Here is a 61,114-nt window from a genome sequence, read left to right as displayed (position 1 = left end):
ATATATATATATATATATATATATATATATATATTTATATATATATATATATATATATATGTATATATATATATAAATATATATATAAATATATATATATAAATATATATATATATATATATATATATATATATATATATATATATATATATATATATATATATATATATATATATATATATATATATATATATATATATATATATATATATATATATATATATATATATATATATATATATTAATTTACATTTTTTAACAAAACCAAGTGCTGTGCTGAACTATTTCAAATCTAAAGTGAATTTTTTTGAAAGGGATGAATGTAGATCTGGGTATAAAATATTAGTTAAAAGAGAAATAAATGGACAGGTAGATGTTCTCGAATATTTGGAAGTATGTTTTCTAATGATGGATTTTTTTATAAATACTACAGTTTATAGTGAAAAGAGGGTAAATGCTGGGAAGAGAATGAATGATGTACTGAAATCAGTTGAAGCAAATAAACGTCTAACAGCGAAAGGTTAACTAGAAGTACACAATGGCGTCCTCGTACCAACCTTAAGGTATGGACGTGAAATATGGATTTGGCAAAAATTAATGAAAGTAGACTGAATGCAGTCGAAATGCTATCTTTATGTATGATAGATGTTCGAATGGCGAAATAAGGAATAAATGCAAGGCTGAGATAAGCATTATCAGTAATTAAAAAAATGTATTAAGATGGTTTGGACATGTACAACGAATGACATATTTTCATAAGGCCTGCATCTGACGACATCGTGTTAAGGCTATGCCAACAGTTCTGCGCTTCAGATTTTTTTATATACGAGCAGAAAATGTTTGATTACTAATGTAAATGGGAAAGGAAATGGATGTAAATTATTAGGTAGGAGCCTTTGTTTGGGTATAGGAAGAGTAAATTGAAAGATATTTTTGTATGTGTTCACATATTTTATTGCAAAAATACAATTTTCTTCAAAGTTCTTGTAGTGAGTGATTCACATCACAAGTCTTATACATCGATGGCCAATATTTTTTCGATCACTTTTAAGTATTCATGTACTTCCTCGTCTACCATTATTTTTTATAACTACGCTGCTTTCCTTAAATAGTCACCTAAATATATTTTTACGCAATTTATCAAAACCTATGTTTTCAAGAAAAATATATCTGTAGTATTACAACAATAACAAAAAGGTTATTTTTCAAGTTTGGATTTTATCATAAAATCAAATTGAAAACAAATTTTGTCAACATTTGTAATGTGTGTATTTTAACCTTTTAACCTGTTAATATTACTAAAAATACAAAGGTTAAAAATGTGTTGATTTATCTCAAGAAAACGTAGGTTTTGTAAATACATCTGCACATTCTTAATACGATATATATATTTACATATTTTACACGTATATACATATTTTTAAAATATGTTCAAAACATAGACGAAAGCAGATATAAATAATAACAGGGTATAAATAAAATCTTACAACTATTTAATGGCTAATACATTGTTCAAAGTTTTATGTACATTATGTACATGAAAAATACAAACGGTAAAGTATATAATATTATCATATGAATGTTGAAACAGGTAGTAGATAAGCTTAAAGAAAATGGTAATATTGTTAATATGTACTTTGTATAGCATTTTTATGCCAAGTGCGAGTAATATAGTATGTGTATATGCCTTCTACTTAAATAATAAATATTATGAAATCTAAAAAAAAATATATAAAAATATTTTTCTGATGTTTAGAAAATAAATGAGATACTGTATGAATGCGCTGATTTTTTAGTTAAAATCTAAAATATATATTTTTTACAAGCGAAAGTTAGCTATTGTACAATACATTCAAATTATCAAAAATTCCTGCGGTACTTTCAAATGGTATACGTATAGTAATACGAAATAACTAACCTGCAGTTTTTCTCAGGTAATTTCGAAATGAATGGATGTTTAAGAAAGTATGAAATTGTTTGAAACTAAGCAAGGTGAAGTGATAATTTTACATTCTAAGATGATCGGGGTCAGTCTTTTTAGTATTTCAAATATCATATTGTACCGTACATAAGATATGTGTAAGATTAATTATAAATTAACAGATATAACCGGGAATATTCATCCTTAGAGCACGCGCTACCTAACCTTAAATAGTCCTTAAATCTATCATCACAATAATACATATGACTCGGAACTTGTCCGAGCAATGGAGACGGGCCTTCGTGTTAAATCTATGTCGCACGAATGCGACGGAACTTATTAAATACATTTAAATAGCTTAACGTATAAATTATTTCCGGCTCTTCATATATTTGGACAGCGACGTTATGTCCTGCCTTTTAATACTGATAAATTCTCTACAATTCACATAAATAAAACGACAGATAAATATCTTACGATAATTGATAAATTAACAACCTGCACTAAGTAATAATTTAAGATATTTTTAGAGCCAGTACAGACGTAGCTTTACGGTGGCAAGATGTGAAAAAGTCGATAGTATCAATAAAACCGGTTTTTATTAGGAATAGAGATGCGCGTAATTGTTTGACGCGCTAGACGCGGAGAGCACAGCGGACAACGCGACTAGCGTCTGCCGGAGAACGGACTCGGACATTGAAATATTATACCGCTGTGGAATCCATTTTCCACCGCCTTTTCTTATCTGCCCGGGAAGTGGCGGCTCTTCAATTAGGCAATTCGGTTAAAAATCGTAAGAACAGATGTTGCAATTAAGCGGCCATCCTAATTTATATCTCCCGTTTGATGGGATCACTAAATCTTCCCGGCGACGATCATTAAGTATGGCCGGCCCTGTGGAAAACACTCTGTTCGACTTATCCGGAGCATTTGAGGAAATATTTATGTTTTAACATACATTGCGTAATTTTTACAAGTTTATACAGTTTTTTCATAATATTTCACTTAATCGAATATCTATAAGCACGTGTGGATTGTTTTTGTCGTTCTGCATAATTTGCACTTAACTTCACAGCACCAGTGGAACATGCATGCGCATCTTTCCACGGAAGTGACTTCTTGGGTTCTGTAACCTCTGCCGCAGCACATGAGGACACATCCGTCCACTCCGATGGACGTGTCGTTGCACTGCCTCCCGTGCGTCCCCTGGATACCCAGCCTGGGATTCTTCTCGCAGAACCCTGGAGAAGCGTCCAAGTAAACCAAGTCTCGGGTACCAGGCGCTTTGTGATCCTGGTTCGAGGGTTTCAGCTGGAAGTTGTATCTGTTCCTCTTCGGACCGGGCGTTCTGCCTCCTCCTTTCAGGCTGTTGATGGAAGGAGAGTTGGGGCTGATGACCGGTCTGGGCGGCAGGTTTTCACTAGGCCTGTTGCTCACGCTCACTCGCGATGCTCCATCGAAGCGATCTTTGAGATTATCGCCGATCGTCCTGAAGGTCGGCAGACGCATCCAGCACGTCTTCACGGTACAAGAACCGGACATACCGTGACACTTGCACTCCTGGCGCATCTCCGCTTGCACGTGCTGCGAACAAAAAAAAAGATTTATTACTTTTGGTACTTCTCATATCGATGCAAAACTAGGTGCAATAAAAATTACACTTCTTTTCAGACTTATCAATTCTTATTGCCCCTATCAAATTTAAGACCAAAGATAAACAACGCACTCGGTGATTGAGTGCTCATTTCGACAAATTGGTATTTCGTCCCACTTCAGATTGTCAGAGACCTAAGAGTTCCCATTACGGAGGCACTTAAGTCCGCAGACGAGTAAAAAACCTCTACAAATTTACGGTAGACGGAACTGAATGAGCCCGATGACACCCAATACTCGAATTGAATCAACAAACGGGTGGCGAAAAACTCGTACAAAAATATGACGAATATTACTTCCTCACTGCTCATATTGATCGAGACGTGATGAGAATGCAAATCGATAAAGTAAGCCCAATCAGGATGTATGGACTCGTGTCCCCGCCTCGTGTATTGTCAAATCATTGATTTATTAATAGTGTCACGGTAGGCGACAGGTGACAACCGCTCGACCAATCAAAATCACGCATTCTCGGCAGACGTGTTGATTGCGCGATTCGTCGCAGCGTAGGCGAGAGGATAAAATAAAAATTTGGAGTTGTATGCATTAAAGATTCACCACATAAAAAATGCTTGCGCGTCATAATTTGACCAAAAACCTGCTCATAAAAAAATCATACCTGAGTGAGAAACTTTTCGATAAATTATTTAAATAAAGTGTCAAGTATTATTATGACGTCCTGACGATTGTGTACACTTAAAATAAATATTCATTTACCGCAAGGATAATAATCCCGAGAATTTGGTTGATTGACAAATGGATATTCAAAGTACCGAACGCGAAGATGGCATCAATCTCGCTTGCACGTGACGTGCCTCGAGGAGTGGAACGGAAGCTCTGTTTGTATGTAAATATGCCAGGGGAGTTGGCAAATTGACTGAGCCCCGTGTCACTCTCGCCTGCCAACGACTTGTATTCAAATCATATATTTATTCAGCGGCCAATTTGCATGGCTTCAGGAGTCTACCTACACAAATCAGGAGCGTACTTATTCCTGCTTTATGATCAGCCGAAACAATAGCTCATGGCATCACGAATCAGTCAATGGGGTTTAGTATATCATATTGTACAATTATTCAGTATGAGATATTTATTTATCCAATCTTTCATTCAGTTTTTAAATATAATATTTTAAAAGGATTTAACGTGTAATATTTTGAAGATTTTGAATTCTATGGACAGTTATGGTCAGAGTAGAAAAACAGTCACTGATTGATATCAACATCCGGAAAGTGTCCTGTTAAGGGTATGTGCTTAGAGGAGAGAAGTACGAACTATTGCACCTTATCGTAAAAGGCAAATTAGAAGGTCGACGAATGGGCAGAAGGCAGGTCTCCGGAATATGCTAAATTGGACGGGGATCATTATAGTTGAAGAGCTGTTTACCTGACATGACACATGAAAAAGAATAAGATTTTAATTATATTTAAGAAAGAAAAGTAAACTTACCGCTCTTCCAGCTTCATTGTTGTGCAGGTTCATCTTTTCTCTGATATCTCTGCCCCTTTCGCCGGTATCGACAAACTCTCTGGAGAACTTGAACCCGAAGCCGATGTTGTCCGAGCAACCCCCCCACTCCCAGTCCCTAACCCCCGCGGGCCCTCCCCCCGCCCTGGCCCCCTTGGGCTGGATGCCTCTGGCCTGGTGGCTGTAGTCGCACGTGCAGGACTCGATGCTACCCTCCGCACAAGCCCGCGCCACGGCGTGAGTCACTCCCGCGCTGGTGATGGCGTAGATGAAAGCGGTTTCTCGACAACCTGCGGACAAGAAGAAATATACGTTAGAATAATGCAAGTAGGTAAATATTTTAATCCCAAATCTGAGATTGATCACCGGCAAACTTTGTCGAACCGAGATCGGCTAATATTAATTTCCCACCAAAGGGAACCAAAACACAAACAAAAAAAGACTAGAGCTTTCCATCAATCATGTAAATAAGACATCAGCCAAAACAACAAAACGGGGCGAGCTTTTATTTTTGTAAGGACATCAATTCGCGATGCTCGTTGAATGGGTAGCCATTGTACATCTGCATTTCCCATCCAGAAAGAAGATGCATGGCCCTTACATGTCATTTGTTCGGCCATCCGTCTCTCCTCTGTTGGTACAGCTCATTAAGTGACCGAATAAGCCTCCGTGTATAAACTCCCCCCGGTTGAAGCTGCATATATTTGAAATAAATCCATTCATCTGACAGGTCGGTTCGCATTCTGGATTGAATTGCGGCATGAATGCGCGCGGTGCTCCCAGCCGGGCGGTCTCAGCGGGCTCGATGGATGAATGCAAGAGCTAAATTACAGCCGTGATGATAATTGTGTCAATAAATAACGAATCGAATTGATATAATTGCCATTTAACTGCACTCTGCAAACGTCAGGGGCAGATTCAATAGAAGCTCTGAATGTTACCGCAATCGCTGATTAAGGGAAGACCCAGCTAGTGTAATGCGGCATCGACTTTACTAATTAGCTCTATAAGGCAGTATTCCGCGTTCTTAACGCACAAAAGATTAACTCGAGTGTCACAAAACGAACTGGATTACGAAGTTCAGTATCGGGCTATCGAAAACACTTTTCAAAACAGCAAAAAATATCTACAAACGAATGATATTCGTTTTCGCAAACTTTTGAATAGCGTTCTTTGGAATTGGGCCGAGTAATTACGTTTTTGTATTCCTTTATAAAAATGAAACAGGAAGAAGGCGTAGATAATCCATCCCCGATTTAAAGGAATAAGGGAAGGACGCTATCGAAGTTGTGAGAAGGGTAATTCAAAGCAGTCTACCAAAAAAGGTATTTTATAAGGATTCAATCAATGGAAGAGAATATACTAAATATACAAGCAATAAAAACGAATATGAATAATAATTATTAGGATATAAATATTATTATATTAATTTATTCCCATGCCAGGAGAGATATCGTGAAATGTAAACCAGATTATCTAGAATACAGCCTGGTTCATAAAATAAGTGAACGGCGTGATGTTAAATAAGTTTATTATGTATTTGCTAACTCTTGGGCATTATAATTACTTGATAATTACCAGTTAATAGACATACTGCGACACTGGTGGTCGAATGTACGAGAACGTTCATTTCAACTAACCAAAGCAAAAGCCTACTAATACCTGTTTGAGGGTCATTGGAAGAAACTATTACTGGAACGATGGTAATTTTCCGATAGTAAAATGTAGCTAGCTACTTAAAAGTAGTGTTACTATTGGGAAATGACCTCAATTTTTTATATACATCGTTGACATTTCAAATAATATCTAATGCATTATACAAAATATCGGTTCATGGCTTCTAAGGAGCCCAGAACTGATATTTTAACTAATTTAAGGAGTTATATGTGTGAGGGTATTAGTCTTACTGGAGTGTATTACACATATTCATGAATTATTTTCCAGAGCTGGAATTTCAATGAAAAGATAACGAAGAGATTACTCCAACTTTATATTGAGGCTTTTATTTCAACGACTTTGTCATTTAACAATTCGACATCAATCCATACTCTTAGGATGATAATAAAAATGAAGAGACATTTTTTATTACAGAAAATAAGTACTGTTAAAAATATTTCCACTGTAACTCCAGTCCCGAAAATAATCCAAATTATTATTCACTATTAACTATCTAAATCCAACCACGCGTTGCGATGACTCAGTCAGGTTAAATGGAAAAGAAATAAAATACAAAGCTCACAATTCTAATGTGTTTGATATTACAATGATTGTGAAACAATTAAATTATTAAGCATTCAATCGAAAACATTGAAAATTCGTGAAAGCAACTGTCAAGAAGCACGCTGTCCACCATAAACAATGTCTAGTATTGCCCGTATTGGTATTACGTTCAACAGATGGCATTGCCATTACTGTCAAAAGAAATATATACAAATACATGTGTATTGATTTTTTATTACACTTTTTTTTTAATCGCCTGAATTTTTATGAAATGTGTTATAATGTCAAAACATCGGTAAATAACTTAAGGAGATTTAAGGTTTTGAACAAACGAACATTTAAATTTTTATTTATACAGATTTACTAACCATAAAAAATATGTCGTTATATCAACGTGGTCATTTAAGTTAATTTCTGATTAAATAAATATATATTTTGCAGAATGGCTATATTGAGAGGCACAGCGTTGTACGAGCAATCAATAAAAATAAATTAAATTCCCTGCCTTATGAAATGCAATACTTCTCGCGAAATATAACGCAAATATATAAATCATCCTCCCGGGAGGAGGCTGGTGGGGAGGGGGGGAGGGGGAGGACATCACGATCTTAATTGCTTGTAAAAATATTTAACAGGGGCTCTAAATCTTTGGGGCGCGCGCTTGTACGGCCGCGGGGCGCCGCCCACACACCACCTATCGTGATCAGGTAGGTACCGCACGGCGGATTTAACGTGTGTGGTTACTCCTATTTTGTTTGGCATCGAAAGAGAACGAGGAACGAAGAGAGCACTTATAAAGACAACTACGCAATAAAGCTAATGCATTTTCGTCATATTGACTTTTAAATGTATATATTAAATAACAAAATCAAACACTGATTTTGGAATGTACCGTAGAACGGGGCTACTTGAACTTTAACGTGTTACTTGAGCCCAGTACAAAAAAAATTAAATCTGTATTTGGTCTACAATAATGAACGTATCGACATGATTCATTGTTTCCCTAACAGGTGACACTTATTGTCACGATACTTCGATCGATACCACGATCTAATTTTTTTTTTGTACTGGGCTCAAGTTACACATCAAAGTTCAAGTAGCCCCGTTCTACGGTACTAAATTGTATTTTATTATTAAAAACACATAAAAATAAAATTTGTGACAAATTGTTCCGCCTTGTTATTAGAGAGACGATCAGCCTTGCGCTTCAGGTACCAGTCCAGGGTCATATAAAATAAATATTAGACTGAAAAATCACTAATATTTATTTCAAATAAGTCAAGTATAGCTGAATTTAACGAAGTATAATAATTATCCTCATTTTTAGGTTGGTATTTGACATATTGTTTTGAACGAAGTTCACGAGAGTTCAATGCTACAGGAATATCAGCGCAAACTTCACAATGATCTCATAATGCCGCCATTTTCTATCATTAGTCTAGTTCAGAAAAAGAACGCAGCAAACATTAGTTCACGAACGCCGTAATTAATTACGTATTGAGCAATATTAGTGTTCAATTATGTTATATGATCCATCAACCCGATATCGATCAGAGCAAATAAATACAAACTCATCATTGATCACTGATCATTGCGAATTCAAGTGAATTAATCTTAGTACCTAATGCATTTATGATTTGAAAAAATCACACGTCGACTCTAAAAATCCATTTAAAAAAAATGCAAATGTGCACTTGCTCAAAATCTCAATCTCCTAAATTAATTCACCAATTGCTTTGAAATTTGGACACAGCATTGCATTCGAATATATTTTTGTATCAGATGTTTTCAATTCTTGCAGCGCCATCTGTTGAACGAAACAGAAATACAAGCAATACTTAATTATGCTTATGGCAGACAACGTGCTTCTTGACAGTAGCTATCACTTATAATTTACAATATTTTCGATTTTATTGTTCTTTCATAGATGTTTCAATATTTCCATTGCTTCACGAGCATTGAGAAATTATTATTGGAAATGTGCGTATCTTATTTTCTTTCTTTTCTATTTAACTAGACTGAGCTACAGCAACGCATGGCCAAATACAGCTATAATTATTAAATATATTCAACAGGTAGCGCTGCCATTACAAAAAAAAACAATATTTATTTTATTCTTAATATAGATAAAATCACAAGGATACTCGAATGCAACGTTGTCAATATTTCTATGCAATCATTAATAAATTAAAAAGATTTTAGATTTTGAAAAAAACAGTTTTTGAATACCTACTTTTACATATATGGACAATCTAACCGAAGAACAAAAAATGTACACACATTGCCATGTACATATTTCCTGCTATTGAGCAAGAATGAAAAATGTGAGTTGTGTAAACTATCGAACTTACGAGATAAATAGTATAATGCCATCATTAAAGTCATCTAATGACTTAATTATTTATTAAGAGTCCGCTGGAGATCTGTCAATGGTAATATTTAGGACCACCTCTAACAGTCCCGACTGCGCAAGGCGTTCCCGTACGGCAAGCAAAGCCTCGTCTAAGGGGAGAGATACATATCGCTCACTCCTTTCAACAACGTCATATTTCAAAAATCGTCAATTTTCAGTTGTGTATGTTTTCGGAATGCCTAGAAAATGGACTAAATCCCATCAAAAGCGGCACATTTTTTACTTAATATTTACCCGCTACAAGGCAGAAAGTGTGGTTTTTGCATTTTGAAGTAAAGGTTTTGCTTAATTATTTTTTAAAAATAAAGTAAATATTTTTCAAATGGAGAAAAAACCTTCAGGTTTTACCTAAATAGATCTGTTGCACAGTAAAAAGTTCAATAAGTGGCTTGATATATATTTTTTTAAATTTATTTGGGAATTGTACACCTTAACATTTAGTAAAAGTATATAATAAAAAATAGTTACATTCATAATAAAAGAAAGCCAATTACACAATTCCACATTTATGTTATAATAATAACGATCAAAAACATCACTAAAAGATTTAAAAAAAATAGAAAAATAAAATCATTTTTAATACATGTCATTATATTCTTAAACTTTAAAAAAAATCTCCTGAAAAATCAAGTTTTTTGATATATGACGTTGTTGAAAGGAGTGAGCGATATATATTCAGGGTCGAGTAAGATATGATGCAGAAGTAAGATGTAATGGTGAAGTAAGATGTATTCGAAGCACCTGGGGCTCTGGGAAGCCCCGCTGAGCGACCTGTGACCCGCGGACATTTCTCATTCTGGACGCCAACGCAGTATCACAAGCACGAATTCAAGATTTTTACTTCAATAAATACAATATTTGAAAAATTATGTCGATAAAAAATTGAAGAGAAAATATCGTATTATTACTAGAGGTGGGTCTGGTAAAATGATTCCAAGTGAACAATACCAACAACAAGTGCCAATAAAAATTTGAAACAATGCCACTTAATCCAGACGATTTCTTAGATAGACATTTTACAATGTTTAATAACTTTGCAGACATGAAGAATGTATGACAATTTAAAAGACTTATTTTGATTTCAATTTTTTTTACGGAAAATATTTGAGGATAGGTAAATGTTAAAAACAAACGTAATATTTAATAAAAAATAAAAAATAAATATCAGTAAAATATCCAGATGTTTTGTATTTTTTTTCTATTTTTCTATTTGATTTAACCTTATTTTTTTATTTTCTAATTACATCCATCACATGTTAGTCAATTCATTATAGGCTCCAATGTATTTTTTTTATCAATAAGCAAATTCATATATTAAAATAAAATACTTAATTTGAACATAATATATGACAGGCATAATTTTAGATGATAGTTTTTTTGAGGGTACATTATAAATACATTTATCAATCAATTATAATGTTATTTTTATGTTAATATCATTATCATTGTTCGCCTCTTTAGTTTAGTGGTAAACACGTTTAGCTACCATGAAGAGGTCCCGGAGTCGATTTCCAGGGGAGTCAAAACCAATATATTCCAAGTATTTTTTTCACTCTAATATTTATTTAATTACCCATAACTAGTAATTGATCACCTCGCCTTCATGGAAATTGGGTCAATTGCATCAGTGCCCTTTGCACAGGGTGTGGATGAGGGATTAAAAATTCATGAAAAAATTCCATGAACGTAAAATAAAATCTTACATTGTTAAAAAAAAATTGTTTTATATTTATGAAATACTATTTGTCTGTTAGTCGTGTAGTGTGGGCTCTAGGGGCCGGTCCATTAGCCGAACCTTTTAACGTCTTCTTCCAGGCTGACCTCAGAGCGGCCACCCATTTATTTATATTATTCAATATTTATTATTATTCCCATATAACGTCTCGGATTTCACACGGACAGATGTGCGGCCGGCGGCTGTGTGATGCGGACATTACTTAATACAATGCGAGTACCTACTCGCCAGTCGGAAGTAGGCTATTTTGAAATTTTTGACATTTGGGTTAGATCCGGTATTGTATTTTGGAACCTAACCGCGTAAGACTAATCTAAATGCGATCCAAACTAACCGAAATAAATAACGATATCTAACTAACTAACTAACCATCACGCCGCTTCCCCGCAGGGGTAGGCAGAGAGAATCGAACGCCACATCACTGTCTTTGCAAACATTCTTCGCCTCTTCCACATTCACGCATCACCTCATACATACCCGACGACATATTTATAAATCAAAAATATATTCGTAAATCGTTGTTTTATTTCTTGTTTTTGTTTTTAATTGAATAATCTTACACTGCAAATCCATTTGAAATAATGCAGCGCTTATCGAAATATTACTGAATTAATCATATGCCTTATAGACCAATAAACACACCTAGATTATAAAATAATAAATATTAAAAAATTGAGAGATATGGCTGACATAATGAAAGATTGAAGGAAATGGACTTTCATAGTCTCGCTATTTTTTTAGTATGTATTTAAAAGGTATCAATGCATTATACCAAAATGGGTAGTCTCGATTTCCAAAAACTTATATAAAATGCTTCCTGGTCATTCAATAATGCCTAAACAATGAATAAATGGCACCTTTTAATCTCAATAATCATTTGTCTTTGCTATGTTTGATGCGATGTGGGGATACATTTTAAACTTAAGCTTAGTGTGAAATGTGATACGAGTGCTAACAAAAGGCTTATTCAATTGCAAGCACGAAGATAACTAAACAATCATTTCGTTATTTATGTATTTCTTTAAAACAGCTATAAAAAAATATTTGATTCATTGGCTACACATATCTAATAATAATGATAAAACCCTTATCCACACCCAATGGTGCATAGGGCACTGCGTCATATAAACGCAGTGTTATCTTGATCGTTTACACATGAAGGAAAGGTGATCAGCCCTCCGCTTCAGGTACCAGTCCAGGGTAATATTGAATAAATATGAAAGTGAAGAAATTACTTATATTTATTTTACCCTTCTTGGGAATCGAACCCGGGACCTCCAGAACGGTAGCCGAGCGTGCTGACCATTACACTACGGAGGCGGACACATATCTACCTATAAAATATCTTTAACTACATAGTTACACTGTGTCTCTCCAAAAAAGAGATTAAACTCTTTTGCTTGGAGAGGGGCTTACACTCAATGTCGATTTGTTAAACTGATTGAAGGAAATAAAGCATTTTTTTCTTTGTATTTTTTTTATATTTTCTTCTTTAATATGCATTTTTGAAAAGCATTTTTTGCTATTCATAGGGAGGTTTTTATATAAAGTATTTGATTTCTAAATATGTGAAATTTTAATGGAATTGCTTAGTGTTGCATTTTGTTATAATTAAATTATATCCTTTTCCCCAATTCTATCACAGTGAGGCGCCCAAATGATCCAATTTAAAAAAAATTACACCTATAAAATATTAATCACATGTATTGTCAGTCGGACGAAAGACCAAGGGTATTTCGGTTCATATTTAATGCTGAAAAGTTGAGATATTTTTTAGTCTCTTTTTTTCTTGGTTGATGTAAATACCTTTTAAAATATAAATTTCTCTACCAAATCCCATAAGCCGGGGAAATAATTCCACCCGTCAGGCATTTTTTTCTAACTTCTCAACCAACAGGCCGTCCCTTGCCATTTCGCGAACAAAACAGACTTATAATGAATATCAATTTGCAAGCCACGGCAGCAATAAAGCCATCATTTCACGTTACACCGTGAAGCGATCACAATGATACATTACACGGCCAGTATTTCATTATGTTCCCGAATTCATTCAAAGCTTTGCTGAACGGAACAAATTACTTCAGAACTACAGCGCCATACAGCACAATATTTTTTTATCCCCACTACGACTGTCCCTACAGGGTGTATAGAAATTTCTGAAGCTCAGTAATACGTTCCATCTTCTTGCCTTATATTAAAAATGCATAATGAATACTGGGAACAGAGTGAATGGTGCACTGAAATCAGTTATGATGGCAAATAAAAACCTAACAGCGAAAGCTAAACTGGCAATAAACAACGGAGTCTTGGCTCCATGGAGTTGCCAAAATAATGGTGAAAGTAGACTGAATGCAGTGGAAATGCGATCCTCAAACGAATGTGCGGCTAAACGATGTAAAATTGATGTGATAAGCATTTTCGACAAAATTAAGAAAGGTGTGTTGAGATAGTTTGGGCATGTGAATCGAATGAGTAAAGAAAGGTAGTAAAAATAGTAAAACAAATGCATGTAACACACGAATGTACATAGTTAGAAAAATGAGCTGAGGTAGACCGAGGAGAACTTGGCATGTCAATTGCCATGATCAGGTATGTCAAATAATTGAAAATGGTCAGGTCAGGAGTCGAAATAATCGGAGGGTATGTATGAGGAGATGCATGAATGTGGAAGAGGTGAAGACCGTTTGCAAGGATAGAGTGGCGTGGCGTTCTATTATCTCTGCTTACCCCAACAATACATTAAGATAATAATATATTTTATATTAATTTTTGTTAAGTTGTTTTCTGTGCCACCTGTATCTCTCTTCCACGAACACTCATGATATAGAAGTAGTGAGCGAGTAGGAACAGTTAGTATTGTTTAGTTAGGCTGTGAAAAGGCGATTATTACCACTGATTTAGGCTAATAACCTTGCTGACAATGATGAGTGCAGCATCACTCGACTACCGGAGGAATGTTGCCAGATTGCCACAGTATTGTTATTAATATTTCTCTACCAAACTCGAGATGCATACCTGTGGAGCTACGCTAAGATTTATTGCGTGCTCTGCGCGCTGCACTGGTATACTGATGTCATAACTTAAGTATGATATTTTTTAATTGATTTTAAAAATAAAATATAATCAAAATATCGATTATTTTACTTTTCAATACTTGAGATGATTTCACTTTTATTTTTATTAATAAATTTGGCACTCACTTTGTGATAATATCTATTCACTTATAATTTCACTTAACACATATCACTATTTCTAAGAAAATATTGTTACATGTGGTTTAATATGTTACATTCCGCATTATTTTAAGCATCATTGAAAATGATGAGGAATGCATCAAAACACGTGATTTTTGAAAGAGAAGTATTTGTGTATTTATTATTTACAAAAATACCCTAATTTCATACTTTATCTATGAGCCTAAGCGGCTTATTATATTATATTATTTATATTATATTATTAAAAATAGGTATCAAATTGTGGAAGAGTAGAACCCAGAAACTCTGACTTATGAGTTACTAACCACGGGACCACAACCCGACACAATTAAATTAAAACACTAATATTTTACTCATGTAAAATATTTAATATTTCCTCATTCAGATTCTTTAATTCTGTTTTTCTTATCATCGTTGTGCATTATCATGTGAAACAGTTATTAACTAAAGCTTTATTACCCATGCTTTGATTATCTATGTCATATCAGTCACTTCTAAGTGAATGATGATTGAATGATAAATGAATGATGATTGAATGCAAACCACATGCAATCAAATGCTAACAGTAGATAACAATAAACATAAAAATATTGTCATTGATTTTATGCATTTATATTCGAAATACAGGTTTTATGGTATGAAGAATATAAAAATTATAATCAATTAAAAAGTTCTGCAATATTTCGTTCATAAAATCAGGTAGGTGTTATCTGCCTTTTACCTTGACATTTATATAGTCCTGAATGACAGGTGTAAAAACAATTTAATATAATCCAGATGACTATAGGTGTTGTGGCCTTCCATTTCCTTAGAACCGAGGGATGAACCCCCGTCGCTTTGGAGAACGCTTAGGCCCTTAGTGAAACCTTAACTGCTTTTTTTATTTCTATATTATAGAAGCCCCGCGGAGATCCAGACCTAATGTTCCCCTTACTCTCCCCCCCTGCTTCTAATACGAGTGACCAAACGATTGGAATCTCGTAATGTTTTCCACATAAAATGTATTTGGAATTCAAATATGTAGGTCTCTATAAAAACACTTGTGTAAGACCACATTTGAGTTTATGAATGTAAACATGACTGGTTTCGAGAACTAAGCTTTTCATCAACAAGTAAAAATATCTGTAGTTCTCGAAACTAGTCATGTTTACATGAATAAACTCAAATTTTTCATTTATAAAAACTTTATATTTAAAACATCATATGTTTTATGCCAAATCAATAAATAATACAAATACGTCTCTACTGACCTTACTAACGACGTTACTACCTTTCAGTTCTAAAGTTATATGGTTTGTATAACTAATTATATCTAACCATCACGATGATTCACCGCTGGGGTAGTCAGAGAAAATAAAACACCACACCCATCTGTCTTTGCAAACAATCTTCGCCTCTTCCACATAAACGCATCTCCTCACACATACCCGCCGATTTATCGTATAACCATGAATGAAGTTCCGGATTAAATTCTATTAATCAACGTAGAAAAAATCGGTTTACCATTTTATAATTCTATCCGTAAATAGTACATGAAAATATAATTTCTTGAAAAAAGTCAATTTCATTTACGTTTTATGTTTAAGTAACATTTTCCTTCTACTTTTTACATTAATTTTATACCATTGTGATTTTATTATTATCTCAGTGATGGGACCACACGTATACTGCCGAATATATCATTATAGAATGGGAGAAAAAGTGCCAAATAAAAGCGTGAATCTTGTCGTCACTTGTGCCCGAAGTGAAAAATCGCCTTTCGCATTGTGATTTCCGCCTTTGGCCAGTGACTTCACAAAACACACAAAGCGCTTCCTTGCTGGGCACTCTATACTATTATAATACATTGTGTCACCTTCGGCACTATCCCGGCGATTCGGCATTCATAGGGTGTCATCGGGACAATTTGGGAAATTAATGAACTGCCCCGCCCCTTGGCGAATGTGTGGTCGCCCTTCACAAATCACTTGGAAATAGGAAGACCGTGTTTCCTATGCTATAATAAACCTCGAAGTGTATATATGATTTGAACCAAAAAATTTCAATTATTTATTTCGTTGATGTAAGTCTCTACTGACTACTTTACTACGTTTTTTTAAACAGTGTATTATGATATCAGTTCAAAATTTATATGGTTTATATAACTAACTTACTAACCATCTCGCCACTTCTCCTCTTCCACATTCGTAAATCTTTTCATACGTACACGCCAATTATTCCGACTCCTGACCTGACCACTGTCAAGTATTTTAAATATTTAATTATGACAAGTTTGTTTCATTCTTTCTCTGCTTCTATCACCAACCATAAACTCCTTTTCCCTATCAAATCACAGTGATGCGCCCTTGAGGTAGCATTTTACAAAAAACAGCGCTAAATAAATTATCCGAAATTATTATCATTATTATTTTTACACCAATTTTTAGAACTCTGTTTTGACGATTTTTTTTTAAATAATACAATTTTAACACGCTGTGTTTGATAATGTCTTAATAAGACAAAACGCGTCACATATTATCATATACATATATGTAAATAAAAGTAGAATTCAATGCAATAATCTTGTTTAATTTTGGATGTATTACCCAAAAATTTAAAATGGAATTCTACCAACTGTCTGCAGTTACAATAAATACAATAAAGATATAATTAAAATGTAACTTTGTTTTAAAATCACTATGAACAAAGTTACATTTTAATTATAAAATGTAACTTTGTTTATAGTGCGTATAGTGATTCAAATATAAGTTAAATAAAATGAATATCGATTCACGAATTAGAATATGATTGTAATTGAATTTAAACCTGGTCACTCTAGCGGGCCCACCTTACACGAGAGAAGCGGGCAAGAGAGTTGTTCAGATGCGGTGATTACACAATAGAAACATCAGTGTTAACATGTTCCTTTATTCCTGCCTCTATTCTTCCTGGGGCCCTGGTCCCCTGAGACCCCCTCGGCTCGCCTATTCACAAAGCTACAACTAATTTATTGGTTACGAACGGGGCCAGAAATGATTTGTGGCATCCAGGATCTCAGAACCAATAGAAGTTAACATCATTAACCTCAGATTAGAATCGTGTTTTAGTCGCAATACAAATAAACTTGATTTCCTCACATACTTATAAAAGAGTTTTTGCTCAATAAAAAGCTTCTTTTCATGTGAAGTTCTAGTGATTCAAGAACAATGTTTCAAAATGGGTTCATGTATATATAGAACTTCCAAAAATTTGAGTAGAGTGGTTGTCAATAATGGGTAGAATTGGTGAATGTTACACGTGTGTAAAGTGATCACTGTGCATATATATATATATATATATATATATATATATATATATATTTGTGAACGTGTTCTCAAATTAACATTTTATTATATATAAAAAATCCATGTCTCTACCTTATATGTTATACAATAGTTCAAACATATTTGTAAAATTCAATTTATGTATTATGGTTTTCATCAATAATAAAAGGTCTTCATAAAATTAATAAACTTTGTTTTCACCCATTTTTTTACTAATACAATTCAACTTACCGGTTTCAACAATACATTGTCATCATCAGGGTTTATTTTAAATCAAAAACATTAAAAACACTAAAATAATTTCACCAAAATTTCTACACGCTCCATAAAAAAATTAGGATTTTAATGGAGTGAGTGGAAGTTTTGGTGAAGTTATTTTAATGTTTCGAATATAGTTAATGTTAGTTTATTAATTTTATAAAGATATTATAAAATGTACCACAAAGTATCTGCGGAAAACATTCAAGAAAAAATAAAAGGAATGAAATGTGATTATTTCGCCTATCGCCTTTGTATTGATATTAGTCTTGTAAATAAACATATTGTTTTTCATTATCTTTCAAACGTGATTTTTCACTCTACCATTTTTTAAATGAATATTTAATTATTTATTTACCTGAAGCGCAGGTCTCATCGCCTTGCTTTCATTTAATTTACGATCGAATTGACGTTGCATCAATTTTATGCAGTGCCCCATGCACCAATGGATTATGGTCGATGTTAAGTAGATCATTATTAGATGCCCTTGAGGCAGTGATTTAGTAAAATGGCGCTACACGAATTTTCCAGAATATTATTACATGTTATTATTACTACTAATTATCAATAAAATGCAAAAAAAAATTGTGGTACCTATTAATTTTTCATTAAAATACCTAGGTATCTATTACGAATCTGCTCTTGTGTGTCTTCGTAAATAGGTATTATATAAATGTTTATGTATGGGTTATATTAATTATGTTATTTTATAATGGATAATTTATTATCTTATTTGAAAAATTCCCCCGTTTCCTGCGATACACGAAGGTATGGCTACTAATACTTAACTAAATACAAGATGACCGCTTCTTAATCATTGATTCTATCGGATGAAAGAGAAAAAAGTAAATAGACGACGACCAAAACACTTGAGCGAGTTCGCGGCGGATAGATATATCAAGCTGTCAACAGGCAAAGTGGTGACAAAACGGTCTGACCTTAAGGATGACGTCACGACTCCTTCATTGATCGTGAAGACAGATTTGAGACCATTGACAAGTTTCCTTAATTTCGGGCCGAGATTTTACGAGGACCCACACGCCCGCTCATTTACAAGCAGTAAATTTGGAAACGACTTGACAAAGACGTTAAGGAAGTAGTAGCCGAGTAAAAAAAGCCATTTAGGTAGATTGGAAGATTCTCGACTGTTCTACCCTCTACCGCGAGCTTTGTGGTCGATTTCACTATCACATATATTACCTACCTTTTCATAAAAAAACTAAAATGTTTATAGCCTTCTGAATTAATTTGTCCTCCCGCTACAACACAATTAAGAATTTATAATTTATGTGCTTCTTAAGAGAAGTGTATTTTGGATATTTTTTTAACGACGTCACACTATTCTGCAAGAATCATAAAAATGTCGTAAAGACTTAAAAAATGTATTTTATTTCTTTTCTCTAAATTCTTTATTTCATTCAGCGTTTAATTTGTAAGCGTCGGACATATTGATACATTACAGAAACTGGTTTCAAGATACGAGATAAAACATTTTACCCAATATAAAGCTAATTCACTCTTTCCATACTTATTTATAAAGTAGCAAGTGAAAATATTTATTCATAATACTGTTTCAGAAAAATATTTTCATGAAACTTTGTATTAATAGAATTATAAATATGCCTTCGGAAATATGTCCAATAATTCCCCAGTAGACATAATCACTAAATAAAACTTTCAATAACACGTCATTTACGATGCTTACGATAAAATACGAAGTTAATTAACCATAAATTTAGGGAAAAAAAAGACATCGAAGCGAAATCAATTTGATTTTGTTTTTTCTCGATTATAGAATCCGGCGGGGCCCGAGTTGACAGTAAGTATTCATTTCGGAGATTCGGAATATCGAAGGCCCGAAATGAATTGGCTCCGGGAGATGATTGCCTCGCGGGTGGAATTTTTATTACGGCCCAGGACACCCAAGTGTTCTGGGGAAGATATCACACACTAAATTAACGCGGGGCGGATACGAACCTGCGACGGCTCGAGGGGCATAATCGCGCCTAGCGTGGAACGGCTCTCGGCGGCACAAGGGACGCCCTAGGTGGCGATCTCTTTTACGAGCCTCTCATTCAAAACTTTATACTTATCGCTGATTGCTTTTTAAATAGATAACCGCATTAAACGCGGGTTTCTGCAACTGGCGACCAGTGAATTGCCACAGTTTAGTGGCAAATTTAACAAACGACAAAATAACACAACATTTTAAGTGTTTCCAAATAATTATTCACACATCTGGATTTTCTCTATTAAGGAATTATTTTTACATTTTCTTATGACATCTTAAAATAGATGACGAAGAATATGGAAGTCTTGGTATTTACAGGGCAAAAAATGACAAAATAACACGTTGACATTTTCAAATCAATATAATTTAACACTCTTTTTATCATTCATCGTTCACTTTGTGTAATACCACTTAAAAATACTACTTCATGACTGCCGATTTCAGAATAATAATTCCAACATCAGGTCACATGTAGACTTAAGTGGTATTACACAATGTGAACGATGAATGATAAGGAGTGTTATATTACCATATAACAAAGTTAACAACACTTTTAATATACAGAATACAACATGATATATTTTAACTAGCGCAAACTCTATATGAATTACTCATAAAATTCAATTAAAAAACATTTAAATTTTTTTGGAGGGCTTTTTTTCAAGTTTTGTTTATTTTGGGTACGCGCGATCGTGGCTCTCTGTGTGTTCATGACCTGCGGTAGGCGGTCGATTCCAACACTTTGAGCATGTAATTATGATACTTCAGATTCACCCCGGGCTATAATGCTTTACGTCTAAATTATTTTTGGCCTTTCGTGAAAGAAAAATATAGCCTAATGGAGGCCCCTCGCACACGGTACGATTGTTTATACTTTTATACTGTTGATTATACAGTTTTTTAATCAATGTCTTTCCTATTATGGCTGCGGCGAGTTATTCCGTTTTAAATGGCTACTAAATGCTCTTTGGAGAATGTATTAATTTATTTATTAAATTGTGTCTTATTTGTACAATATATTTCATATATGTTTATATTTTATTGTTTCTTTAACTTTAGATATGTATAAAATATCTAAAATAAAATAAAAAGTTTTTTTTTTGCGATTCGTATCATAGTAAATGTTGCTTTAAATTTTATTTGAATGATTTTTAATTTTTTTTTAATAATTAGCTAGATATGAAGCAAATTCTGGAACCTTTTTGCTTTGAATAAAATCCAAGTCAATAATGTGGTCTTTAAAATGTATTTTAAAATATTTTATTATCATTTCAATGTTTGACGTGAAGCTATCTTTTACAGATTTGTAACACGTATGTACCTTTATTTAATATCTTTATAAATATACTAAATAGTTTGTGAAAGCCAGCCATCATTCGATTAAAAGATTAAAACTTAAAGCCTATAATACATTTAAATCGATTACACTAAATAAATATTAGTTTGCATACTAATATTGGTACCTTATGTAACCTTATTACGAACTCAGCTTGTTTAAGGCGTCGCGTTATGCAGAACAGCAGTAAGCAGTTCCTTAGACGAAATGCAAAACAGCGAGAGCATAATAACCCCATAGCGCTTTGGTTGAGATAACATCTACCATGTACAGATTGCGTAATGATGAAAGCTTTCATTCCAACATCTGTTGGGGGCAGCTCGTGCTCATTCCAGTATATTCCGATACAAATGTTATTGAAAAGAGCACAATAAACGGTCGATGGTAACATAATACCATTTAACAGTTCGTACACAATGCACAGAATACAGTAGTCCCCGAGAGAGCTAACAATAATAAATTACTTATTTTGTTTTATTTCTCTGCGAAGACCTCCCGCCAACGCCTTTGTTGGGCGCTGAAAGTGCAACTAACAATGTATCCCGTACAGTTGCGAGTTGACAAGTTGTTTCTTATTGTTTTCCATACGACTACCTGGCCGTTGTTTGAATTAGCATAAGCACCCAGGTAATTATCACGTTTGGGGCCTCTTCACATTATTCAAAATGACGAATTGCTCGAATTTTTGACTAAATAAAACATAAAGATTATTTAGATGAATCCATAGCAATTTATACACCGATTGTGTGTGGTTATCCACTACCTTTATCATATTTTTATAATAAGTGGTTATTCTTGGTAATAAAAGTTTATAAAAATGTAATAATGACGTACCACAATGTAAATGCTATAAATAATAAAAATAACATCAATTTTAATTACAGCAATCTCTCACTATTCGATGTTTTGTCTGCTCGGTGAAATTTCATAAAAATCAATGAAATATTTGTAATTTTTATAATAGAATGGCGACTTTTATCAAAACGAGTTTCCGAGTTTTTTTAATAAAAAAAATAATCATATTTTCTGGCGTCTCCTGGCCTGTAAAGTAATTTGGTAATATCGCTATCAATCATGGGAAGGAAAAAGAATTTTACCTTCTACAACTGATCATCAGATTTACAGTACAGACAAGCCGTAAGTAGGTACTGTAAATACTCAAACTTCCACATACTTATTCATCTTTGTTGAAGTATCGATAAAAATACAGTTAATTTATTATGAAAAAGCATTTGAGATTTGCTACCATTTCGACAAACGTAAAAACTCGTGGCGTGAGATTAGTATTTTTATGTACTTTATTTTCTTCCTGTACTTTGCGCAATTTCACAGTATCAAATTTCTTAGATTGGCCCCAGTGATAATCTGTGCCTTTGTTGGTGTAACAGTTCGATGTTTTGTAACTAAGGGTGTGTATGACGTTGGGGGATGGTCGGTAGGGGTTTGTTTGTAGAGGGCAGATTAGACATTGTGACAACAATGCTCTTACGGCCCTCGATAGCCATCTGCAAACAGATTACATCTGTTTTAAGCTATTCAATGAATTTAATATACGAGTATTATAGGGGAAGACTGAGCTATGTATATAATAATATTAAATCGGTGTATAATGTATATTTTTCATTATTTTTTTAAGATGAATCGGAAACAAATTAATTCATATTAACTTGAAACAACATTTTCAGTGTTTCCTAATACTTCTCACAAATCTGGGTTTCTTCACTAAGGAGTTATTTTACATTTAGTAAAATATGTATGTAAAATAATTCGGATTTAGATCTTGCATACACAAAAAAGATCCTCCGCTAAATAAAATGCTTTCTAAATCCAATCATAGAAGGCTGTTGTGAACTTAATCATGGAACGCCATAAGATCGATCATATATGAATGACTTCAAAATTTAAGTACTGTGGTTGTCAGTCATGGGTAGAATGGTAAATGTTATACATTTGTAAAGTCCTCACTTAACCCGCTTTTGAGAGGTCATAAGCCTTGTAAATACCCAGACCTATACCCCATATTATTCTTTATCTATGTTGAGATGTCACAATTTTATCAATTTGCACACTGTTTATGAAAATTTAAAGTACATACTAAAATACAAATGTATTTCATAGGTACTACCTGATTGTACGGATGTGAGAAAAAACCTTTGTATTTTTTTTTACCATCAAATGTTAACTTAAGTTGTGTTAAAATAAATACAGTTTTGAAATTGAAAAAGCACGCATGATGGAACTTCTATACAATTTGCAAGGAACGTGAAGAACTGCTGTTGATTGTGATGTTGAATAAAGGCTAAATACCTTTTTTGTGTTGTCTCGTAAGTGTTCACAAAATTAGTCGAGTGAAAGTAATGGCTAGAAACAGGTAAGAACCGACTCACCTACTAATATTTGTCATCCAGGAAGTACGTTTCTGAGGAAGTTGTGCAACGATCTACGGATATGTTGGTAATAAAAATAATTTAATAGCCAATGTGAATTCGAGACCGAAACTCTCAGAAGTCGAGAAGTATTGTATGTAATATTACGCCAGCTCAAAAGTTTGTTTATTTTTCAGCATTTTTTGTTTCAAATTCAGGAATGTATAACTATAGCAAAAATTTAGGAATGTTTGTTGTAATTACGTCTTTTACGCGTCAATATCAATTTATTTTCATGAATGTTTTTTATAGATACTTTGTGGTACATTCTAAAAAAAATTATAAAATAAAAACAGAACTTTGGATGGAGAAAAGTGCCAAAAAAAGGGGTTAAAGAAGGTTGTTTAAGATTGTAAAATATTAATTTTAGTCAATATTAATATATTGAAAACCTTCCAAACAATCCATTAAAATATGTGTTAAGAAAAAATAATATTTACTAGTTCAATGCAGTTCCATCTAAAAATGTTCTATGAACATTTTTAGAGGAACTATTTTATTGCATTGGATCTATTTCATAGAATCATTGTTTATTTTTCTCGAATAAGTTTTTGTTTGAAAGTTTACCACAATATTTTGTGGGTATCCAAATCTTTGTCCACAAATTCCTTCATTCTTTCAAGGTCTTATGTGGCTCTACCAATAACAAAAACTTACTAAATTCAACCATAGATGGTGCCAAGGAAGAAGCATTTGCAATATGTTTTCATAAAAGTTTTTTTAAAGCATAAATATAGCATCCGAAATTTGAGTAGTATGGTTATCAATCACGTGTACAATAGGGAGTGATCACTAAAACCAGCCAATGATACGTCGTAAGCCGTGTACATGTCCAAACTTCAAAATCATGTGCAAGATGTTTTCAATTAAAACAATTTATCTTCCGAAATTTGATAATGTGGTTATCAATCAAGGGTAGAATGGTCATTGATCACTTTAATCACTAAATGATAGGTAAATATTAGCCCTGTAATTTTTTTCCTTGGTGCCAACGAAGAAGCATGTGCAAGATGTTTTCAATTAAAGCATCCGAAATTAGGAGTAGTGTGATTATTAATCATTTGCAGAATGGTGAACGATCACTTAAATCAACCAATGATAGGAAGGTTTAGCCCTGTAAATTCCCAAAACCTCTACATTTTTACTAATTTTTGTTGAGAAATCAAAAAGAAAATATGTCAATTGAATAAAATAAGAAACTTACCTCGATCCACAATCTTCCCGAAGAGATTTTTTCCTCTGAGGAAGTTCCTCGTGGAGCAGTTCCACCTTCGATTCCTGAACTGGAACTGGCACTCCGCGATGGCCTGGTTGGCCCCCTTGGCCACGGCCGTCAGCACGCCGGGGTTCTCCCTCGCCAACCGTCTCTGCTTCCTCCTGAGGGTGTGCTGGACCATGGAGTCGGTGTACAGTACCCCCGGCGGAGGAGACAGGGGTGACAAGTTGTTCGGCTCTCCTGCTTTTGCAATACCCCTGAAAAAACCACAAAACTCTATGAAATGCCAATATTTAAAAAAAAAAATTATGTGATTATATTTATTATTGACGTTTCTTATTATGTACAAGGTTTATAATAGATCACTTGTTCGATTTTAGTTTTTATTGTAAAAATATTTTTAAGTTACTTTAGAAAATTCACCTTGTCTATTACGAACAAGGATTTTATGGTGGATTTAGGTAACTTTTAACTTAAAACACGTTTTAAGTTATGATGGTATTTTAAAGAACCGAAATGGTACATTATTCCTTATATTAATGCTCTAATTAATCAATTCCATAATTCTCAATTTTGTAAATGGGATATTTATTAATTAATTAATAATACATTAGTAAATAGTAAGAATACAAACTACTGTTTTTTTATTATTACTATTAACATTTAGTAATGACAACATAAGATATTACAATTCTGTTAAAAAACAATTTTTTAAAGGTTTTTTGTAAATTCGCGGTAGTTTTTTTAAAATCAATATATGCATATATATATATATATATATATATATATATATATATATATATATATATATATATATATTTATATATATATATATATATATATATATATATATATATATATATATATATATATATATATATATATATATATATATACTGTATAAATCTTGCCTGAGTGCTTTTTTGGTTTTGGTTAGATTTATATATTGGTTCGCTCCATCGAAAACGAATCGGAGTGTTCTCGATTTTATTAACAGTTGTGGCGCAAACATGAATGGATCTCGCCCGTCAAATTTTCTCACGACAGTTGACTCAACACACGACACATTCCGGTGTTCTTGGAACCCAATGTTGACACGAGCTTTACATGACAATCCTATCATCGCTCGTCCGATGCACTCCGCATTATTTCCTCGTGAAACAAAAGCCAAAGAGCAAATAGGAACACTTTTTTATCTGTAGTCTCGCCTTTGTTGGGTTTTACTCACGCAGGATATAGGCGAAATGTTGGGTGCGCCTTTCCGCACTGATCAAACACCAAATATTGGCCATCACAGAGGCCCTCCAAAATTCCAAGTTGAGCCCTCACCGTGTTCCTTAGGTGTCATATTTAACAGCTCGAATCAATATTGGATGCCACTAACCATATTTGTTATTTTGACATATTTAGTGCCCGGCTTATCGCTGTGCACACAAGGCCCAGTTTATATTTACCCCTTTGTTCATGAGTCAATGTTGAACTCGTATCAGATATGCGAGAAAACGAAAGGGTCAGATGGTGGATTCTCTGATGATTTTTTATACAGAAATGACTTTAAAAAAAACTGAACAGAAAAAAATGTAAAAAAAAAATCGTTATTTTGATTGGGCCATTTTCTACAAATAATGGTGCTTTATCAATATATCCAGGTGCCTTTAATACATTGAACTAAATGTAGCATAATAGCTCGCAAATCTCAAAAAAATAGTAAAAGAAACTACGCATCCAAACTAGGCGATTGAGAAGCTTTTCAAAAATTTATAGCTTAAAGTTTATGGGTTTGTATAAAGAAAATACTCACCTTATGTTGTGAATAAAATAATCTGGTCAAATTATTAGCTAAGTGTATAAAAAAAATTAAATCACGTTTTCAAATCGGCGTGTCCTAGTATGTCAAAAAATCCGGTCAGGATTTTTTTATATCCAAATAAAGGGTATCTGCTGAATAAAAAAGTCTTGATCCAACATAGATGGCTTTAGTGAACTCACATGTACAGTTTCATGAGATTAATTATATAAATAGGAGATCCGAAAATTTGAATAGTGAGGCAGTGTGGCTGTCAATCATGAGTATAATAGTAAATTTTGTGTATAAAGTGATCACTTACGACAGTTCATAAGTCACTTAAATAGCCGTGGATATACTTCCACATTCTTCTTCATCTACGTTGAGTATCAAAATATGCAAAAAAAACATTGATTGACAGTTATTCAAAACAAAATAATTCTTTACATATCACCAATAGATGTCTTTAATGAAGTTTTAGTGATTCAAGAACAAGGGTTCTAAATTGGTTCAAATATATAGAACTTCCAAGAAATTCAGTAGTGTGGTTGTCAATGATGGGTAGAATCGATGAATGTTACACGTGTGTAAAGTGATCGCTTAAACCAGCCTATGACGGCCGTCAGCCCCGTATCTTTGATGAGATGTCAAAAAATAATCTAAAAATAATTAATATACTGGTAAAATATCACGAATTTTCTCTAGTAGTTTTGAATTTTATTGCAGTTTATAACATAAAGACTGCATTAAAACATTGATGACCTTATAATATATGCAAATGAGGTGGTGGAGTTTATTAAAAGGCTGAAATGTTGATTGAACGCCTCGAGTGGTGCAACAGGTGCGTGGATAGAGCCCGGCATTAAATCTTTCAGTCAATATTGAACATCATTTTGAAACTCAAAATATGTGTATTTTGTTCTCTATCCAAACATGCCCATTCATACTTACATAGGCCACAGAATGGAACACTTCCTTTCAGTTTTTTTTAGTTTACACCTCCGATTCATCGGCAAAGTAAGTACTATTTCCTGTGAGGACAGAAAATAGCTCACTCGAGTATTATGATGTCGTTATACAATCATACATTGATATCAACACTTGTTACGAAATTCTTAAATTAATTATGTAAATTTTAGGCATTTTTGTCGGTCTTTGAAGTGTAGTGGAAAAACGCAGTGGATTTTTTTTTAAATCCTAACATTTAGCTCGAAATTGCTCGCAATCAGATGGGGTAGATTGATATCTCCGTATAAAGATTTTAATTATTTAAACTATTGATCACAGTAGCAGATACCACATGATAGGAGACTATTATATACTTGTTTATTTGATTAGAGGCCCTTAGGAAATTTCGAAACCAAAAACGTATTATAGGTAGTAATAGTTTACGAAATACTAAGATAAAATATTATAAACCATATTTCTATTTTACAATGTACACTTTGCCATATTTTGCGTGAATTAAAAAACAAAATGAAAAATAGGTACTTAGTATTAACATAAATAAATAAAATACAATAAATCTTTTCGGAATGGTGACATGAGGAGAGAATGCAAAGCTAAATTAAAATAAGCATTATCGATATAATTATGAAAGGTGTGTTGAGATGGTTTTAGCATGAACCGAATAAGTGAAGAAAAAACAGTGAAAATTTTTTTTATGAAGCGAATGTATTTGAAAATAGGAGCAGATGAAAACCGAGGGAAATTTGGTATCATCGAGTATTTCAAATTCTTGAAAGCAATCAGGAGTCGACATAATCGGCGGGTATGTATGAGGTGATACATAAGAGGCGATGACTGTTTGCTAAGACAGATTGGTGTGATGTTCTATTATCTCTGCCTATCCCTACGAGAAAGTAGCATAATGGTTTGTTATGTTTTTTGTTAAGATTATTTTTTACTGTGTATTGTCTAAATCTGTCATCTCCTAGTTTTACTCGTTTCAGTATTATTTATGTAATTTCAAAATCAAATACTTCATTTTATCTTCATCTTATTTATTGATCTGTTAAAGCTGAGATATTTCCGCTTATCTCATGTGAGAATTTAAGGGAATGGATGACGTCACAGATAAGGAATCACACAACCTGCTTATGTTGAAATAATGATTAATCTACTTACCAAATCAAATATTATTACAACCTCTTAACATAACAGGTATTTTGAGACAAAGGCACACACTGAATAAACATTTATACCGGTATTTATTACTGGGTTGTAATGCCTTGCCTCGTACGTCTCTCAGGGGTTAGGGATATCGTCACTGTGTTCTGTCTTCATGTACAGGAATGCATGATACTTAAGTGAATTTGTAACACATCCGAATTATACCAGAATTATGAATAATCATTCATAATTCTGTTTTTTCAAAATAGGGTGAAATTTTCTAAAATATGATTGAAATTTTAAATGAAATTTTCTAATAATTTTTAGGTTAGCGTTAAGGTACCTGTAGGTATAATATTCGAGATTCGATTCCTAATAAGAAATACATTTTTTTGTTTACGTTTCAAACTTTAGATTTATTTTTTATTTAATATTATTGGTGTCTCAACATAAGTTGTACACACCTACCAGGTCTATATGATAATTGAATGGCTTAAGTGATCATTTTAAACACTTATAAATAATATTAACCATTTAGACCATTGTAAATTATCCATATATCATTAATTTTTTTAAAGATACTCTGGTGGTGGATTGTGCGACATCTATGATTAGAATCAGTAGTTTTTACTAACAGAAATCTTCATGAAATTAGATTTAACTTTTGTACTGAATTTTCTTACAGGAACTGCATTTTATATAATAACACAACAACTATGTTTGTACAGTAGAATATTCCACTTTATTTATTTGAAAATTCGTCTTCATAAAATATATTTAAGACTTTTCTAAAATTATTTAACATATTAGGAGATGCCTAAAAATATAATTTAAAATTTTTATGAAAAATTTTTTTGACGTGTTTTTAATTAAAATATTTTGACAGTGTCCAGATAATTCTCAGATTTTAACTAAATAAGTAACTATTAACGAATCAAATCCAGAATTCGGGTACAAAAATTTGGACAAAAATATTTATGCATTTAATTTGTTTCAATATGATGTCGTTTTACTTTTCACTATCTCTAAAGCTGAAATAAAATAAAGTCTTAAAATGGACCATTAATTTGGGAGCAGCCTCCCACTCGGTGGCTGAGCATTAAGATTCTGTGAGAAGTAAATTTTATACTCTAACTCAATCTTAAGCGTTGATTATGGTACCAGTAATATGTCTTCAGATAACACCGCATTCCACCAACAGAACCTTTCCCAATTAAGGGACAATTTTAAACACGGCTCAGAAACCCAAACGGCGAACGGTGTTCGAACACCTTCGGGACTTGTGTCATTTCACTCCTGACTATTGCGATATAATAAAATATCTTTTGATATTCAGAAAAGGATCTGAGAACAATCAGCTAAAGGATAATTTACTCGGTGGACTCGGGCCATTATTCTTGGGTATCTTATCAAATTTAGTAGTGTATAGCTATTAGTTTGGCTTTAATTCTAAAGGTTCTTTTATGAGACGAATCCTTTTGCTTTAAAAATACTAAATACAGTATTAAGTACAGATGTTTAAATAATAATACAAACATTTAAAAATCATAATATTTTTTTATTCATATTATTTTTTGACATCTCATCAAAGATTAAGAAGAATATGGAAGTCTGGGCATTTACGGGGCTGACGACCGTCATCGGCTGGTTTAAGTGATCACTTTACACACGTGTAACATTCACCAGTTCTACCCATTATTAACAACCACACTACTCAAATTCTCGGAAGTTCTATATATATGAACCAATTTAGAAACCTTGTTCATGAATCACTAGAACTTCACTAGAGACATCTATTGGTGAGATGTAAAGAAGCTTTTCATTAAGCAGAAACTCTTATATTATTCATCAACATATAGAAAACATCAACGCTGGGTAATTTACAAAACCTCCACAGTTTATCTCGTTGCATCTATGAGACCCAATACATATAAACTATGTATTTTTATATACGTTTTATAAAAGTTTTACTTTGCAAACATTATTATTTTTTCAGATCTATTGTGATACATATTGTGATGAATTTCGCATCATTTTTAAACACCGGTATTTAAAAAGATTGCGGAACGCATGAAATCACGTGTTATAATAAATTTTAAGGCATTGTGGTATTTACCAAGTAAAACTTAAAATAAAAATGGATAGATATTAATTTTTAAGCGATTGCCAAATCAATTAATAAAATAATAAAACTGACTTACTAACCATCACGCACTTCCCGTAGGAGTAGGCACAGCATAGAACACCACATTATTCTGTCTTTTGCAAAATCTTCGCCCATTCCACATTCCTGCATTTCCTCAGATATACCCACCTATTATTCCGACTCTTGACCTAACTATTTGAAACACTAGATGATGCTTTGTTTCTCTCGATCTATTTTCACCCCATGAATTTGTTTTACTTTTCTTTCTTCACTCATTTGATTCACATGCCCAAATCATCTCAACACACTTTTCTCAATTTTATGAAAAATGCTTATCCCATCCTTGCATTCTTTCCATTATTCACCATTCGAACATCTATCATACATTATTTTACGCACATTCGCCTGAGAGATCGCGTTCGACTGTTTTCAGTCTTCTTTCATCCTCCTTTTGCCAACTCTTTACTTCACTTCCATTAATTTTAAGTGAATTGTTTATTATGTAAAAAGTATAATAAATAAAAATAATTAGACAAGTAGTAAGCTAACATTGTACATATATGGTACATTCTATCCTCTTGTTGTCACTCACATATCTTCAAATATGATATGTGAGTGAAAACTAGAAATGAGTGTGACAAGTATTCCGGTACGCGTGTCGTTATGGATCAGGCAAACATGATTAGAGAGAGGTAACAAAACAGCGAAACGTAAGCGCAAAGTCCGTCTGACTGCAAGACCATCCAGTTATCTGCAGATCCGCGTGAAATGCAACCTCCTATAGCGACAAAGGCGCCGCCGTGGTCGCGATGCTGTGCGAATCTCGCCGTCACGACCCGAGATCGTCGACGCAGATTTTCACCGTGTATCGTCGGTTCTCACGCGTGTAGCCCGTGAACCCAGCACGTAGAACCCGCTCCCGACGCGACACTTGCGACATCACACCCATATGCGGTGTGCCTTGACGTGTGATAGATATGATGGATGGCGATCGTGGTGACAGATATACGCACTTGAGACTAACTAACTGACTGCCTTACTTACCACTACGCCGCTTCCTCGTAGGGTAGGCAGAGAATAAAACACCGCGTTACTCTTTATACGTCTTTAAACATGTCATACTTCATTTTTGACATCTCATCAAAGATGAAGAAGAATATGGAAGTCTGGGCATTTACGGGGCTGACGACCGTCATATTCACCAATTCTACCCATTATTGACAACCACTCTACTCAAATTCTTGGAAGTTATATATATATGAACAAATTTTGAAACATTATTCTTGAATCACTAGAACTTCACGAGAGACATCTATTGGTGAGATAAAAAGAAGCTTTTTATTGAGCAGAAACTCTTTTATTAGTTTGTGCGGATTCGGACCTCACATTATTATTAGGTATTTGTAAAATTGCTAAAAACATGCGGAAACACATGTTTTTTTTTTAATCTGTACGTGCCCTACCTGCAGTCTTATTTATATAAATTATACGCGTTATGATTCGTAATGTCATTTTGAATCAATATTATTTCTCGTCAGAGTGATAAAAAAGTATAAACAAAATGCTTGAAATTCCTGACGATCCCGTGTGGAATTTATTGATATTGAATTGGTTCCCAAAAAGTTCGGTAGTAATATTGGGAAAAAAGTTTACACGCACGTAGTACGGCGTAGCGATTGTGGAGTGGTAAATATTCCGTTCGTGTCCTGACTTAACAACATGTTGGATACACTCAACATTCCTCAAGGACTCCATCATATGGGATATAGAGCACAAATACATACGTAGAATGGCTACTTCAAGAAGAAAAACATATCAAATTCACCATACCTTTGATAGGGTACATTCATATATCAAATACAGCGTTTTAATTGAATTAAAACATTAAAAGAGTTTTTTTTCAATTCTGACGCTTGAAAATCATGTCTTTTTACAACATTTTGTATAGATTAGACACACAAATCAAAGTTTGTTCACAAACAAGGATTTTTTTCAAACAAACAAAGCTGGGTTTCTCTCTACTCCACTTTTTTTAGTTCTCTGCTAAATTAATTAAACTTTATTTTCACTAAACCCAGGTTACTGTAATGTAATTGAATTGTTTGCGTAAACCAACGTTTTTGTATTGAAAAAATAAGTTTTTCTTCGATTCAAATAGATAGTTTTATATATAAAAGGGTTATTGAAAGGTGAGGAGTTTTTACAATAATAATAATAATAATGATAAAACCCTTATCCGCACCCCAATGGTGCATAGGGCACTGTGTTATATAAACGCAGTGTTATCTTGATCGTTTACACATGAAGGAAGGGTGATCAGCCCTCCGCTTCAGGTACCAGTCCATGGTAATATTAAAAAAATACTACAGTGAAAAAATCACTTAAAATTATTTTACCCCCCTTGGGAATCGAACCGGGATCTCCAGAACTGTAACCGAGCGTGCTGACCATTACACTACGGTTTTTACAATAGATATTCTTTAAAAACATATAATGTTTGAAAAAATGTGCGGAGATAAGTGAGACTCTTTGCGCAGCTGGTCGCTTACTGAATTACATGTTTGCGAATACATCCTTAATTTGGTGCAAATGGGGATGAGTAAATTAATGGATTTGCTTATAAGGTTGTTATTATTGTCGATTTGCCAAAGGTATTTTTTAAATATATCAATCGCTTTCCAGGTACAATATTTATATTTTGTAAATTTATTTGAAATAACTTCTCTTGGTTTCAGTGCTAAAATTAAATCAAACGCATGTCAGAAGTGAATGAATAGCCTTTTTATAAACACAAAGGAAATAGTTGATATTATTATAATAAAATTTAGCATATTATTTTTGAGGCATAGCGATAATAGATGACGATTGCACGCCTTAATTGTGTTAATGCACATGTAATATGGTATAATAGGTATTATAAAACCAATCTCAATAATGGTAGGTATAAAAATGTTACTTTTTTCGACATGTACGTAATAACTAAATTTGTTTAGTCGCCTGGCTAGCGTGAAGAATTGAATAACGTATCACGAACAGGAAAATAATGCTAACAAACGGGTGTCTTGGTGTAGAAAGATCCTCACCTCTCCAATTAAAATTGTATATATAGCAAATTTTATCGCAGAATCAATAGTAAAAGATAGGATACTCCATTTTATATAGTAGATATCTTTTCTCATGTGTGTATATATATATATATATATATATATATATATATATATATATATATATATATATATATACATGTATATATATATATATTTATATATATATATATATATATATATAATATATATATATATATATATATATATATATATATATATATATATATATATATATATATATATATATATATATATACATATATATATATATATATATATATATATATATATATATATATATACACATATAAATATATATTCTAAATGTATTATTTTTGACATCTCAACATAGATGAAGAATAATATGGAAGTCTGGGCATTAACGGGGCTTACGACCATCATAGGCTGGTTTAAGTTCAACAATTCTACCTATGATTGACAACCACACTACTCAAATTCTTGGAAATTCTATATACTTATATGATCCAATTTCGAATCATTGTACTTGAATCATTAGAATTTTCATTAGAAACATCTACTGGTGAGATGAAGAAGCTTTTTTATTTAGCAGAAACTCTTTTATTTATATATGAGGTCCGAATCCTTGATTATTATCGCATACACGAGAAACGCCAGAAAATGACATTTTCATTTTATTATTTCAAGGTTATAATTTGACCAGATTATTTATTTACAACATTTTGAGTGTGTCCAAGTACTTGTTCACAAATCTGGATTATCTCCAATTATAGGAGTTGTTTTTTGTATAATTTTTTAACATCTCAAAATAGATTAAGAAGACTATGGAAGTTATGGAAGTTTTGGCATACATATATTCTTGTGTACGTATGTCACTATCATCGTTTAGACAAAAAGCCCCAACTGAACTTGACTTGAACTTGATGGTGAACTTTTTTCTGGACATCGCATACAGATTGAAAACGTTTATATTTATTTGCGTTTATGTTTCGGTTTGGGAGTTGAAACGATTTTTCGACAAGGTGCGCCGCGGCTATCCGGCGAGCCGCCCGAGTCCGCGCCTCGGGCACTATATAAAAATAAATCATTTATACGTGCAGTCGTGAATTATGGCCTATTATGATAATAAATAATTTCTGTATACAGCCGTAGCATTAGTGATCTTTAACATCTCCGGCTTAATGAATGTCGGACGGAGAGCTCGCAATGTTGGGTTATATTGCTTTATCAGTATCTAATGACTCGGATACCTATGTGTATTAACATAATATCAATATACGAGCGTAAATTGTGCTGTAACCACACTGCGAATAATACTGGATTCATAATATATGATAAACTTTAATTTAGTAAATTACTAACTATCTGTAAAGTAAAAATGATTAAGGTAACACTTGTTTTTAAACCACTTGAGTTTATTAATAACTACTAGTTTCGTCCGCCTCCGTAGTGTAATGGTCAGCACGCTCGGCTACCATTCTGGAGGACCCGGGTTCGATTCCCAGGGGGGGTGAGAATAAATATGAGTGATTTTTTCACTGTAATATTTATTCAATATTACCCTGGACTGGTACTTGAAGCGGAGGGCTGATCACCTTTCCTTCATGTGCAAACGATTAAGATAACACTGCGTTTATATGACGCAGTGCCCTATGCACCATTGGGGTGCGGATAAGGGTTTTATTATTATTATTATTAGTTTCGGAAGCTAAACTTCCATCGTCAGGTCTGAATAATAACTGTGGTAGTCATTAATAAACTCAAGTGGTATAAAAACAAGTGTTTTCTTAACCTTTTTTTTACTTTACAGATAGTTATTAATTTACTAAATTAAAGTTTACTAGTTTAAAGTTGTCTAGTCTTACCACAAAGTAAATGTCGAAACAACAAATAAAATATTTATAAAGTAATCTATTAAACATGCCTATGACGGTCGCAAGCCCTATACTTTCATATTCCTCTTCATCCATGTTGAGATACAAAATAACTCCTAATTGGATATAATCCAGATTTGTGAACATATATATTGAAAGCTGTCCCTCCGCATTCCCAGATCTGATACAGAAGCATCTAGGCTTCCTGACAGACCTACTCTTGCAAAGCAATTTAAAAACGAAGTCACGAAATTTATTGAAAATGTGAAACAAAATAAAATTGTAGCCCTGTTTCACTGTGAATTTACATTTAAAAGCTTTCAATATCCCTGTCACTGCCAATCAATATACGTAAGAGTTTGTAAATCCACCACCAAATTTTCTAGAAGTACCCCGGTGTAGGCAGTGAAAGAGATTAGTATTTAGTTCAGTTAGTCAGCTAGATTTGTGAACAAGTATTTGGACACACTCAAAATGTTATTATTAACTATCTAACTATCACGCCGCTTCACTACAGGGGTAGGCAGATAGAATGGAACGTTACACCAATCTGTCTTTGCAAACAATCTTCGCCTATTCCCCATTCAAGTATCTTCTCATATACACATACACGCCGATTATTCTGACTCTTGACTTGACCAGTTTCGAGTATTTGAAATATTTTTTCAATATTTTTAGTGTGGCCAATTTTTGTTTACAAATTTGGGGTTCCTCTATTAAGGAGTTATTTATATAGAGAATTTTTTATTCATTATTTAATATGCATCTTCGTGATGCTTTACAGTTTGCCTGATAGAAGGCGCAATATCAACTTACGGTGTTATTATTATAACTGACTGGTTAGTTAAAAATGTCCATAGATCAATGCCGCTTCTCCGCAGGGGTAGGCAGAAAGAATCGAACGCCACGCTTATCTGTCTTTGCAAACAAACTTCGCCTCTCCTCCTGACCTGACCATGCCCAAGTATGTGAAATACTTAATCATGCCAAGTGTTTCTCGGTCTTCCTTTGCTAATTGCCAATAACATTCGTCTTGTAAATTAATTTTACTACTCTTCCTTCACTCATTCGTTTCATATGCCCAAACTATCTCAGCACACCTTTCTTAATTTTATCGATAATGCTTCGAACATCTATCACACATCGTTTTGCCGATCGCAGTCGATCAATCGCATTTCGACTGCATTAAGTCTTCTTTTGCCAACTCCACGCATCTCTTCCATACATTCGTTTAATTTGCAGTATACTATCTGTTCATCGAAATCATAAAAATTGAATACATACCCTGACTATTGGAAATTAAATGAAATTATTTAAATGAAGTTATTATTTAAATAAATAACTAACCATTACGCCACTTCTCCGCACGAGTAGGCAGAGATAATAGAACGTCATAACACTCTGTCTTTGCAAACATTCTTAGCCTCACCACATTCATGGATCTCCTAATACCTATTCTCCCATTATTTTGATTCCTTGCCACACCACTTTTAGGTATTTGACATACCTGATCATGTCAAGTTATTATGTAATTATAATTCAATAAAAAAGTATCAATTTTTGGTGGTCACACTACGTCCGTTTACTGTTGTAAGAGATCAATTAGAGGGTTTTTAATTGAGCACAAAAAGAGTTATTGTTTCATTCGGCGTTCGTATGTAATTAATGGGATTATAATTGGAAAGTTCTACTTATTGAAACAGATTGCCTTGTGCTCAGTACACTCGAATACAGAACCTATACACTCAAAGCAGAGTTTCGCTATATATATATATATATATATATATATATATATATATATATATATATATATATATATATATATATATATATATATATATATATATATATATATATATATATATATAAATATATATATATATATATATATATGTATATATATATATATATATATATATATATATATATATATATATATATATTTGTTTATATATATATATATATATATATATATATATATATATATATTTGTATATATATATATATATATATATATACATACAAATATTTTTTTACTTGATTTAAAGCTATTGTGACACGTGTTTTGATGCATTCTGTAACATTTTCCAACACCGTGAAATGCGTGAAAAATGATGCGGAATGCATTAAAACACACGTAACAATAATTTTTGAGAAATTGCGGTATTTTCCAAGTAAAACTTAAAATTAAAAATTGATAGATTTTGCCACAATATGACTGTCGTATCAATTAATGAAATGTTTAATTACTATACTTTTTATAAGTTCAGTCAATTTATGCACTTTGTTTGAACATAATATTTTCTAAGATAATAAAAATAAAATACCTATTCAAAGCACTGTATTAAAACATTTATGTATCGATTATTTTTTCATATTGAATATTAATTTAATTTCACAAATTTTCAACAACAAAATTCGCAGAATTACGCGAAATTTGGTTAACAGTTTTGCAATTTTTAATATTTTAAAACATGAAATGAATCAAGAATATGTTGATTCATTTCAATTGATATTTTACTTGGTTAATGCCACTATTTCTTAAAAATCTATCGTGACACGTGTTTCGATACATTCAGCATCATTTTCAAACACCATATGTTTATTCAAATGTATCTATGATTATTTTTTTAAACATATTTCACCTTCATGTGTTATTGTTGAAAAAATAGTATTATTTAAATGTGTTATTGTTATATACGTGACGCACACGAATATGGAATTTAAGCTTACAAATTCATACGTTTTAAATCGTCGGATTTCTGCCGACGCCATCCGCGGTGCGTGGTGCGCAACGGCGGTACAAGAAGCCGATACAATCTCGAGAAAAATAAGACGAAAGCAGCCTTTACAAAATTGATCGCTTGATATCGCCTTATTAATTTTCATACAAGAATTTATCTTTTAAGAAGCATCGCATTCCTCGAGTTGTGTGAATCTGATCTCCTTTCGGGGAGACGTTCGGGATGACAGCTCCGCTTCGGCGGACGAGTAACGAAAATGGCATCTATTGAGCTATTCAATAATGCCTAATATGGAGGTTCAAACCCACACGGGACTGTAATTTATACTTGTACGAGATTCCTGGTTTCGCATGTCAGAGATAACCGTTAAGCGATACGGATTAACTGGAGAAAATCGCGCGATCTAGCGGCCAACAAAGCAATTACTAAATATCCTAGTAGCCATTTTTGCATAATTTTATACTAATTTTATAACTATCAGACATATATTATATGCGTACCAACATACATTTATGTAAATAAGAATGCTAATTTCGGAAAATGTGTAGTGCGTAGGATATACTAATGTGCAAAAGAAAATAGCCGCAAGTTAAAAACAGTAGTTTTGAGAAAAACGCGTTTGTAGTAAACTTTAAATGATGCTTTTCGTCAATACATGTATCAAATTAATACAATTTTGCGGCTACTGGGATAATGAATATTTCAGTGAAGGAAAGAGACTGAGCAAAATCTGTGATCGTATATGATAGGGGCCAGTTACAAGAATGCTTTGAGCCATATTACGCTAAACAGCCGCAACTTGAATTAGGGCTAGTTGCCTTTACACATTAATATAGTCAGATGAGAAGACAGAGAAGATGATTCTGGAATGCGCATGTCAATAGAATGCAAGAAAATGGCCCGAATCGCTCTTCAGGAGCACCCAGACGGAAAAATACCACCTGGAAGACCTTCAAAGCGATGGTGTGACAGCTGGCACGCTGTTCACGTCACAAGAGGCGGAAATCGGAACACAGATCCTCGGATGTATCTCCAGAAAAGGAAGTGATTCTGCGTTTGCTCAAAATTTAAAATCACCAAAATTAATTCGCCGATTACTGTGAAATTTCGGCACAACGTTGCATTCAAATATGCGCGTGTTTTTATGTACCGATGACAGATAAAAGCATGCTTTTTACACCCAATGGCAGCACCATCTGTTGAACACATCAGTAAAACAAAGAAAACTAAAAATTGCTTATGACGTACAGTAAAATGACGTTATAGGAATGCGGTCATACATATCGATGAATTCGCAGTGTCAGGCTGGATTATATATGATATAAGCCGCAATGTACTTAATTTTATACTTGAAAATTATTTTAAACCCACAAGCTTTGCAAAGTTCTGTAGGTACCTATTTAAAATATATGTTAACCTAATTTTTTATTTGTTTGGTCTGCATTTTACAATCTTGAACATTTTCACACATGACATAAAAATTTATATTTTTAAAAATATGCATTAGGTATATTTTAATGCACATACTACACAATATCCATTTTTCGCTTTCTCGGCAGTATTTTATTGTTACTTGCCACTTTCAAACTATAAATGGCTTAATATACGCATTTAGCTTATTTGGCACATTTTGTATGATGGGAAAATATATTTTAAACACCTAATTTCAGCACATCAGTAATTTAAAACTTATTAGTAAATTTAAATACTATTATGATAATTAAATATCGGGTAAAAAGTGTGGTAGCAAATCGAATAATATTTTTGGTAATTATTCCATGGGTGTGTGTTCAAAATATTCAATTACATTTATAATAGGAAGTGTTCTGAAGAAGTTGTTATTATATGGGGATTATAATACCTGGGTGGGAAAAACCTATAGTTTAAAGACCGTATTTCGAGCAAGTGTGTAATGTAAGGGTTAGATCCTAATGTAAATATTAAATATTTACCTGCTGAGGTTCTCTGTGTTTGTATATTCTAAGTAAAGTAATCGAAAATTAATCTTTTATGTGGATAATGATATAAATTACACACACATATATATAGATGTGTGTATTCTATAAGTATTTATTATATTATATAAATATGCTATAAAAAACTATAAATATTTTGGAATCAAATATTTTAATAGCCTTCTTGTAAAATAAAATATAAATATGTATAGAAGATAAATACTATTGAAAAGTAAAATGATTGCGTTGTTTAAAAAAATATACACGAAAAATAAATAAATAAAAAAACAAAAAGAAAGGAAATATTTTATAATATTTCTAATTAAGAATTATTTATAAATATTCAGTGTAAAAGAGCTTAGTCTCTTTTTGAAGAGGCAGTGTAGCTAGAATAAGATATTTTAAAAGGAGAAATGTCAAGTTAATATTTTCTAGTAACAATTTTTTAAAAAATACCTATATATAAACCAAAATCCGGATTAAAAAAAATCCGAATAAAAATATACTGAAATACCCTCTATATTATTTTGAATTGCAAGACACGTTAGAGACGTTGAAAATATAACTTGACAGGAAACACATTCAACAAGTGAGATCATTGTTTTTGGACTATGGTGACATTATAACAGGACTATCTGGTTAATCGTGAATAAAAAGGTTAAAACAATTTAAATATCGATAATTAATAATAAAAACACATTAAATCATGGTTAAGTTCATAAATTGAGTATTGATCAGTTTGTTTCCGATTTCTACGTTTATAAAGTAAAAGTTTCAAATTGCGCATAAAAAGTATGTATTATCAACATGGATTGTTCAAATTTAAATAAAGTTATACCAATGTTACTGATTGATGATCGAATCTGTAGTTATTTTATTTTATTTTTTGCTAATTTCATAATGTTTTGAACACGTAAATATAAATTCAACAATCATACAACAGCAAATATTAATTCATGATCGAATCTGTAGTTATTTTTATTTAATTTTTGGCTAATTTTATAATATTTTGAATGCGTAAATATCAATTTAACAATAAGACAACAACACCAAAAAACATTAAAATAACTCAAAAATACCACTGCTGTCGTAAAAAAATTAAATTTAAAAATCCTTGAGTATTTGTAATTTAACTTTACACTAGTTAATAAGATATTTTTTTAAAGCGTAGATGAATTACGTATAAAAGTATTTAAAACATTTCTTACATTATTTATAAATTTATCCATGCCATGTTACAAGTTATTCGAGTTTGAATAAAATCATTTACACAATTGTCTTAAAAATCAGTACAGAGTTTATACAAAATTTCACAATGTTTACAAACAATAAGAACGAGAAAAAGCTTACCACCACATGCTTCCACGGCCTTTCCTCGGTTTCGCTTTCCCCCCCGTCACTTCCAATATAGTGGCCAGCACTACAATAGCCCACAACCACTTCATCTTTAGTATCCTCACACAAAAATCGACTAAATCAAACAACAAAACAAAACTAGTTGTCCTGTTACCGTCTCCCGAATCTTCCACACTTGCGACGAAAAATATCCACAGTTTTATATTGCAATAGTTTTCGCATTTCTACGCAACTGATAGTACTGAAAATTCGTCGGCACAAATCACCCCTGGCTACTTTGACACATTTTCCAACGGGGGCTTGAGTGTTTGAGATTTTGAGCTCTTGAGCTTTCACAAATATGCTGGCACAAATACGCGATTCGAGAGCGATCGATCGCCGGCAGATTATTGAGGGTAGAGAGGCAATCGGTTGGTGCGGCGCGCGATAGGCGTTTGACAAGGCTCACTACCACACTGCAGTTAGCGGCAGAGCCTCGGGCCGGTGGAGGGGGCGGGGGGCGCTGGTGGGGGGTGGGCGGGGCCTCGCAGGTACGCTCAGGTATGAGGGTCGTCCGAAAGGTCCTCGCGGATCGCCGGTTGGAATTCTAATTATGTATTTAGGTATTTTGGTAAATATTTTTGCGTAATATTCGGAAAATAATAAAACTTATAAAAGTTTAACCATATAACCACTATTAAGGTATCGTTCCTAGTAATTTGTATGTAGGTACTAATTGTTTCGGCAATACATTTTTTTTGTTTTACAAAGTGACTTTAGTATTTATTTACACGTATAAACCTAATACGTATTTTTCTTCAGTTAAGAGTGAAATGTTATGGTACAATTTAAACATATAACTAATTAACTTACTAAATAACCATCACGCCGCTTACCATAACAGCAGATAGAGAGAATAGAACCCTATATTAACATGTATTTGCAAATAATCTTTGCCTCTTCCACATTTATGCATCTCCTTATACATACCCGCTGATTATTCCGACTCTTGACCTGACCACATTTATCAAGTGTGTGAAAAACTTAATAATACCAACTTTTCCTCATACTTTTTCGGCTTGTTTTTCCAACTCATTCAATAAATTCACCTCATAAATTTGTTTTGTTAAAAGTATGAATAAAACTGTTCTTTCCACACTTATTCGTTCCCCATGACCAAATCACCTAAACACATGGTTCGTAATTTTATCGATAATGCTTATCTTAGCCATAAATTCTTTCATTAATTTACCATTCAAACATTTATTATACATCGTTTTGCCTCACATGCGTCCGAGAGATTCCATTTCGACTGCATTCAGTTATATTACACATATTATTCCAACTTTTATCGATAAATACGGTAGTAAATATTATCAAGGTTTTTTTTAACAAAAAATAAGTTAAAGTAAGCAAATAGATACACAAAAAGCCCAAAAAGAGGCTTCATTTGTGTTTGGACGGAAATCAGTAATCTCAATATAGAAAACACGTGGTATGATGGCTTACTTTAGCTTCCTTTTTATTTAAATACAGCATGTATTTGTAGATATAATAATAATACTTATGCTATGCAAGTATTAATGGTACGCAAGTATTATTATTTTCGGATAAAATAAAGCAAATTATATTTACTTGCATATCTTGTCCGCTATCGTAGTGTAATGATAAGCGCGTTAAGCTACCGTGCTGGTGGTCCCAGGATCGATTTGCATTTGAGTCAGAATAAATATTAGTAATTTTTCACTAATATCGATCCAACATAACCGTAAACTGGTACCGGAATTTCAGAATTGATCACTTTGCCTTTAAACAAGTAACAATTAAGATAACGCTACGGTGGAGTTTCCTTTGCACTGTTGGCTATTAAAAAAAAACAAACAAACAAACTTAAAGATACAAAAGAAAAAAAGGTGTGTGATGAAATTTTATCTAGGTAGATAAATTATACCAAAGAAGCTCCCAATATAAATATATATGTATATATATATATATATATATATATATATATATATATATATATATATATATATATATATATATATATATATATATATATATATATACATATATATATATATTTATATATATATATATGTATATATATATATATATATATATATATATATATATATATATATATATATATATATATATATATATATATATATATATATATATATATATATATATATATATATGGGATAAGATTTATTGGTTACTCTATTTAGTTATCTATTTGTTAGTAACACAGAGGTTCCCGAACTCTTTTATCTCGTAGACCCCTTGCCTTACCTGATATTGATTTTTATCAAATTCATTAACTTCAAATGTATTTTTGACAGCCGGTATATGTAGTATTACTCACTTTGAACCACACATGTTAGGTTTTATACATTTATATTTTAAATTCAAATTAAAACATAGACCCCTTGCAAGTTGTCATAGACCCCTGGGGGTCGATATTTACCACTTTGGGAATCACTGCTCTAACACCATAATTCTGTACGTACAAGAATCTATTATGACACATAAAACAATGTATAATAAATTATTTAATTCTCATTAGAATCTATTCATTAATTGAAATGTTGTTTTTTATTCTCATCTTATAAATAATTTTATAAATCATATAGATAAATAGAGACAAATTCATTATTTGTTGCATGCTTCGCACATGATTAAATTTTAACGAAACAGTTCTTCTTCTTTTTTTCTTCTAATCCTTACACGCCCTCATTGGTTCATGGGGCATTTATATTCCGATCGTTAATTTCATGATGGCAAGGTGATCAGTCCCGCGCTTCTTGCATAAGTCCAGAGTGGTATTAAATGAATATGAAATTGAAAATCACTTATATTTAAATTGATCCCCCTGGGATCAAACCCGAACATCCAGCTCGGTAGTCAAACACGCTTACCGTTACACTTAGAAGGTGGAATTCATGTTAGATCTATATTAAAGTAAGGTAAATGATTTAGAGTCATATTCGTTGTGTCTAAATTTCATATATAATGTATCTAAGTTTTAAAAAATTATTTAAAAAATTCTTCTTACCAACCTTAAAACTGAGATTGGATGATTCTTATTTTAGCACTCTCCTTATTCTTCATTGATTTAATTTGTGTCATACTACCTTAAAAACTTCACGACTACAAATTTCGGAATAACCATTCCATCATCAATGAAATGATGATTATGAAACAGGTTGTGAATAAAGTCGCAAAGTAGAGTTTTTAAGTGGTATTATAAAGGTGAACGAAGAATGATAAGGAGAGTGTTATATTACCACACCATAAAGCAAGCAATGCTTTTTGTGTACAAAATTCTTTTTGTAATTCAATTGATAGTGATAATTATTTAACAAAGCTTATATTTGAAAAATCCTTCTTAGGTGCTGGCGCTAAAGCTTATGCAATGTAGCGGTCGCCTAGGGCAGCAACTTTCAGATACTGCAAAATGTTATTTCTTTAAAATTAATTGTAAAAAATAAATTTAAAAAAATTAAAATGAAAATGATTTTTTTTTCGATCTGAACTGAATTCCAGATCGAAATCTCGCCCTACAAAACATTTTCGTTTCCTGAAAAGTTATGAAATTTTCCGAAGAGTTAAACATCTCTTCATCAACTTCACCATTATTTTTAAGTATCATTATTTAATTTTTAAGTATCTGTATATATGAAATTTAAAAAAAAATCCTTACATTAACTACCAGACAAACCCATCTGTACTGAAATCGAACTGGATTTCTGAAACATGAAAGGTGTTTTTAGTTTTTTGAACAAGTTACCTTGCCTTCAACGAGTTTTTATGCTAAAATAGTACCTTTGCACAATTAATAATAGTTAAAATAATTTTGGATAATTTACATAAATTTAAACGTTGTGTTTCACTCTCTCTCGCTGCTCGCTATAGTGTGTGAAGGAGACGTATATTTACCAGTGCTTACTATTTGTTATTTTATTATTATTTTATGTTAAAGGCTTTTTGTTTATCTTTTAATGTGTTTATTAGTGTCTTTTTATATTAGATACTGTATATATATGTATTTTGTTAAAGGCTTTAGCCGTTCAAGAAATAAATAAATAAATATCGTCATTTACGTAAAATTCGGGAAAATGAAATTGTGAAAATGATTTAGCAAAAAAAAGATTTTTATTCTAAATATCATTTCATACTAACTGTTTCTAACTGCTGGTGGAAAAGTAATGCATGCCATCGGACCCGCAACAACAAAGGCATCCTCCCGAAATTTAGAATCACTTACCCATGGCAGTTGTTTTAGCCGATCGAAGCGTGAGACGTCTACCAACCAATTCGTCTGGAATGCCCAGCTCTTTTACTTTCTATGGAGGCTTTTATTTAGCTATTGGGTGCTGTTAAGGGATTTAGAAGAAGAAGATGAATTCCATTGTAAAAAATAATTAAGTTGTAACACGGTAATAGGTAGGCTGTATCTTACACCTACCTACCCTTTTAAAATTAAAAATTCTCGGAAGTCAGACGCTTCGGTTTTTGTCTGCGCCGCATCTTCAAGCCTCTCATTCACCGGTGGTGCAAATTCCTGAAGCCTTCCCCCTCCCCCGCGGCCGGGCGCGGAGGAGGGGCGAGCTGCGACCAATGGGGAGACGCCTCCCCCCTCCACCGGACCAATAAACAAATGAACAGCCATTATCATGTGATTAAAATTCCAAATTTGATATTGATATGTAACAGATTATGCCTATTATCGATGTTAGTTACACATCGGGATTAAGTTTGAGCTTAAACCAGTTTACAGGCATGTTCCAGAAGTTGGCTTAAGCATCTATTCGAACATAGCTTTATCATCTATTAGAATTTAGCTGTATCATCTTTATTGTAAAAAATAACAATATCACTTTAACTTAGCTTTAGTATCTATTCGAACATAGCTTTATCATCTATTAGAATTTAGCTGTATTATCTGTATTGTAAAAAAAAACAATATCACTTTAACTTACCTTTAGTATCTATTCGAACATAGCTTTATCATCTAATTAAAGTTAGCCTTATAATCTTTATTGTAAAAAATAACAATATCACTGTAACGTAGCTTTAGTATCTATTCGAACATAGCTTTATCACCTATTTAAATTTAGCCTTATCATCTTTATTGAAAAAAAAAAATATCACTTTAACTTAGCTTTAGTATCTATTCGAACATAGCTTTATCATCTATTAGAATTTTGCTGTATCATCTTTATTGCAAAAAAATACCAATATCACTTTAACCTAGCTTTAGTATCTGTTCGAGCATAGCTTTATCATCTACGTAAATTTAGCCTTATCATCTTTATTGTAAAAAAATAAAAATATCACTATAACTCAGCTTAAGCATTTATTCGAAATTAGCTTTTACATCTATTTGAATTTCGCTTTACCATCTTTATTGTAAAAAAAATACATCTATGTATTCTAAAGCATCCATTTAAATTTATCATCTTTTCTTTTCTCTCAGACGAATGTTCGGCAAAACGTTGTATGATAGATGTTCGACTGGTAACATACACAAATAAAATGTATGAAAATTATTCTGGTGCTTGTAGATTCACATCACAAGTCTTACACATCAGTGGCTATAATTTTTCGATCACATGAGTATTCGTGTGCTATTTTTTTAATGATGCGAATCCATCGAAACACGTGTGACGATATATTTTGAGAAATACTGGTATTTACCAAGCAAATTTTAAATTAAAAATTGATTTCACTTACCTACATTCATTAACTCATCAACTTATCTGACGTTCCTTAAAGCCCAACATACAAAAGTAAATTTTCATTAAATACCGGTAAAATTTAACGTGACTGAATTTTTGCTTAAAATACCATTTTCGCATTGAAAAAATAAGTTTTTCTTAGAAATAAATATGTATATGGTTTTGAAAAGAAGAGTTATTGAATGATGAGTTTAAAAAAATATTTGTTCAATTTATATTCTCAACAAAAAAAGTCAATTTCAAAATGTATTCTAAAAAATCTACCGTGAAAAGACGTCCGACCTCTAACACTGTCGTCTGCGTTATGAATTTCAACGCTTGAGATCTCAGCCTTAACTTCATCGTAATTGTTTCGGTATCCTAGTATCTAAATATGTTACGCAACATGCCGGAAACATCATAGGAAAAATGAATAGGCGTAGAACTCGAAATTGACATATTTTGAAGGAAGTCAACTACCCCTTGATTGATTTGGATGCAGGTATATGTATTGGTAAGTAGATTTCCTTGTCAGATCCTAAATTGAATATGGCAATACGTCTAGTTTTGAGAGTTTCAGGAAGTCGGCACTTTAAAAACGTTCAACGCGCTCGCACGTGCTCGAATACGCACAAAAAGTAATCGTTTATATTTCTAATTACTTAAGTGCTTTAAATATCTCAACTAGAAAGAATAAATGGTTTGGACTCGAATACAACGATCCCTCGTTTTACACGAGAGACCTTTTCTTGAGACGTTTTTCTTGCGTACCTCTTGAAGAAAGATCGCAAACTCATGTACCTTTTTTGGGGGAATAGTAAATGAAATAAATATCAGTGTTTTAAACAGTTATTGCCATCAAAATACAATTCTACTACTACTACTATCACGCCGTTTTCTTGCAGTGGTAGGCAGAGAGGATAGAACGCCACACTATTCTGTCCTGACGTACACTCCTGGCTTTCTTCACATCCATATATGTATCTAGTGACACATGCCCTACGATTACGCAGACTTTTCACACCACCAAGTTTTAGGTTCTGATTGATCTGATCGTGCCTTTTTCGGCCGTCTTCGTTCTGTTCTACCGCTTACATTCGCATATACTTTCTTTTACATTCTCTCGTTATCCATTCACTCCACATGTCCATACCACCTTAATGAATTCTTCTTAATACAATTCTGATCACGGTGAAAATCAGTTTAATGTATCAAATGTGCACGTTTTCCTTTTCACAACTGTGAGAAATCATATTACGTGTTACACATTACAGTGTAATGATTCAATGATTATTTGATATCTCAACATACATGAAGAAGAATATGGAAGTCTGGGTATTTACATCACTTACGATCTGTCATAGACTGATTAAGTGATCACTTAACACATGTGCAACATTCTCCATTCTACCCATGATTAACAACCACAATACTCAAAATTTTGGAAATCCTAGTTAAAGTGAACAATTTCATGACACAGTACATATGAGTTCGCAACAGCCATATACTTTTGATGTTGTTAAAAAATATTATATAAAATACAGAAAAACTTTTAAAAAATATTTCTCTGGACATTTTTTAATATATTTGATCTGGAGAACCGCTTCAATCATCATTCTCACATTACTTTGAAATATACCACATAATCCTTTCTTACATTAACAAACATATCATGTGATACATTTTGTATGGTTTGTGCATAAAATCAACATGCACTTTGGTCCTGTAACTGAAAAAAATACATCGTCTCACATGTTGTAATCGCCTTTCAGCTAATGTAGCGTTTAAAACACCTGCATGTAAATCCGATCCGCACGAACAAGCTGCGATTCATCGCTCAGAAAGGTTCATTTTATACAGATAAAAATGACGATTCTCGCTCAGATTGTGTACGTTTTTTTTACTATTTGGTGCCTGGAAGCTGTTACCGATGGATTCCGTTTAAGTGCCGTGTTTGTGTATCTTATTTTACCGTTTAAACATATTTAAGCGAAGTGCAAATATAAATCTGGCCCCGTGAACGGAGAATGGACCATTTGACATCTGTTCTGACGCGGCAGCTGTATGGCGCGCGACTTAAATATTGAGGTAGGTAGGTACCCCACGTATAAGAGGATGGGTACCTACCTATCCACCAAATTATAGTAATAGATGCGGGATACGAGTATATATTAATAGACCTTGTATATTCAACAAAGCTACGCACTACTATGAACCTTTGTATCACGTATTCAAAAATGACGTGCATATTATATATGTATGTATGTATTATATATATATATATATATATATATATATATATATATATATATATATATATATATATATATATATATATATATATATATATATTTATATATATATATATATATATATATATATATATATATATATATATATATATATATATATATATATATATATATATATATATATATATATATATATATATATATATATATATATATATATATTTATGTATACATAAATATGTCTAGATGCGCATCATATATGTATGTAACATTCTAAAAATATCAACTAATATGTACATATCCAACTGGAATCCTTCCATTAATTAATTCGGCAGTCACTTTGTGGTAAAATCTATCCATTTTTAATTCATGTAGATTTTAAGAAATAGTGGTATTTACTAAGTAAAACATTAATTAAAAATGAAATCCTTCACATTAAAACCATTAAGGCAATATTTTACTAAAATAATACTAGGTACCTTAAATATTCACATTTATTGTCAAAGCATACAAAGATGAATTATTCTTCTTATACCTTCATGTAGATCCTCGGATCTGTTTGTTCCGTTATCCATCTCTTGTGATGTTGACTACCAGGTGTCAAGCCATCGGTTTGGAGGTCTTCTTCCGTTTTTTCTCTTGAAGAGCAATTCGAGTCAGTCTATTTTCTTGCATTCTATTGACATGGGCATTGTTGAATCGTCTTTGCTGTCTTCCCCATCTGACTATTTTCTCCGTACTACATATTTTCCCAATTTTCGTGATCCGTGAAAAACCAATTAGCTTTTTAAACTCTATTAACTGTATTAAGCATAGGTGCATAGGGTAATGTAGTAAATAAGTAAATATATACAGCTTTATTTTGTATTGCATGTAAAATACTAGTTTGATAAAATAATGTATGTAGTGATAAATTACTTTAATTTATGTGGGTCTATCCAGGAATCGTACTTTGAACGTCGTACATAGTAGCTCACAGAACTATGGTCAGTGGGGAATCTTTTTCTTTTAAAACATTATCCTCGCCCTATGGTGCATAGGCCATTGCATCGTTTGACGCAGTGTTATCTTGAGCGTTGATGCGTTAAGGCAAGATGATCAATCATGCACTCCTTTAAGTGGTCAGGGTGATATTAAATCAATATGAGAGTAGAAAATACTGATTACAATATTTATTCTGATATCCTTGGGAATCGAACTCAGGACCTCCAGCATGGATGGATTAAAAAAGTATTTAGTTCACTTACTCATTTTTTAGTTATATCATAAAAGTTAAAATTAACAACATTTTGAGTGTGTCCAAATACTTGTTCACAAAATCTGGATTATCTCCAATTACAGGAGTTATTTTCTTTTTTTTTGACATCTCATAAAAGATTAAGAAGAATATGGAAGTCTGGACGTTTACGGGGCTGACGACCGTCATAGGCTGGTTTAAGTGATCACTTTACACACGTGTAACATTCACCAATATTCACATTATATAGAACTTCCAAGAATTAGTGTGGTTGTCAATAATTGGTAGAATTGGCGAATGTTACACGTATGTAAAGTGGTCACTTAAACCAGCCTATGACGGTCGTCAGCCCCGTAAATGCCCAGACTTCCATATTCTTCTTCATCTTTGATGAGATGTCAAAAAAAAAATATTTAAAATTAACAATCATTGACTTATAACTCGATATAATAGGTTTTTATACAATAAATTTCTATCAAAAAGCTTACAGGTACTTGTAGAGATATGTGTACATACGTGAATTGAGAAGAAAATAACATGTTTGACTTTTAAAAGCGAATGATGTCAGAAGTTTTTTTGCTCACAAGAAATGTTTAATGGTGTCGTAAGATGGGTGTAACATAAAATTAACACGTATGTTAAATATTTCCACAAGGCGTAAATCAATGTGTTTATGGGGACCCGTACCAATATAATATTATTTATATGCTTTCCTACCTTACACAAATTTATGTACGTGTTCGCTCCTTGATGTTCGCAAACATGGTGTTAGTTTGTCTAGCATTATTTATCGGTCACTAAATGCGTACAAATATATAGTCAGCTTGCTGCAAAATAAAACCAAATAACATTGAAAATAGATTTTTTACCAATTTTTTTTAATAATATTAATTTTTTAAAACAAGTATTCCAAAATTGCGTTGCAAATTTTTTTTCACTTTCTAGTAATATATTTTTTTTACAAAAATAAAAAATTGAATGATTCGCCAGACACTTTGTAGTAAAATCAATTCATTTTTAAATTTCATATCTTATTAAATATTTCTATTATATATATATCGATATCTCAAAGGATTTGGACACACCTAAATTGTTGTGGACTATTTATTATATATGAAACAATATGTATTATGAAACGTGTTTCGATACTCTTAACATATTTTTTTTATTTGATAACTATTTCGGGTGCATTGAAACACATTTCGCCACAAAATGTAATCATTAGTATTGTTGTATTTATCATGTTAAATTTAAATTTAATCAAAATATCGTATTCTTAAGAAAATGCTAAATATACATACATAAAAATTGTAAACATAGATATCCAAATAATAATATCTTAGAGAACAAACGTATTAATTAAAATTATGATAAGTGGAAGACTTTTTTATGATTCTTAAATTCTCATTTTTTTAAATAGAAACGTTTTTTGCTTTCATTGGTTAAAAATATTAAACACGATTATTTCGCACTATTTATAACTTAAACGTCATCAAAATATGTTGCTATTTGTATTTCTTTTTTATTATTTTTTTTATAAACGCTATGAAAGGTACCTTATAAAACAACACGGTTATTAAAATAAATATTTTGTTTACATAATACATCTCTTATATAATAGCTTGTGTTAATAGAGAAAGTTTGTTTTCACTGCATATAATTATTCTTCATCATATACCATAGTTTAATGTTTTTTACTGACATATCTTGATGGAACTGCATTTTATTTATTTAATAAAACAAGAACTTTAGAACCTTAAAATAAAACTGAAAATGCTATATAGGTAGTTGATATCATTTTTATATAAATTAATGTATTCAGTATGTAAGAAAAAATCAATAGATTACAAAACATTAGACAACATTTAAAATCGAAAAGAAATTTATTCAACATATTTTTACAGGGAAAAAATTCCACACCACAAAAAATAACTGATACATGAAGCACAACTTCAAATTTCATGAGGATTTTTTTATTGTTTTATAAATTCAATTTATTCGTGATATTTGTAAGTCATTGAAACGTGGGTCATATTTCAGTCAATTCCCTTGGAATCGAAAGCTTTATTAGTTACTCTGAAATCCGCAAAACCGTTCATCATTTACATTAGGTACCTACTTCGTCCATTCGTCTTTATCTATGAATTTAGTTTTGTATGGCAATAAAAATTCTAAGTGAAATTCTAGTTTTCACATGCTTTTACATGAATGAAAGCCTCCTCTAATATTCCATTTCTATTTTTACGACATTTTATAGCCGAATTCCATGGAAAAAGTGGCGTTAACTTTTTACCTGTATTACCTACTTACGAGATCATTCGCAGGTGATAGTAACGTCACATCCGGTGCAATATAACAACAATACTTTGTCTATGAGAACAGCACCGTAAAGATATAATATGCATTGTAGATGGTGGTTATACGGCTCTGCTGGCCTGTATAACTTTATGGCCTGCGCCACCTTTAAGTTACTTATGTATAGTTAGGAGGAAGTAAAAGGGAGAGCTTTTTACAGAGCTTTTACTAAATATCTTTTTTTTTTAAATCTACAATGAAATTTTACCACTTTCTTTCTTATTTGCTCATGCTCCATGAAACTGGAAAAGTATTGATGTTTTTTTTTAACGTTTTATTTATAAATATTGATATCTCAACATATGTAGATGAAGAAAAATATGGAAGTATTGATATTCACACCATTCTACCCACGATAATCACACTACTCAAATTTCGGATGTTGAACATACTTTAAAAAAAAAACAAACATCACGCCGCTTTCCCACAGGAGTAAGGAGAGAAAACAGAACGCTACACAATTCTGTCTTTGCAAATGATCTTCGCCTCAACCACATTTATGCACATCCCAACAAACCTTTCTTATTATTTTGTATAGTAATTTAATTAACATACATACTTCACATATCAATCCACCAAAATATTAATAATAGGTATTACACATATTTGAGTCTAATAATCGTGGGGTATGTATGAGGAGATGCATGAATGTGGAAGAGGCGAAGAATGTTTGCAAGGACAGGGTGGTGTGGCGTTCGATTCTCTCTGCCTACCCCAGCGGGAAAGCGGCGTGATGGTTTGTTAGTTAGTTGCTTAGGTATTACACTGAATAAACCCTTAATAAAAGTGAAAATCTATAATTTTTTACTCAAATAGAAGCTTAAAAAAGTTATTTAAAAAATTAAAAATGTCGTAATACGTATCAAATAATATTTATTGTACAGTTATGTATGTATATATATTAAATTGAAAAACTTCAAAATAATTTCTTTAAAAAAAAATTAAAGGGAGCGTGGACCACACGTAGAAGCGGCGACTGCAAAAGACTGCTCATTGGGTTGTGCGAAACTCGGTGATCGATCCTCCGATACAAAATCGAGATTATGAATATCGATCGAAATAAATTTTCTAAATGTACTGTTTAAATTCTGGTCATGTGCCCCTGTTATTTTTATTTTATTTATAGAGGTGAAAATAACGAAAGGCAATTTTCCTAAAATTAAATATGTATAATACATAAGTAAATACTTTTTATCTGAAAAGTTTTGAAAAATTTCAAATTCTAAATTATTAATAAATTTGATAAAGCACCTTAAATAATAATACTAATATGTAATTTACATATAAGATATTTTTTTCTGTATTTAAGATTTTTTAAAGTTTCAAATTGCGGTTATGTAAAGTGATTTTTTTGAAAAGACAATATTAAAATAAAGACGTTTTTGGAAATTCATTGTTTTTTTTTTGTTGTGAGAAACGCACATATTTAATTTTTAAGTACACTCCACTTATAAACGTATTCTACATATTTGAACGTCGTAAAGTAAACACGACAATTATCAAATGTTTGTATCCTTATCGTGTATAAATGTATTTTTTTCTGTATTTTTTATTAGGACTTTTTTGTGGTGAGGCATTGAAACATTCACTTGGTCTATGAATTATCCTTTTTTATGACATTCTTTAAATTAATAACCTTAAGTTTATAATTTTTTTGTAAAATATCCATTATTCAATAATGTAGCTATATTACATATTGTACAACCCTTTACCTAAATATTTGAAAATTCAACTCAAGTATTTTTTTCCGATGTAATTATCGATTCATTGGATTGTTGTCCCATCCCTAATAACATGTTTCAATGCCGCTACCTTTTGTCGGCTCTGTCTTCAAACGCTCCCCCTGGATGGATGTAGCGCCTACCTACCCTGACCTACTATCGTGTACAGCTTACAGGGTGGGTAATGGTTCTATTCTCTCGGGGGCTGTATATCTTTGTGGTGTGAATTTATATTATTAATGATGCCGCGGACAGGACGACCTTAAAAGCTCTTCATAATAGCCTGAAATATATTAGTTTCAACATAACCCTTAGTCAAAGATAAGAAAGCGTGTTAACATGTTTTTTTCTTGTCCTTTTAACTTTATTTAGAATTTTTTTCTACCTCAATATAATATTTTTATACAAAATAGAAACGCAACATTTCAAAACTTTACTTTAATCATTAAATGTGAAAATAACATTTAATACATCTATTATTATCATCAGCATATAATTATCCACGTTCTTATAAGCGCCCTTGAGGTACTATTTTACGTAAATGGCGCTATATGAATTATCTAAAAGTATTATTATAATTCTTTTTAATACGCTTTTCTTTAGTACTTACAGTGAGATCATACTGAATATATTACTATTTTTTAAATATTTCTTTAAATTTATTTCTACATAATTAACAAACAGAACAATGCAGTATCTTCTAAATAATCCCAATTATTATTGCATGTAGGTATATATATATATATATATATATATATATATATATATATATATATATATATATATATATATATATATATATATATATATATATATATATATATATATATATATATATATATATATATATATATATATATATATATATATAATATATATATATATATATATATATATATATATATATATATATATATATATATATATATATATATATATATATATATATATATATATATATAAATATATATATATATATATATATATATATATATATATATATATATATATATATATATATATATATATATATATATATATATATATATATATATATATATATATATATATATATATATATATATATATATATATATATATATATATATATATATATATATATATATATATATATATATATATATATATATATATATATATATATATATATATATATATATATATATATATATATATATATATATATATATATATATTTCATTCCATTTTGTTTTTTAATAACTTTTACTAAGTAAAAAAATTTAAAAAATGAGAAAAATTTTACACTTTTTACAGTTTTTACAATTTTTTTCCGACTCTATCGGGGGAAAAGGTGTTACAGAGAGTATGCATCCAATTAATTATTTATAGATATATTTCAGTTATTTCAAAAATATAAAGATTAAAAATAGATGTAATATTTAAAAATATATATATATGTCAATAAAAAAAATCCATATAACACTTGTTTTTAATACGTTTTCATTACATTGAGTTGGTAAGCTTACAGTGTAGAAGAAAAATATTTTTTTAGGCCCGGTTTCTAAAATTGGACCAGTCGTAAAACTAAAGCTTCCTTATCAGTCAACAATACTATTGGCAGTAAATAAAAAGATTAACGAAAAAGGACTAAATATTTGTAGTTTCAATACAATATTGTATGCATTCAGCACGGGAATACAGATTGGAGATGCTTTCATTTTTAATCTTTTAAAAGCCTCAACTTCAATGGTTGAAATAAGCGTCAAAGTAAGTCAGTTAGGATCCTTATACTGAAGGATACTGAAGGACACTAGAGAATAATAAAAGAACGTGAACCAGCATCTTTAAAGAAAGTAATTGACGATGATGATTATAATAAAAAAGTACCGAAATTCGTTTGCTTATTTAATATTAATACAGTATTTTTTTAGTTCCACAAACGAGTAGTGTTAGTGTTATATTTTTTTTCTTTTTTATTGACATTTCAACATACATGAAGAAGAATATGGAAGTCTGGGCATTTACAGTTTTAAGTGCACTTCACTTTACACACGTGTAACATTCACCAATTCTACCCATGATTGACAACCACACTACTCAAATTCTTGAAACTTCTCTTAACTAAATCCATGAGCATTTTACCAAATAAGATTTTAAACTAATTAATTAACCAACCATCACGTCGCTTCCACAAAGGGATAAGCAGAGAGAATAGAACGCCACACCACTCTATCTTTGCTAACATTATTGCTAAACCGCCGATTATTTAATGAATTGCACAACAACAAAATAGGGATTATTCCGACTCATGATCTGACCACTTTTAAGCATTCGAAATACTTGATCATGCCAAATTTTTCCCGGACTTCCTATGTTTCTATTACCATCCACATTCGCCTCATTAATTTATTTTACTATTCTTTCTTCACTACCAACAACCAAACCATCTCAACACCACTTTCTTAGTTTTATCCATAATGCTTATCTTAGCCTTGCATTCTTTCCTTATATCATCATTCGAACATCTATCATACAACGATTTGCTGCACATTTGTCTAAGAAAACTCATTTCGACTGCATTCAGTCTACGTATATCCTTCTTTTATCAACTCCATGCTCACTTCCATACATTACGGTTGGAAAAATATTATAAAATGAATGTCTAAATCTCTTCATATCGCTCACTCCTTTCAACAATGTCATATATCAAAATCGGATTTCGGAATGCTCAAAAAATGTACTCTATCCCAGCAAAAGCGGCATATTTTTAACTTAATGTTTACCCGCTACAGGGCAGAAAAAGTTGTTTTTGCATTTTGAAGAAAAGGTATTGTTTAATTATTTTTTTGAATAAACTAAATATTTTTCAAATGGAGAAAAAACCATCAGGTTAAACCTTAAAAGACATGTTGCACAGTAAAAAGTTCAATATGTGGCTTGATATTTATTTTTAATACATTTTATTATATTCTTAAACTTTAAAAACGATCTTCTGAAAAATCAAGTTTTTTGATATCTGACGTTGTTGAAAGGAGTGAGCGATATATTCTGGGTTCTATTTTAGAGATTTAGTATTATAGTACATTTTGAGAAGTTTTCCTAGGTCTTCAACTATTTTAGTAAAAATATCATAGTGTATTCGTCAGAATTTAATACTAATGCTTATTATAGAGTCTATTCCAACGACCGTCTATAATATAGACACTCATTGGAATCCTGGCCCACTGAGTGTTGATTACCTTTCGTACAAATATTCCTAGAAAAGTGACGAGATAAAGTTGAAATGCGAGCTTTGTAAGCAAAGTGTATTGACTTGCAGGTGCGTGCATTCACACGATAGGACCTTCAACGCTTTTCGAAATAATTCGGAGGAAAGTTAAAGCCTTTATTGCTCGGTAAATATTCTACTTAGTATAGATGGACGAGTAACGAGTGACTTCCGAGTATTTCTTTGTCGACGTGTGGAAAATCCTACGAACCTTTTAAAGTTCTTGATACCTCCGAAATCCTAGCGCTATTGGGGTGCTATAAAAAAGTTCCGTGTAATAAAATATCAAATAAAAAACGTAGGTATCTCAGTTGCGCTTTGAGATCAGAGAATTTTTGTTATGTACAAAGTAAACATTTTTTCCATTTGTAATTTTGTAATGAGATAAACAAGTTTATTCATGAACACATACATACAACATTTTGAGTGTGTCCAAATACTTGTTCACAAAATCTGGATTATCTCCAATTAGAGGAGTTATTTTCATATTATTTTTTAACATCTTATCAAAGATGAAGAAGAATATGGAAGTCTGGGCATTTACGGGGCTGACGACCGTCATAGGCTGGTTTAAGTGATCACTTTACACGCGTGTAACATTCACCAATTCTACCCATTATTGACAACCACACTACTCAAATTCTTGGAAGTTCTATATATATGAACCAAAATTCTATATATATGGTTCATATATATAGAACTTCCAAGAATTTGAGTAGTGTGGTTGTCAATAATGGGTAGAATTAGTGAATGTTACACGTGTGTAAAGTGATCACTTAAACCAGCCTACGACGGTCGTCAGCCCCGTAAATGCCCAGACTTCCATATTCTTCTTCATCTTTGATGAGATGTTAAAAAAATAATTTAAAAAATAACACATACATAAGGGTACAAAAAGTAATCTTATATACTGAACTACTAGTGGTTGATTAATTGATGTAAAAAAATACCTGCCTTAGCAAAATCTAACACATACATACTTCTTTTGGTTAATAGAACTTTGATTATTATGCAATAAAGTTGTACGACCTGCTTGCGTTATACATAAATTCGTTAAAAATTTCAACTAAATGTAAAAGAGATATTCACAAATGTATAACAGAAGTGATGAGATCGTATCATTCAGCCATGTCGTATTTGAATGTGTAAACAATTTTCTAAATAACAGTTTTATTAATAATTATTGTAAAATGTACAGTCTGCACGGAAAAACTTAGTGAGGGCACATTATTGTAATCTGAAGTTGAGTATATTAATTATGTATGGAATAGAGACCAGAGCAGACTCAGCGAGAACCAAATCTCACCTTAGATATGAGGATATTGAGCTGCATAACCAGAAACACGTTAAGAGACCAAATAAGGATAACGGAAATTCGAAAACGAGGATTTATTCAGATGGAGAAGAGAGCGAGGATGATTCTGGTAAGCCCATGTCAATAGAATGAAAGAAAATAGATTGTCTCGAATTGCTCTTCAAGAGAACGCAGATGGAAGAAGACCACCAAAGCGATGGCGTGACAGCTGGCAGTCCACGTCACAAGAGATGAATAACGGAACAGATAGATCCGTGGATCTTTAAGAACGAAGAAGAAGAAGTAATAGTATGATGAAATAAATCAACTTTATTAAAATTTTTGGTACATTACAAATTACAAAAGACACGTATGTTGTACGTATTTACATGAATATGGCATATATTCAAAGATCCCAATAAATCCATTAGATTACCAATTCGTTAAGCTATAAATAATAAAATAACAAATCGATTTTTATTGATATTGAATATATAATTAGAGAAGCGAGTACATAATATCTCAATTCGTTAACGGCGAGTTTGTACATGATAGCAGTCTTCTGATTTATGCTCATTTCTTAATTCAATTTTTAAATTATTCACCACTTATACCCACACAAATTTACAGCATCCACGGGACTGAGACTCACACGAAGTCAATATGCATTAAAATGGTAAACGAACGTAATGGTGTATAGAACAAATTGCTTCACCTCCTTTGTAAACGGGCTACCATTCTGGCCATATTGAATAACTGCAATAATTGGAACCTGAACACGAAACGAACATAATATTATTTATTATAGTAAATTAGGGGTGTTAGGTTCTGTTGTCGCACCTATGCGGCTCTGGGGGCTAAATTGCCACCACGAAGGCGCCATTTACCTGCCAAAGGGATGGTGCCACATAACGTCCTCGAGGTGTTGTCTAACATTCGAGAATAATGTCGGCTTGTCGAAAAAACACAAATAAAGATTAATTATTTCAAACTTGATAAATGGATACCGATCGCTCGCGCATGAGGTTTTTTCTCGTTATTGAAATTTTAAACCATGTTTAATAGATTTAT

At 32.0% G+C, this 61,114-nt stretch overlaps 1 protein-coding gene across 1 annotated transcript; it reads right to left on the bottom strand.

Annotated features, from left to right (window-relative positions):
• Positions 1 to 942: 942 nt before the first annotated feature.
• wg (Wnt family member 1 wingless) lies at positions 943 to 42,670 on the bottom strand. The gene is made up of 4 exons (XM_088264936.1): positions 42,227 to 42,670; positions 25,162 to 25,430; positions 5,024 to 5,331; positions 943 to 3,505 (listed from the first exon to the last, which is right to left on the bottom strand). The coding sequence occupies exons 1-4, from the start codon at positions 42,319 to 42,321 to the stop codon at positions 2,939 to 2,941; spliced, it is 1,239 nt and encodes a 412-aa protein (XP_088121062.1). The 5' UTR covers positions 42,322 to 42,670; the 3' UTR covers positions 943 to 2,938.
• Positions 42,671 to 61,114: the final 18,444 nt, after the last annotated feature.

Source organism: Brachycentrus maculatus, unplaced genomic scaffold, assembly GCF_059751285.1.
Source record: "Brachycentrus maculatus isolate JH-2025_06_01 unplaced genomic scaffold, ASM5975128v1 h1tg000240l, whole genome shotgun sequence".
NCBI classification, from domain to species: domain Eukaryota; kingdom Metazoa; phylum Arthropoda; class Insecta; order Trichoptera; family Brachycentridae; genus Brachycentrus; species Brachycentrus maculatus.
This window is presented reverse-complemented; position numbering and strand designations above follow the sequence as displayed.

Bases quoted from the DNA above. Each gene is read 5' to 3' on its own strand.
- wg (XM_088264936.1), bottom strand. From the start codon at position 42,321: ATGAAGTGGTTGTGGGCTATTGTAGTGCTGGCCACTATATTGGAAGTG. The intron at 5,332-25,161 runs GTAAGTTTCTTA...TCTTGTCCGCAG, and splicing joins CGGGAAGATTGTGGATCGAG to GTTGTCGAGAAACCGCTTTC. The intron at 3,506-5,023 runs GTAAGTTTACTT...TTTTGTTCGCAG, and splicing joins ACAATGAAGCTGGAAGAGCG to CACGTGCAAGCGGAGATGCG.